The sequence below is a fragment of the Cervus elaphus genome, chromosome X, assembly GCF_910594005.1.
Source record: "Cervus elaphus chromosome X, mCerEla1.1, whole genome shotgun sequence".
NCBI lineage: Eukaryota > Metazoa > Chordata > Mammalia > Artiodactyla > Cervidae > Cervus > Cervus elaphus.
In genome coordinates this window covers 2,966,618-3,038,526 of record NC_057848.1, presented here as the reverse complement: position 1 = coordinate 3,038,526, position 71,909 = coordinate 2,966,618, and positions in this window count along the sequence as shown.

Genomic DNA, 71,909 nt, shown 5'->3' with positions numbered 1-71,909 from the left:
TCAAGTGGAATGGACACCGCGATGCCCTGACTCGAAATAAGGCCGGATATCCCTGCAGTGACTTGAATGCAGGCTCGTCTTGCATCTCCCAAGAAGAAAGGATGTCTGAATCCCCTGTGGAGACCATAGAGAAACACCTAGTTCCCCACCTCATCGCGACCGGAGGCCTCACATCCTTTGAAAACTCCAGAGGTACGCGGAGATCAGTGCCTCCAAAGGAGACGATGCCTGACTCCTCGTGAAACTTGATAGGAGTCCCAGGATTCCTGTGGCACGTGGAAAGGGACACTTGGTCTCCCGCCTCAGCTGGAGAGGCGTTCCAATTGCCCTGCCAAGCCTCGAGGAGAATTCCGAGATGTCCCTCACAACTAGGCAGGAGTCCTGACGTGGCTGAACAAACACGTGGGTGGAAGGGCCATCCCCGTCGTAACTCGAGAATATAACCCAGGTTCCCGCCTCAACTCGAGAAAAACCAAGAGACTTCCCCCTCGATGCGAGATGAGGCCCGATTCCCCTGCACTGCGTGCAGAGCAATTCCGTCTTGCACATCACACATGAAAGGAGCCTTGATTTCCTTGATGGCACTCCAGAGAAACCCCAAGAACACTGTTTCAAGGATAGAGGGATCCTGACGTCACTGTAGCAACACGAAAGAACTCTGTGGACCAAAAATCAACTCGAAAAGAGAGGTTAGTCCCTGGATTCGTCTCCAGAGGAATACCACCTTACCACAAGCACCTCAAGAGGAGGCTTCTCTCAGCTCTAGATATGTGAGAGGGACCCTGAGTTTGCGGCCTCAAGTGGAATGGACACCGCGATGCCCTGACTCGAAATAAGGCCGGATATCCCTGCAGTGACTTAAATGCAGGCTCGTCTTGCATCTCTCAGGACGAAAGGATGTCTGAATCCCCTGTGGAAAGCACAGAGAAAGACTTAGTTCCCCACCTCATCGCGACCGATAGCCTCACATCCTTTGAAAACTCCAGAGGTACACGGAGATCAGTGCCTCCAAAGGAGACGATGCCTGACTCCTCGTGAAACTTGATAGGAGTCCCAGGATTCCTGTGGCACTTGGAAAGGGACACTTGGTCTCCCGCCTCAGCTGGAGAGGCGTCCCAATTGCCCTGCCAAGCCTCGAGGAGAATCCCGCGTTGTCCCTCGCAACTAGGCAGGAGTCCTGACGTCGCTGAAGAAACACGTGGGTGGAAGGGCCATCCCCGTCGTAACTCGAGAATATACCCCAGGTTCCCGCCGCAACTCGAGAAAAACCATGAGACTTCCCCCTCGCCGCGAGATGAGGTCCGATTCCCCTGCACTGCGTGCAGAGCAATTCCGTGTTGCACATCACACATGAAAGGAGCCTTGATTTCCTTGATGGCACTCCAGAGAAACCCCAAGAACACTGTTTCAAGGCTAGAGGGATCCTGAGGTCACTGTAGCAACACGAAAGAGCTCCGTGGGCCAAAAATCAACTTGAGATGAGAGGTTAGTCCCTGGCTTCGACTCCAGAGGAATACCACCTTACCACAAGCACCTCAAGAGGAGGCTTCTCTCAGCTCTAGGTATGTGAGAGGGACCCTGAGTTTGCGGCCTCAAGTGGAATGGACACCGCGATGCCCTGACTCGAAATAAGGCTGGATATCCCTGCAGTGACTTGAATGCAGGCTCGTCTTGCATCTCCCAAGATGAAAGGATGTCTGAATCCCCTGTGGAGACCACAGAGAAAGACCTAGTTCCCCACCTCATCGCGACCGGAGGCCTCACATCCTTTGAAAACTCCAGAGGTACGCGGAGATCAGTGCCTCCAAAGGAGACGATGCCTGACTTCTCGTGAAACTTGATAGGAGTCCCAGGATTCCTGTGGCACGTGGAAAGGGACCCTTGGTCTCCCGCCTCAGCTGGAGAGGCGTCCCAATTGCCTTGCCAAGCCTCGAGGAGAATCCCGAGTTGTGTCTCGCAACTAGGCAAGAGTCCTGACGTGGCTGAACAAACACGTGTGTGGAAGGGCCATCCCCGTCGTAACTCAAGAATATACCCCAGGTTCCCGCCGCAACTCGAGAAAAACCATGAGACTTCCCCCTCGCCGCGAGATGAGGCCCGATTCCCCTGCACTGCGTGCACAGCAATTCTGTGTTGCACATCACACATGAAAGGAGCCTTGATTTCCTTGATGGCACTCCAGAGAAACCCCAAGAACACTGTTTCAAGGATAGAGGGATCCTGAGGTCACTGTAGCAACACGAAAGAGCTCCGTGGACCAAGAATCAACACGAGATGAGAGGTTAGTCCCTGGCTTCGACTCCTGAGGAATACCACCTTACCACAAGCACCTCAAGAGGAGGCTTCTCTCAGCTCTAGGTATGTGAGAGGGATCCTGAGTTTGCGGCCTCAAGTGGAATGGACACCGCGATGCCCTGACTCGAAATAACGCCGGATATCCCTGCAGTGACTTGAATGCAGGCTCGTCTTGCATCTCCCAAGAAGAAAGGATGTCTGAAACCCCTGTGGAGACCATAGAGAAACACCTAGTTCCCCACCTCATCGCGACCGGAGGCCTCACATCCTTTGAAAACTCCAGAGGTACGCGGAGATCAGTGCCTCCAAAGGAGACGATGCCTGACTCCTCGTGAAACTTGATAGGAGTCCCAGGATTCTTGTGGCACGTGGAAAGGGACCCTTGGTCTCCCGCCTCAGCTGGAGAGGCGTTCCAATTGCCCTGCCAAGCCTCGAGGAGAATCCCGAGTTGTCCCTCACAACTAGGCAGGAGTCCTGACGTGGCTGAACAAACACGTGGGTGGAAGGGCCATCCCCGTCGTAACTCGAGAATATACCCCAGGTTCCCGCCGCAACTCGAGAAAAACCAAGAGACTTCCCCCTCGATGCGAGATGAGGCCCGATTCCCCTGCACTGCGTGCAGAGCAATTCCGTGTTGCACATCACACATGAAAGGAGCCTTGATTTCCTTCATGGCACTCCAGAGAAACCCCAAGAACACTGTTTCAAGGCTAGAGGGATCCTGAAGTCACTGTAGCAACACGAAAGAGCTCCGTGGCCCAAAAATCAACTCGAGATGAGAGGTTAGTCCCTGGCTTCGACTCCAGAGGAATACCACCTTACCACAAGCACCTCAAGAGGAGGCTTCTCTCAGCTCTAGGTATGTGGGAGGGACCCTGAGTTTGCGGCCTCAAGTGGAATGGACACCGCGATGCCCTGACGCGAAATAAGGCTGGATATCCCTGCAGTGACTTGAATGCAGGCTCGTCTTGCATCTCCCAAGATGAAAGGATGTCTGAATCCCCTGTGGAGACCACAGAGAAAGACCTAGTTCCCCACCTCATCGCGACCGGAGGCCTCACATCCTTTGAAAACTCCAGAGGTACGCGGAGATCAGTGCCTCCAAAGGAGACGATGCCTGACTCCTCGTGAAACTTGATAGGAGTCCCAGGATTCCTGTGGCACGTGGAAAGGGACCCTTGGTCTCCTGCCTCAGCTGGAGAGGCGTCCCAATTGCCTTGCCAAGCCTCGAGGAGAATCCCGAATTGTGTCTCGCAACTAGGCAAGAGTCCTGACGTGGCTGAACAAACACGTGTGTGGAAGGGTCATCCCCGTCGTAACTCGAGAATATACCCCAGGTTCCCGCCGCAACTCGAGAAAAACCATGAGACTTCCCCCTCGCCGCGAGATGAGGCCCGATTACCCTGCACTGCGTGCAGAGCAATTCTGTGTTGCACATCACACATGAAAGGAGCCTTGATTTCCTTCATGGCACTCCAGAGAAACCCCAAGAACACTGTTTCAAGGCTAGAGGGATCCTGAGGTCACTGTAGCAACACGAAAGAGCTCCGTGGACCAAAAATCAACTCGAGATGAGAGGTTAGTCCCTAGCTTTGACTCCAGAGGAATACCACCTTACCACAAGCACCTCAAGAGGAGGCTTCTCTCAGCTCTAGGTATGTGAGAGGGATCCTGAGTTAGCGGCCTCAAGTGGAATGGACACCGCGATGCCCTGACTCGAAATAAGGCCGGATATCCCTGCAGTGACTTGAATGCAGGCTCGTCTTGCATCTCCCAAGAAGAAAGGATGTCTGAATCCCCTGTGGAGACCACAGAGAAAGACCTAGTTCCCCACGTCATCGCGACCGGAGGCCTCACATCCTTTGAAAACTCCAGAGGTACGCGGAGATCAGTGCCTCCAAAGGAGACGATGCCTGACTCCTCGTGAAACTTGATAGGAGTCCCAGGATTCTTGTGGCACGTGGAAAGGGACCCTTGGTCTCCCGCCTCAGCTGGAGAGGCGTTCCAATTGCCCTGCCAAGCCTCGAGGAGAATCCCGAGTTGTCCCTCGCAACTAGGCAGGAGTCCTGATGTGGCTGAACTAACACGTGGGTGGAAGGGCCATCCCCGTCGTAACTCGAGAATATACCCCAGGTTCCCGCCGCAACTCGAGAAAAACCATGAGACTTCCCCCTCGATGCGAGATGAGGCCCGATTCCCCTGTACTGCGTGCAGAGCAATTTCGTCTTGCACATCACACATGAAAGGAGCCTTGATTTCCTTGATGGCACTCCAGAGAAACCCCAAGAACACTGTTTCAAGGATAGAGGGATCCTGAGGTCACTGTAGCGACACGAAAGAACTCTGTGGACCAAAATTCAACTCGAAAAGAGAGGTTAGTCCCTGGATTCGTCTCCAGAGGAATACCACCTTACCACAAGCACCTCAAGAGGAGGCTTCTCTCAGCTCTAGGTATGTGAGAGGGACCCTGAGTTTGCGGCCTCAAGTGGAATGGACACCGCGATGCCCTGACTCGAAATAAGGCCGGATATCCCTGCAGTGACTTGAATGCAGGCTCGTCTTGCATCTCCCAAGAAGAAAGGATGTCTGAATCCCCTGTGGAGACCACAGAGAAAGACCTAGTTCCCCACCTCATCGCGACCGGAGGCCTCACATCCTTTGAAAACTCCAGAGGTACGCGGAGATCAGTGCCTCCAAAGGAGACGATGCCTGACTTCTTGTGAAACTTGATAGGAGTCCCAGGATTCCTGTGGCACGTGGAAAGGGACTCTTGGTCTCCCGCCTCAGCTGGAGAGGCGTCCCAATTGCCTTGCCAAGCCTCGAGGAGAATCCCGAGTTGTGTCTCGCAACTAGGAAAGAGTCCTGACGTGGCTGAACAAACACGTGTGTGGATGGGCCATCCCCGTCGTAACTCGAGAATATACCCCAGGTTCCCGCCGCAACTCGAGAAAAACCATGAGACTTCCCCCTCGCCGCGAGATGAGGCCCGATTCCCCTGCACTGCGTGCAGAGCAATTCCGTGTTGCACATCACACATGAAAGGAGCCTTGATTTCCTTGATGGCACTCCAGAGAAACCCCAAGAACACTGTTTCAAGGCTAGAGGGATCCTGAGGTCACTGTAGCAACACGAAAGAGCTCCGTGGACCAAGAATCAACTCGAGATGAGAGGTTAGTCCCTGGCTTCGACTCCTGAGGAATACCACCCTACCACAAGCACCTCAAGAGGAGGCTTCTCTCAGCTCTAGGTATGTGAGAGGGATCCTGAGTTTGCGGCCTCAAGTGGAATGGACACCGCGATGCCCTGACGCGCAATAAGGCTGGATATCCCTGCAGTGACTTCAATGCAGGCTCGTCTTGCATCTCCCAGGACGAAAGGATGTCTGAATCCCCTGTGGAAAGCACAGAGAAAGACTTAATTCCCCTCCTCATCGCGACAGGAGGCCTCAAATCCTTTGAAAACTCCAGAGGTACGCGGAGATCAGTGCCTCCAAAGGAGACGATGCCTGACTCGTCGTGCAACTTGATAGGAGTCCCAGGATTCCTGTGGCACTTGGAAAGGGACACTTGGTCTCCCGCCTCAGCTGGAGAGGCGTCCCAATTGCCCTGCCAAGCCTCGAGGAGAATCCAGAGTTGTCCCTCGCAACTAGGCAGGAGTCCTGACGTCGCTGAAGAAACACGTGGGTGGAAGGGCCATCCCCGTCGTAACTCGAGAATATACCCCAGGTTCCCGCCGCAACTCGAGAAAAACCATGAGACTTCCCCCTCGCCGCGAGATGAGGCCCGATTCCCCTGCACTGCGTGCAGAGCAATTCCGTGTTGCACATCACACATGAAAGGAGCCTTGATTTCCTTGATGGCACTCCAGAGAAACCCCAAGAACACTGTTTCAAGGCTAGAGGGATCCTGAGGTCACTGTAGCAACACGAAAGAGCTCCGTGGACCAAAAATCAACTCGAGATGAGAGGTTAGTCCCTGGCTTCGACTCCTGAGGAATACCACCTTACCACAAGCACCTCAAGAGGAGGCTTCTCTCAGCTCTAGGTATGTGAGAGGGACCCTGAGTTTGCGGCCTCAAGTGGAATGGACACCGCGATGCCATGACGCGAAATAAGGCTGGATATCCCTGCAGTGACTTCAATGCAGGCTCGTCTTGCATCTCCCAAGATGAAAGGATGTCTGAATCCCCTGTGGAGACCACAGAGAAAGACCTAGTTCCCCACCTCATCGCGACCGGAGGCCTCACATCCTTTGAAAACTCCAGAGGTACGCGGAGATCAGTGCCTCCAAAGGAGACGATGCCTGACTCCTCGTGAAACTTGATAGGAGTCCCAGGATTCCTGTGGCACGTGGAAAGGGACCCTTGGTCTCCCGCCTCAGCTGGAGAGGCGTCCCAATTGCCTTGCCAAGCCTCGAGGAGAATCCCGAGTTGTGTCTCGCAACTAGGCAAGAGTCCTGACGTGGCTGAACAAACACGTGGGTGGAAGGGCCATCCCCGTCGTAACTCGAGAATATACCCCAGGTTCCCGCCGCAACTCGAGAAAAACCATGAGACTTCCCCCTCGCCGCGAGATGAGGCCCGATTCCCCTGCACTGCGTGCAGAGCAATTCCGTGTTGCACATCACACATGAAAGGAGCCTTGATTTCCTTCATGGCACTCCAGAGAAACCCCAAGAACACTGTTTCAAGGCTAGAGGGATCCTGAGGTCACTGTAGCAACACGAAAGAGCTCCGTGGACCAAAAATCAACTCGAGATGAGTGGTTAGTCCCTGGCTTCAACTCCAGAGGAATACCACCTTACCACAAGCACCTCAAGAGGAGGCTTCTCTCAGCTCTAGGTATGTGTGAGGGACCCTGAGTTTGCGGCCTCAAGTGGAATGGACACCGCGATGCCCTGACGCAAAATAAGGCTGGATATCCCTGCAGTGACTGGAATGCAGGCTCGTCTTGCATCTCCCAAGACGAAAGGGTGTCTGAATCCCCTGTGGAGACCACAGACAAAGACCTAGTTCCCCACCTCATCGCGACAGGAGGCCTCAAATCCTTTGAAAACTCCAGAGGTATGCGGAGATCAGTGCCTCCAAAGGAGACGATGCCTGACTCCTCGTGAAACTTGATAGGAGACCCAGGATTCCTGTGGCCCTTGGAAAGGGACCCTTGGTCTCCCGTCTCAGCTGGAGAGGCGACCCAATTGCCCTGCAAAGCCTCGAGGAGAATCCCGAGTTGTCCCTCGCAACTAGGCAGGAGTCCTGACATGGCTGAACACACACGTGTGTGGAAGGGCCATCCCCGTCGTAACTCGAGAATATACCCCAGGTTCCCGCCGCAACTCGAGAAAAACCATGAGACTTCCCCCTCGCCGCGAGATGAGGCTCGATTTCCCTGCACTGCGTGCAGAGCAATTCCGTCTTGCACATCACACATGAAAGGAGCCTTGATTTCCTTGATGGCACTCCAGAGAAACCCCAAGAACACTGTTTCAAGGCTAGAGGGATCCTGAGGTCACTGTAGCAACACGAAAGAACTCTGTGGACCAAAAATCAACTCGAAAAGAGAGGTTAGTCCCTGGATTCGTCTCCAGAGGAAGACCACCTTACCACAAGCACCTCAAGAGGAGGCTTCTCTCAGCTCTAAGTATGTGAGAGGGACCCTGAGTTTGCGGCCTCAAGTGGAATGGACACCGCGATGCCCTGACTCGAAATAAGGCCAGATATCCCTGCAGTGACTTCAATGCAGGCTCGTCTTGCATCTCCCAGGGCGAAAGGATGTCTGAATACCCTGTGGAAAGCACAGAGAAAGACTTAGTTCCCCACCTCATCGCGACCGATAGCCTCACATCCTTTGAAAACTCCAGAGGTACGCGGAGATCAGTGCCTCCAAAGGAGACGATGCCTGACTCCTCGTGAAACTTGATAGGAGTCCCAAGAATCCTGTGGCACGTGGAAAGGGACCCTTGGTCTCCCGCCTCAGCTGGAGAGGCGTCCCAATTGCCTTGCCAAGCCTCGAGGAGAATCCCGAGTTGTGTCTCGCAACTAGGCAAGCGTCCTGACGTGGCTGAACAAACACGTGTGTGGAAGGGCCATCCCCGTCGTAACTCGAGAATATACCCCAGGTTCCCGCTGCAACTCGAGAAAAACCATGAGACTTCCCCCTCGCCGCGAGATGAGGCCCGATTCCCCTGCACTGCGTGCAGAGCAATTCTGTGTTGCACATCACACATGAAAGGAGCCTTGATTTCCTTGATGGCACTCCAGAGAAACCCCAAGAACACTGTTTCAAGGCTAGAGGGATCCTGAGGTCACTGTAGCAACACGAAAGAGCTCCGTGGGCCAAAAATCAACTCGAGATGAGAGGTTAGTCCCTGGCTTCGACTCCAGAGGAATACCACCTTACCACAAGCACCTCAAGAGAAGGCTTCTCTCAGCTCTAGGTATGTGAGAGGGACCCTGAGTTTGCGGCCTCAAGTGGAATGGACACCGCGATGCCCTGACGCGAAATAAGGCCGGATATCCCTGCAGTGACTTCAATGCAGGCTCGTCTTGCATCTCCCAAGACGAAAGGATGTCTGAATCCCCTGTGGAGACCACAGAGAAAGACCTAGTTCCCCACCTCATCGCGACCGGAGGCCTCACATCCTTTGAAAACTCCAGAGGTACGCGGAGATCAGTGCCTCCAAAGGAGACGATGCCTGACTCCTCGTGAAACTTGATAGGAGTCCCAGGATTCCTGTGGCACGGGGAAAGGGACCCTTGGTCTCCCGTCTCAGCTGGAGAGGCGTCCCAATTGCCCTGCAAAGCCTCGAGGAGAATCCCGAGTTGTCCCTCGCAACTAGGCAGGAGTCCTGACGTCGCTGAAGAAACACGTGGGTGGAAGGGCCATCCCCGTCGTAACTCGAGAATATACCCCAGGTTCCCGCCGCAACTCGAGAAAAACCATGAGACTTCCCCCTCGATGCGAGATGAGGCCCGATTCCCCTGTACTGCGTGCAGAGCAATTCCGTCTTGCACATCACACATGAAAGGAGCCTTGATTTCCTTGATGGCACTCCAGAGAAACCCCAAGAACACTGTTTCAAGGATAGAGGGATCCTGAGGTCACTGTAGCAACACGAAAGAACTCTGTGGACCAAAAATCAACTCGAAAAGAGAGGTTAGTCCCTGGATTCGTCTCCAGAGGAATACCACCTTACCACAAGCACCTCAAGAGGAGGCTTCTCTCAGCTCTAGGTATGTGAGAGGGACCCTGAGTTTGCGGCCTCAAGTGGAATGGACACCGCGATGCCCTGACTCGAAATAAGGCCGGATATCCCTGCAGTGACTTGAATGCAGGCTCGTCTTGCATCTCCCAGGACGAAAGGATGTCTGAATCCCCTGTGGAAAGCACAGAGAAAGACTTAGTTCCCCACCTCATCGCGACCGATAGCCTCACATCCTTTGAAAACTCCAGAGGTACGCGGAGATCAGTGCCTCCAAAGGAGACGATGCCTGACTCCTCGTGAAACTTGATAGGAGTCCCAGGAATCCTGTGGCACGTGGAAAGGGACCCTTGGTCTCCCGCCTCAGCTGGAGAGGCGTCCCAATTGCCTTGCCAAGCCTCGAGGAGAATCCCGAGTTGTGTCTCGCAACTAGGCAAGCGTCCTGACGTGGCTGAACAAACACGTGTGTGGAAGGGCCATCCCCGTCGTAACTCGAGAATATACCCCAGGTTCCCGCCGCAACTCGAGAAAAACCATGAGACTTCCCCCTCGCCGCGAGATGAGGCCCGATTCCCCTGCACTGCGTGCAGAGCAATTCTGTGTTGCACATCACACATGAAAGGAGCCTTGATTTCCTTGATGGCACTCCAGAGAAAACCCAAGAACACTGTTTCAAGGCTAGAGGGATCCTGAGGTCACTGTAGCAACACGAAAGAGCTCCGTGGACCAAAAATCAACTCGAGATGAGAGGTTAGTCCCTAGTTTCGACTCCAGAGGAATATCACCTTACCACAAGCACCTCAAGAGGAGGCTTCTCTCAGCTCTAGGTATGTGAGAGGGACCCTGAGTTTGTGGCCTCAGGTGGAATGGACACCGCGATTCCCTGACTCGAAATAAGGCCGGATATCCCTGCAGTGACTGGAATGCAGGTTCGTCTTGCATCTCCCAAGACGAAAGGATGTCTGAATCCCCTGTGGAGACCACAGAGAAACACCTAGTTCCCCACCTCATCGCGACCGGAGGCCTCACATCCTTTGAAAACTCCAGAGGTACGCGGAGATCAGTGCCTCCAAAGGAGACGATGCCTGACTCCTCGTGAAACTTGATAGGAGTCCCAGGATTCTTGTGGCACGTGGAAAGGGACACGTGGTCTCCCGCCTCAGCTGGAGAGGCGTTCCAATTGCCCTGCCAAGCCTCGAGGAGAATCCCGAGTTGTCCCTCGCAACTAGGCAGGGGTCCTGACGTGGCTGAACAAACACGTGTGTGGAAGGGCCATCCCTGTCGTAACTCGAGAATATACCCCAGGTTCCCGCCGCAACTCGAGAAAAACCATGAGACTTCCCCCTCGATGCGAGATGAGGCCCGATTCCCCTGTACTGCGTGCAGAGCAATTCCGTCTTGCACATCACACATGAAAGGAGCCTTGATTTCCTTGATGGCACTCCAGAGAAACCCCAAGAACACTGTTTCAAGGATAGAGGGATCCTGAGGTCACTGTAGCAACACGAAAGAACTCTGTGGACCAAATATCAACTCGAAAAGAGAGGTTAGTCCCTGGATTCGTCTCCAGAGGAATACCACCTTACCACAAGCACCTCAAGAGGAGGCTTCTCTCAGCTCTAGGTATGTGAGAGGGACCCTGAGTTTGCGGCCTCAAGTGGAATGGACACCGCGATGCCCTGACTCGAAATAAGGCCGGATATCCCTGCAGTGACTTCAATGCAGGCTCGTCTTGCATCTCCCAGGACGAAAGGATGTCTGAATCCCCTGTGGAAAGCACAGAGAAAGACTTAGTACCCCACCTCATCACGACCGATAGCCTCACATCCTTTGAAAACTCCAGAGGTACGCGGAGATCAGTGCCTCCAAAGGAGACGATGCCTGACTCCTCGTGAAACTTGATAGGAGTCCCAAGAATCCTGTGGCACGTGGAAAGGGACCCTTGGTCTCCCGCCTCAGCTGGAGAGGCGTCCCAATTGCCTTGCCAAGCCTCGAGGAGAATCCCAAGTTGTGTCTCGCAACTAGGCAAGCGTCCTGACGTGGCTGAACAAACACGTGTGTGGAAGGGCCATCCCCGTCGTAACTCGAGAATATACCCCAGGTTCCCGCTGCAACTCGAGAAAAACCATGAGACTTCCCCCTCGCCGCGAGATGAGGCCCGATTCCCCTGCACTGCGTGCAGAGCAATTCTGTGTTGCACATCACACATGAAAGGAGCCTTGATTTCCTTGATGGCACTCCAGAGAAACCCCAAGAACACTGTTTCAAGGCTAGAGGGATCCTGAGGTCACTGTAGCAACACGAAAGAGCTCCGTGGACCAAAAATCAACTCGAGATGAGAGGTTAGTCCCTAGCTTCGACTCCAGAGGAATACCACCTTACCACAAGCACCTCAAGAGGAGGCTTCTCTCAGCTCTAGGTATGTGAGAGGGACCCTGAGTTTGTGGCCTCAGGTGGAATGGACACCGCGATTCCCTGACTCGAAATAAGGCCGGATATCCCTGCAGTGACTGGAATGCAGGCTCGTCTTGCATCTCCCAAGACGAAAGGGTGTCTGAATCCCCTGTGGAGACCACAGAGAAAGACCTAGTTCCCCACCTCATCGCGACAGGAGGCCTCAAATCCTTTGAAAACTCCAGAGGTATGCGGAGATCAGTTCCTCCAAAGGAGACGATGCCTGACTCCTCGTGAAACTTGATAGGAGACCCAGGATTCCTGTGGCACATGGAAAGGGACCCTTGGTCTCCCGCCTCAGCTGGAGAGGCGTCCCAATTGCCCTGCAAAGCCTCGAGGAGAATCCCGAGATGTCCCTCGCAACTAGGCAGGAGTCCTGACATGGCTGAACACACACGTGTGTGGAAGGGCCATCCCCGTCGTAACTCGAGAATATACCCCAGGTTCCCGCTGCAACTCGAGAAAAACCATGAGACTTCCCCCTTGCCGCGAGATGAGGCCCGATTCCCCTGCACTGCATGCAGAGCAATTCCGTGTTGCACATCACACATGAAAGGAGCCTTGATTTCCTTGATGGCACACCAGAGAAACCCCAAGAACACTGTTTCAAGGCTAGAGGGATCCTGAGGTCACTGTAGCAACACGAAAGAGCTCCGTGGACCAAGAATCAACACGAGATGAGAGGTTACTCCCTGGCTTCGACTCCAGAGGAATACCACCTGACCACAAGCACCTCAAGAGGAGGCTTCTCTCAGCTCTAGGTATGTGAGAGGGATCCTGAGTTTGTGGCCTCAAGTGGAATGGACACCGCTATGCCCTGACTCGAAATAAGGCCGAATATCCCTGCAGTGACTTGAATGCAGGCTCGTCTTGCATCTCCCAAGAAGAAAGGATGTCTGAATCCCCTGTGGAGACCACAGAGAAACACCTAGTTCCCCACCTCATCGCGACCGGAGGCCTCACATCCTTTGAAAACTCCAGAGGTATGCGGAGATCAGTGCCTCCAAAGGAGACGATGCCTGACTCCTCGTGAAACTTGATAGGAGTCCCAGGATTCCTGTGGCACTTGGAAAGGGACACTTGGTCTCCCGCCTCACCTGGAGAGGCGTCCCAATTGCCCTGCCAAGCCTCGAGGAGAATCCCGAGTTGTCCCTCGCAACTAGGCAGGAGTCCTGACGTCGCTGAAGAAACACGTGGGTGGAAGGGCCATCCCCATCGTAACTCGAGAATATACCCCAGGTTCCCGCCGCAACTCGAGAAAAACCATGAGACTTCCCCCTCGCCGCGAGATGAGGCCCAATTTCCCTGCACTGCGTGCAGAGCAATTCCGTGTTGCACATCACACATGAAAGGAGCCTTGATTTCCTTGATGGCACTCCAGAGAAACCCCAAGAACACTGTTTCAAGGCTAGAGGGATCCTGAGGTCACTGTAGCAACACGAAAGAGCTCCATGGGCCAAAAATCAACTCGAGATGAGAGGTTAGTCCCTGGCTTCGACTCCTGAGGAATACCACCTTACCACAAGCACCTCAAGAGGAGGCTTCTCTCAGCTCTAGGTATGTGAGAGGGACCCTGAGTTTGCGACCTCAAGTGGAATGGACACCGTGATGCCCTGACGCGAAATAACGCTGGATGTCCCAGCAGTGACTTGAATGCAGGCTCGTCTTGCATCTCCCAATATGAAAGGATGTCTGAATCCCCTGTGGAGACCACAGAGAAAAACCTAGTTCCCCACCTCATCGCGACCGGAGGCCTCACATCCTTTGAAAACTCCAGAGGTACGCGGAGATCAGTGCCTCCAAAGGAGACGATGCCTGACTCCTCGTGAAACTTGATAGGAGTCCCAGGATTCCTGTGGCACGTGGAAAGGGACCCTTGGTCTCCCGCCTCAGCTGGAGAGGCGTCCCAATTGCCTTGCCAAGCCTCGAGGAGAATCCCGAGTTGTGTCTCGCAACTAGGCAGGAGTCCTGACGTGGCTGAACAAACACGTGTGTGGAAGGGCCATCCCCGTCGTAACTCGAGAATATACCCCAGGTTCCCGCCGCAACTCGAGAAAAACCATGAGACTTCCCCCTCGCCGCGAGATGAGGCCCGATTCCCCTGCACTGCGCGCAGAGCAATTCTGTGTTGCACATCACACATGAAAGGAGCCTTGATTTCCTTGATGGCACTCCAGAGAAACCCCAAGAACACTGTTTCAAGGCTAGAGGGATCCTGAGGTCACTGTAGCAACACGAAAGAGCTCCGTGGACCAAGAATCAACACGAGATGAGAGGTTAGTCCCTGGCTTCGACTCCTGAGGAATACCACCTTACCACAAGCACCTCAAGAGGAGGCTTCTCTCAGCTCTAGGTATGTGAGAGGGATCCTGAGTTTGCGGCCTCAAGTGGAATGGACACCGCGATGCCCTGACTCGAAATAAGGCCGGATATCCCTGCAGTGACTTCAATGCAGGCTCGTCTTGCATCTCCCAAGAAGAAAGGATGTCTGAATCCCCTGTGGAGACCACAGAGAAAGACCTAGTTCCCCACCTCATCGCGACCGGAGGCCTCACATCCTTTGAAAACTCCAGAGGTACGCGGAGATCAGTGCCTCCAAAGGAGACGATGCCTGACTCCTCGTGAAACTGATAGGAGTCCCAGGATTCTCGTGGCACGTGGAAAGGGACCCTTGGTCTCCCGCCTCAGCTGGAGAGGCGTTCCAATTGCCCTGCCAAGCCTCGAGGAGAATCCCGAGTTGTCCCTCGCAACTAGGCAGGAGCCCTGACGTGGCTGAACAAACACGTGGGTGGAAGGGCCATCCCCGTCGTAACTCGAGAATATACCCCAGGTTCCCGCCGCAACTCGAGAAAAACCATGAGACTTCCCCCTCGATGCGAGATGAGGCCCGATTCCCCTGTACTGCGTGCAGAGCAATTCCGTCTTGCACATCACACATGAAAGGAGCCTTGATTTCCTTCATGGCACTCCAGAGAAACCCCAAGAACACTGTTTCAAGGATAGAGGGATCCTGAGGTCACTGTAGCAACACGAAAGAACTCTGTGGACCAAAAATCAACTCAAAAAGAGAGGTTAGTCCCTGGATTCGTCTCCAGAGGAATACCACCTTACCACAAGCACCTCAAGAGGAGGCTTCTCTCAGCTCTAGGTATGTGAGAGGGACCCTGAGTTTGTGGCCTCAAGTGGAATGGACACCGCGATGCCCTGATTTGAAATAAGGCCAGATATCCCTGCAGTGACTTCAATGCAGGCTCGTCTTGCATCTCCCAGGACGAAAGAATGTCTGAATCCCCTGTGGAAAGCACAGAGAAAGACTTAGTTCCCCACCTCATCGCGACCGATAGCCTCACATCCTTTGAAAACTCCAGAGGTACGCGGAGATCAGTGCCTCGAAAGGAGACGATGCCTGACTCCTCGTGAAACTTGATAGGAGTCCCAGGATTCCTGTGGCACTTGGAAAGGGACACTTGGTCTCCCGCCTCACCTGGAGAGGCGTCCCAATTGCCCTGCAAAGCCTCGAGGAGAATCCAGAGTTGTCCCTCGCAACTAGGCAGGAGTCCTGACGTCGCTGAAGAAACACGTGGGTGGAAGGGCCATCCCCGTCGTAACTCGAGAATATACCCCAGGTTCCCGCCGCAACTCGAGAAAAACCATGAGACTTCCCCCTCGCCGCGAGATGAGGTCCGATTCCCCTGCACTGCGTGCAGAGCAATTCTGTGTTGCACATCACACATGAAAGGCCCCTTGATTTCCTTGATGGCACTCCAGAGAAACCCCAAGAACACTGTTTCAAGGCTAGAGGGATCCTGAGGTCACTGTAGCAACACGAAAGAGCTCCGTGGGCCAAAAATCAACTCGAGATGAGAGGTTAGTCCCTGGCTTCGACTCCAGAGGAATACCACCTTACCACAAGCACCTCAAGAGGAGGCTTCTCTCAGCTCTAGGTATGTGAGAGGGACCCTGAGTTTGCGGCCTCAAGTGGAATGGACACCGTGATGCCCTGACTCGAAATAAGGCTGGATATCCCTGCAGTGACTTGAATGCAGGCTCGTCTTGCATCTCCCAAGATGAAAGGATGTCTGAATCCCCTGTGGAGACCACAGAGAAAGACCTAGTTCCCCACCTCATCGCGACCGGAGGCCTCACATCCTTTGAAAACTCCAGAGGTATGTGGAGATCAGTGCCTCCAAAGGAGACGATGCCTGACTCCTCGTGAAACTTGATAGGAGACCCAGGATTCCTGTGGCACATGGAAAGGGACCCTTGGTCTCCCGCCTCAGCTGGAGAGGCGTCCCAATTGCCCTGCAAAGCCTCGAGGAGAATCCCGAGATGTCCCTCGCAACTAGGCAGGAGTCCTGACATGGCTGAACACACACGTGTGTGGAAGGGCCATCCCCGTCGTAACTCGAGAATATACCCCAGGTTCCCGCTGCAACTCGAGAAAAACCATGAGACTTCCCCCTTGCCGCGAGATGAGGCCCGATTCCCCTGCACTGCATGCAGAGCAATTCCGTGTTGCACATCACACATGAAAGGAGCCTTGATTTCCTTGATGGCACACCAGAGAAACCCCAAGAACACTGTTTCAAGGCTAGAGGGATCCTGAGGTCACTGTAGCAACACGAAAGAGCTCCGTGGACCAAGAATCAACACGAGATGAGAGGTTACTCCCTGGCTTCGACTCCAGAGGAATACCACCTGACCACAAGCACCTCAAGAGGAGGCTTCTCTCAGCTCTAGGTATGTGAGAGGGATCCTGAGTTTGTGGCCTCAAGTGGAATGGACACCGCGATGCCCTGACTCGAAATAAGGCCGGATATCCCTGCAGTGACTTGAATGCAGGCTCGTCTTGCATCTCCCAAGAAGAAAGGATGTCTGAATCCCCTGTGGAGACCACAGAGAAACACCTAGTTCCCCACCTCATCGCGACCGGAGGCCTCACATCCTTTGAAAACTCCAGAGGTACGCGGAGATCAGTGCCTCCAAAGGAGACGATGCCTGACTCCTCGTGAAACTTGATAGGAGTCCCAGGATTCCTGTGGCACTTGGAAAGGGACACTTGGTCTCCCGCCTCACCTGGAGAGGCGTCCCAATTGCCCTGCCAAGCCTCGAGGAGAATCCAGAGTTGTCCCTCGCAACTAGGCAGGAGTCCTGACGTCGCTGAAGAAACACGTGGGTGGAAGGGCCATCCCCGTCGTAACTCGAGAATATACCCCAGGTTCCCGCCGCAACTCGAGAAAAACCATGAGACTTCCCCCTCGCCGCGAGATGAGGCCCGATTCCCCTGCACTGCGTGCAGAGCAATTCTGTGTTGCACATCACACATGAAAGGCCCCTTGATTTCCTTGATGGCACTCCAGAGAAACCCCAAGAACACTGTTTCAAGGCTAGAGGGATCCTGAGGTCACTGTAGCAACACGAAAGAGCTCCGTGGGCCAAAAATCAACTCGAGATGAGAGGTTAGTCCCTGGCTTCGACTCCAGAGGAATACCACCTTACCACAAGCACCTCAAGAGGAGGCTTCTCTCAGCTCTAGGTATGTGAGAGGGACCCTGAGTTTGCGGCCTCAAGTGGAATGGACACCGCGATGCCCTGACGCGAAATAAGGCTGGATATCCCTGCAGTGACTTGAATGCAGGCTCGTCTTGCATCTCCCAAGATGAAAGGATGTCTGAATCCCCTGTGGAGACCACAGAGAAAGACCTAGTTCCCAACCTCATCGCGACAGGAGGCCTCAAATCCTTTGAAAACTCCAGAGGTATGTGGAGATCAGTGCCTCCAAAGGAGACGATGCCTGACTCCTCGTGAAACTTGATAGGAGACCCAGGATTCCTGTGGCACATGGAAAGGGACCCTTGGTCTCCCGCCTCAGCTGGAGAGGCGTCCCAATTGCCCTGCAAAGCCTCGAGGAGAATCCCGAGATGTCCCTCGCAACTAGGCAGGAGTCCTGACATGGCTGAACACACACGTGTGTGGAAGGGCCATCCCCGTCGTAACTCGAGAATATACCCCAGGTTCCCGCTGCAACTCGAGAAAAACCATGAGACTTCCCCCTTGCCGCGAGATGAGGCCCGATTCCCCTGCACTGCATGCAGAGCAATTCCGTGTTGCACATCACACATGAAAGGAGCCTTGATTTCCTTGATGGCACACCAGAGAAACCCCAAGAACACTGTTTCAAGGCTAGAGGGATCCTGAGGTCACTGTAGCAACACGAAAGAGCTCCGTGGACCAAGAATCAACACGAGATGAGAGGTTAGTCCCTGGCTTCGACTCCAGAGGAATACCACCTGACCACAAGCACCTCAAGAGGAGGCTTCTCTCAGCTCTAGGTATGTGAGAGGGATCCTGAGTTTGTGGCCTCAAGTGGAATGGACACCACGATGCCCTGACTCGAAATAAGGCCGGATATCCCTGCAGTGACTTGAATGCAGGCTCGTCTTGCATCTCCCAAGAAGAAAGGATGTCTGAATCCCCTGTGGAGACCACAGAGAAACACCTAGTTCCCCACCTCATCGCGACCGGAGGCCTCACATCCTTTGAAAACTCCAGAGGTACGCGGAGATCAGTGCCTCCAAAGGAGACGATGCCTGACTCCTCGTGAAACTTGATAGGAGTCCCAGGATTCTTGTGGCACGTGGAAAGGGACCCTTGGTCTCCCGCCTCAGCTGGAGAGGCGTTCCAATTGCCCTGCCAAGCCTCGAGGAGAATCCCGAGTTGTCCCTCGCAACTAGGCAGGAGTCCTGACGTGGCTGAAGAAACACGTGGGTGGAAGGGCCATCCCCGTCGTAACTCCAGTATATACCCCAGGTTCCCGCCGCAACTCGAGAAAAACCATGAGACTTCCCCCTCGATACGAGATGAGGCCCGATTCCCCTGTACTGCGTGCAGAGCAATTCCGTCTTGCACATCACACATGAAAGGAGCCTTGATTTCCTTGATGGCACTCCAGAGAAACCCCAAGAACACTGTTTCAAGGCTAGAGGGATCCTGAGGTCACTGTAGCAACACGAAAGAGCTCCGTGGACCAAGAATCAACACGAGATGAGAGGTTAGTCCCTGGCTTCGACTCCTGAGGAATACCACCTTACCACAAGCACCTCAAGAGGAGGCTTCTCTCAGCTCTAGGTATGTGAGAGGGATCCTGAGTTTGCGGCCTCAAGTGGAATGGACACCGCGATGCCCTGACTCGAAATAAGGCCGGATATCCCTGCAGTGACTGGAATGCAGGCTCGTCTTGCATCTCCCAAGAAGAAAGGATGTCTGAATCCCCTGTGGAAAGCACAGAGAAAGACCTAGTTCCCCACCTCATCGCGACCGGAGGCCTCACATCCTTTGAAAACTCCAGAGGTACGCGGAGATCAGTGCCTCCAAAGGAGACGATGCCTGACTCCTCGTGAAACTGATAGGAGTCCCAGGATTCTTGTGGCACGTGGAAAGGGAACCTTGGTCTCCCGCCTCAGCTGGAGAAGCTTTCCAATTGCCCTGCCAAGCCTCGAGGAGAATCCCGAGTTGTCCCTCGCAACTAGGCAGGAGCCCTGACGTGGCTGAACAAACACGTGGGTGGAAGGGCCATCCCCGTCGTAACTCGAGAATATACCCCAGGTTCCCGCCGCAACTCGAGAAAAACCATGAGACTTCCCCCTCGATGCGAGATGAGGCCCGATTCCCCTGTACTGCGTGCAGAGCAATTCCGTCTTGCACATCACACATGAAAGGAGCCTTGATTTCCTTGATGGCACTCCAGAGAAACCCCAAGAACACTGTTTCAAGGCTAGAGGGATCCTGAGGTCACTGTAGCAACACGAAAGAACTCTGTGGACCAAAAATCAACTCGAAAAGAGAGGTTAGTCCCTGGATTCGTCTCCAGAGGAATACCACCTTACCACAAGCACCTAAAGAGGAGGCTTCTCTCAGCTCTAGGTATGTGAGAGGGACCCTGAGTTTGTGGCCTCAAGTGGAATGGACACCGCGATGCCCTGATTCGAAATAAGGCCAGATATCCCTGCAGTGACTTCAATGCAGGCTCGTCTTGCATCTCCCAGGACGAAAGAATGTCTGAATCCCCTGTGGAAAGCACAGAGAAAGACTTAGTTCCCCACCTCATCGCGACCGATAGCCTCACATACTTTGAAAACTCCAGAGGTACGCGGAGATCAGTGCCTCCAAAGGAGACGATGCCTGACTCCTCGTGAAACTTGATAGGAGTCCCAGGATTCCTGTGGCACTTGGAAAGGGACACTTGGTCTCCCGCCTCACCTGGAGAGGCGTCCCAATTGCCCTGCCAAGCCTCGAGGAGAATCCAGAGTTGTCCCTCGCAACTAGGCAGGAGTCCTGACGTCGCTGAAGAAACACGTGGGTGGAAGGGCCATCCCCGTCGTAACTCGAGAATATACCCCAGGTTCCCGCCGCAACTCGAGAAAAACCATGAGACTTCCCCCTCGCCGCGAGATGAGGCCCGATTCCCCTGCACTGCGTGCAGAGCAATTCTGTGTTGCACATCACACATGAAAGGCGCCTTGATTTCCTTGATGGCACTCCAGAGAAACCCCAAGAACACTGTTTCAAGGCTAGAGGGATCCTGAGGTCACTGTAGCAACACGAAAGAGCTCCGTGGGCCAAAAATCAACTCGAGATGAGAGGTTAGTCCCTGGCTTCGACTCCAGAGGAATACCACCTTACCACAAGCACCTCAAGAGGAGGCTTCTCTCAGCTCTAGGTATGTGAGAGGGACCCTGAGTTTGCGGCCTCAAGTGGAATGGACACCGCGATGCCCTGACGCGAAATAAGGCTGGATATCCCTGCAGTGACTTGAATGCAGGCTCGTCTTGCATCTCCCAAGATGAAAGGATGTCTGAATCCCCTGTGGAGACCACAGAGAAAGACCTAGTTCCCCACCTCATCGCGACCGGAGGCCTCACATCCTTTGAAAACTCCAGAGGTACGTGGAGATCAGTGCCTCCAAAGGAGACGATGCCTGACTCCTCGTGAAACTTGATAGGAGTCCCAGGATTCCTGTGGCACGTGGAAAGGGACCCTTAGTCTCCCGCCTCAGCTGGAGAGGCGTCCCAATTGCCTTGCCAAGCCTCGAGGAGAATCCCGAGTTGTGTCTCGCAACTAGGCAAGAGTCCTGACGTGGCTGAACAAACACGTGTGTGGAAGGGCCATCCCCGTCGTAACTCGAGAATATACCCCAGGTTCCCGCCGCAACTCGAGAAAAACCATGAGACTTCCCCCTCGCCGCGAGATGAGGCCCGATTCCCCTGCACTGCGTGCAGAGCAATTCTGTGTTGCACATCACACATGAAAGGAGCCTTGATTTCCTTCATGGCACTCCAGAGAAACCCCAAGAACACTGTTTCAAGGATAGAGGGATCCTGAGGTCACTGTAGCAACACGAAAGAGCTCCGTGGACCAAAAATCAACTCGAGATGAGAGGTTAGTCCCTGGCTTCGACTCCTGAGGAATACCACCTTACCACAAGCACCTCAAGAGGAGGCTTCTCTCAGCTCTATGTATGTGAGAGGGACCCTGAGTTTGTGGCCTCAAGTGGAATGGACACCGCGATGCCCTGACTCGAAATAAGGCCGGATATCCCAGCAGTGACTGGAATGCAGGCTCGTCTTGCATCTCCCAAGAAGAAAGGGTGTCTGAATCCCCTGTGGAGACCACAGTGAAAGACCTAGTTCCCCACCTCATCGCGACAGGAGGCCTCAAATCCTTTGAAAACTCCAGAGGTATGCGGAGATCAGTGCCTCCAAAGGAGACGATGCCTGACTCCTCGTGAAACTTGATAGGAGACCCAGGATTCCTGTGGCACGTGGAAAGGGACCCTTGGTCTCCCGTCTCAGCTGGAGAGGCGTCCCAATTGCCCTGCAAAGCCTCGAGGAGAATCCCGAGTTGTCCCTCGCAACTAGGCAGGAGTCCTGACATGGCTGAACACACACGTGTGTGGAAGGGCCATCCCCGTCGTAACTCGAGAATATACCCCAGGTTCCCGCCGCAACTCGATAAAAACCATGAGACTTCCCCCTCACCGCGAGATGAGGCCCGATTCCACTGCAGTGCGTGCAAAGCAATTCCGTGTTGCACATCACACATGAAAGGAGCCTTGATTTCCTTGATGGCACTCCAGAGAAACCCCAAGAACACTGTTTCAAGGCTAGAGGGATCCTGAGGTCACTGTAGCAACACGAAAGAGCTCCGTGGACCAAGAATCAACACGAGATGAGAGGTTAGTCCCTGGCTTCGACTCCTGAGGAATACCACCTTACCACAAGCACCTCAAGAGGAGGCTTCTCTCAGCTCTAGGTATGTGAGAGGGATCCTGAGTTTGCGGCCTCAAGTGGAATGGACACCGCGATGCCCTGACTCGTAATAAGGCCGGATATCCCTGCAGTGACTTGAATGCAGGCTCGTCTTGCATCTCCCAAGAAGAAAGGATGTCTGAATCCCCTGTGGAGACCACAGAGAAACACCTAGTTCCCCACCTCATCGCGACCGGAGGCCTCACATCCTTTGAAAACTCCAGAGGTACGCGGAGATCAGTGCCTCCAAAGGAGACGATGCCTGACTCCTCGTGAAACTTGATAGGAGTCCCAGGATTCTTGTGGCACGTGGAAAGGGACCCTTGGTCTCCCGCCTCAGCTGGAGAGGCGTTCCAATTGCCCTGCCAAGCCTCGAGGAGAATCCCGAGTTGTCCCTCGCAACTAGGCAGGAGTCCTGACGTGGCTAAACAAACACGTGTGTGGAAGGGCCATCCCCGTCGTAACTCGAGAATATACCCCAGGTTCCCGCCGCAACTCGAGAAAAACCATGAGACTTCCCCCTCGATGCGAGACTAGGCCCGATTCCCCTGTACTGCATGCAGAGCAATTCCGTCTTGCACATCACACATGAAAGGAGCCTTGATTTCCTTGATGGCACTCCAGAGAAACCCCAAGAACACTGTTTCAAGGATAGAGGGATCCTGAGGTCACTGTAGCAACACGAAAGAACTCTGTGGACCAAAAATCAACTCGAAAAGAGAGGTTAGTCCCTGGATTCGTCTCCAGAGGAATACCACCTTACCACAAGCACCTCAAGAGGAGGCTTCTCTCAGCTCTAGGTATGTGAGAGGGACCCTGAGTTTGCGGCCTCAAGTGGAATGGACACCGCGATGCCCTGACTCGAAATAAGGCCGGATATCCCTGCAGTGACTTCAATGCAGGCTCGTCTTGCATCTCCCAGGACGAAAGGCTGTCTGAATCCCCTGTGGAAAGCACAGAGAAAGACTTAGTTCCCCACCTCATCGCGACCGATAGCCTCACATTCTTTGAAAACTCCAGAGGTACGCGGAGATCAGTGCCTCCAAAGGAGACGATGCCTGACTCCTCGTGAAACTTGATAGGAGTCCCAGGATTCCTGTGGCACGTGGAAAGGGACCCTTGGTCTCCCGCCTCAGCTGGAGAGGCGTCCCAATTGCCCTGCCAAGCCTCGAGGAGAATCCAGAGTTGTCCCTCGCAACTAGGCAGGAGTCCTGACGTCGCTGAAGAAACACGTGGGTGGAAGGGCCATCCCCGTCGTAACTCGAGAATATACCCCAGGTTCCCGCCGCAACTCGAGAAAAACCATGAGACTTCCCCCTCGCCGCGAGATGAGGCCCGATTCCCCTGTACTGCGTGCAGAGCAATTCCGTGTTGCACATCACACATGAAAGGAGCCTTGATTTCCTTGATGGCACTCCAGAGAAACCCCAAGAACACTGTTTCAAGGCTAGAGGGATCCTGAGGTCACTGTAGCAACACGAAAGAGCTCCGTGGACCAAAAATCAACTCGAGATGAGAGGTTAGTCCCTGGCTTCGACTCCAGAGGAATACCACCTTACCACAAGCACCTCAAGAGGAGGCTTCTCTCAGCTCTAGGTATGTGAGAGGGACCCTGAGATTGCGGCCTCAAGTGGAATGGACACCGCGATGCCCTGACGCGAAATAAGGCTGGATATCCCTGCAGTGACTTGAATGCAGGCTCGTCTTGCATCTCCCAAGATGAAAGGATGTCTGAATCCCCTGTGGAGACCACAGTGAAAGACCTAGTTCCCCACCTCATCGCGACCGGAGGCCTCACATCCTTTGAAAACTCCAGAGGTATGCGGAGATCAGTGCCTCCAAAGGAGACGATGCCTGACTCCTCGTGAAACTTGATAGGAGTCCCAGGATTCCTGTGGCACTTGGAAAGGGACCCTTGGTCTCCCGCCTCAGCTGGAGAGGCGTCCCAATTGCCTTGCCAAGCCTCGAGGAGAATCCCGAGTTGTGTCTCGCAACTAGGCAAGAGTCCTGACGTGGCTGAACAAACACGTGTGTGGAAGGGCCATCCCCGTCGTAACTCGAGAATATACCCCAGGTTCCCGCCGCAACTCGAGAAAAACCATGAGACTTCCCCCTCGCCGCGAGATGAGGCACGATTCCCCTGCACTGCGTGCAGAGCAATTCTGTGTTGCACATCACACATGAAAGGAGCCTTGATTTCCTTCATGGCACTCCAGAGAAACCCCAAGAACACTGTTTCAAGGATAGAGGGATCCTGAGGTCACTGTAGCAACACGAAAGAGCTCCGTGGACCAAAAATCAACTCGAGATGAGAGGTTAGTCCCTAGCTTCGACTCCAGAGGAATACCACCTTACCACAAGCACCTCAAGAGGAGGCTTCTCTCAGCTCTAGGTATGTGAGAGGGACCCTGAGTTTGTGGCCTCAAGTGGAATGGACACCGCGATGCCCTGACTCGAAATAAGCCCGGATATCCCTGCAGTGACTGGGATGCAGGCTCGTCTTGCATCTCCCAAGACGAAAGGGTGTCTGAATCCCCTGTGGAGACCAGAGAGAAAGACCTAGTTCCCCACCTCATCGCGACAGGAGGCCTCAAATCCTTTGAAAACTCCAGAGGTATGCGGAGATCAGTGCCTCCAAAGGAGACGATGCCTGACTCCTCGTGAAACTTGATAGGAGACCCAGGATTCCTGTGGCACGTGGAAAGGGACCCTTGGTCTCCCGTCTCAGCTGGGGAGGCGTCCCAATTGCCGTGCAAAGCCTCGAGGAGAATCCCGAGTTGTCCCTCGAAACTAGGCAGGAGTCCTGACATGGCTGAACACACACGTGTGTGGAAGGGCCATCCCCGTCGTAACTCGAGAATATACCCCAGGTTCCCGCCGCAACTCGAGAAAAACCATGAGACTTCCCCCTTGCCGCGAGATGAGGCCCGATTCCCCTGCACTGCGTGCAGAGCAATTCCGTGTTGCACATCACACATGAAAGGAGCCTTGATTTCCTTGATGGCACTCCAGAGAATCCCCAAGAACACTGTTTCAAGGCTAGAGGGATCCTGAGGTTACTGTAGCAACACGGAAGAGCTCCGTGGACCAAGAATCAACAGGAGATGAGAGGTTAGTCCCTGGCTTCGACTCCTGAGGAATACCACCTTACCACAAGCACCTCAAGAGGAGGCTTCTCTCAGCTCTAGGTATGTGAGAGGGATCCTGAGTTTGCGGCCTCAAGTGGAATGGACACCGCGATGCCCTGACTCGAAATAAGGCCGGATATCCCGGCAGTGACTTGAATGCAGGCTCGTCTTGCATCTCCCAAGAAGAAAGGATGTCTGAATCCCCTGTGGAGACCACAGAGAAACACCTAGTTCCCCACCTCATCGCGACCGGAGGCCTCACATCCTTTGAAAACTCCAGAGGTACGCGGAGATCAGTGCCTCCAAAGGAGACGATGCCTGACTCCTCGTGAAACTTGATAGGAGTCCCAGGATTCTTGTGGCACGTGGAAAGGGACCCTTGGTCTCCCGCCTCAGCTGGAGAGGCGTTCCAATTGCCCTGCCAAGCCTCGAGGAGAATCCCGAGTTGTCCCTCGCAACTAGGCAGGAGTCCTGACGTGGCTGAACAAACACGTGGGTGGAAGGGCCATCCCCGTCGTAACTCGAGAATATACCCCAGGTTCCCGCCGCAACTCGAGAAAAACCATGAGACTTCCCCCTCGATGCGAGATGAGGCCCGATTCCCCTGTACTGCGTGCAGAGCAATTCCGTCTTGCACATCACACATGAAAGGAGCCTTGATTTCCTTGATGGCACTCCAGAGAAACCCCAAGAACACTGTTTCAAGGATAGAGGGATCCTGAGGTCACTGTAGCAACACGAAAGAACTCTGTGGACCAAAAATCAACTCGAAAAGAGAGGTTAGTCCCTGGATTCGTCTCCAGAGGAATACCACCTTACCACAAGCACCTCAAGAGGAGGCTTCTCTCAGCTCTAGGTATTTGAGAGGGACCCTGAGTTTGCGGCCTCAAGTGGAATGGACACCGCGATGCCCTGACTCGAAATAAGGCCGGATATCCCTGCAGTGACTTCAATGCAGGCTCGTCTTGCATCTCCCAGGACGAAAGGATGTCTGAATCCCCTGTGGAAAGCACAGAGAAAGACTTAGTTCCCCACCTCATCACGACCGATAGCCTCACATCCTTTGAAAACTCCAGAGGTACGCGGAGATCAGTGCCTCCAAATGAGACGATGCCTGACTCCTCGTGAAACTTGATAGGAGTCCCAGGATTCCTGTGGCACTTGGAAAGAGACACTTGGTCTCCGCCTCAGCTGGAGAGGCGTCCCAATTGCCCTGCCAAGCCTCGAGGAGAATCCAGAGTTGTCCCTCGCAACTAGGCAGGAGTCCTGACGTCGCTGAAGAAACACGTGGGTGGAAGGGCCATCCCCGTCATAACTCGAGAATATACCCCAGGTTCCCGCCGCCACTCGAGAAAAACCATGAGACTTCCCCCTCGCCGCGAAATGAGGCCCGATTCCCCTGCACTGCGTGCAGAGCAATTCCGTGTTGCACATCACACATGAAAGGAGCCTTGATTTCCTTGATGGCACTCCAGAGAAACCCCAAGAACACTGTTTCAAGGCTAGAGGGATCCTGAGGTCACTGTAGCAACACGAAAGAGCTCCGTGGACCAAAAATCAACTCGAGATGAGAGGTTAGTCCCTGGCTTCGACTCCAGAGGAATACCACCTTACCACAAGCACCGCAAGAGGAGGCTTCTCTCAGCTCTAAGTATGTGAGAGGGACCCTGAGTTTGCGGCCTCAAGTGGAATGGACACCGCGATGCCCTGACGCGAAATAAGGCTGGATGTCCCTGCAGTGACTTGAATGCAGGCTCGTCTTGCATCTCCCAAGATGAAAGGATGTCTGAATCCCCTGTGGAGACCACAGAGAAAGACTTAGTTCCCCACCTCATCGCGACCGATAGCCTCACATCCTTTGAAAACTCCAGAGGTACGCGGAGATCAGTGCCTCCAAAGGAGACGATGCCTGACTCCTCGTGAAACTTGATAGGAGTCCCAGGAATCCTGGGGCACGTGGAAAGGGACCCTTGGTCTCCCGCCTCAGCTGGAGAGGCGTCCCAATTGCCTTGCCAAGCGTCGAGGAGAATCCCGAGTTGTGTCTCGCAACTAGGCAAGCGTCCTGACGTGGCTGAACAAACACGTGTGTGGAAGGGCCATCCCCGTCGTAACTAGAGAATATAACCCAGGTTCCCGCCGCAACTCGAGAAAAACCATGAGACTTCCCCCTCGCCGCGAGATGAGGCCCGATTCCCCTGCACTGCGTGCAGAGCAATTCTGTGTTGCACATCACACATGAAAGGAGCCTTGATTTCCTTGATGGCACTCCAGAGAAAACCCAAGAACACTGTTTCAAGGCTAGAGGGATCCTGAGGTCACTGTAGCAACACGAAAGAGCTCCGTGGACCAAAAATCAACTCGAGATGAGAGGTTAGTCCCTGGTTTCGACTCCAGAGGAATACCACCTTACCACAAGCACCTCAAGAGGAGGCTTCTCTCAGCTCTAGGTATGTCAGAGGGACCCTGAGTTTGTGGCCTCAGGTGGAATGGACACCGGGATTCCCTGACTCGAAATAAGGCCGGATATCCCTGCAGTGACTGGAATGCAGGCTCGTCTTGCATCTCCCAAGACGAAAGGATGTCTGAATCCCCTGTGGAGACCACAGAGAAACACCTAGTTCCCCACCTCATCGCGACCGGAGGCCTCACATCCTTTGAAAACTCCAGAGGTACGCGGAGATCAGTGCCTCGAAAGGAGACGATGCCTGACTCCTCGTGAAACTTGATAGGAGTCCCAGGATTCTTGTGGCACGTGGAAAGGGACCCTTGGTCTCCCGCCTCAGCTGGAGAGGCGTTCCAATTGCCCTGCCAAGCCTCGAGGAGAATCCCGAGTTGTGTCTCGCAACTAGGCAGGGGTCCTGACGTGGCTGAACAAACACGTGGGTGGAAGGGCCATCCCCGTCGTAACTCGAGAATATACCCCAGGTTCCCGCCGCAACTCGAGAAAAACCATGAGACTTCCCCCTCGATGCGAGATGAGGCCCGATTCCCCTGTACTGCGTGCAGAGCAATTCCGTCTTGCACATCACACATGAAAGGAGCCTTGATTTCCTTGATGGCACTCCAGAGAAACCCCAAGAACACTGTTTCAAGGATAGAGGGATCCTGAGGTCACTGTAGCAACACGAAAGAACTCTGTGGACCAAATATCAACTCGAAAAGAGAGGTTAGTCCCTGGATTCGTCTCCAGAGGAATACCACCTTACCACAAGCAGCTCAAGAGGAGGCTTCTCTCAGCTCTAGGTATGTGAGAGGGACCCTGAGTTTGCGGCCTCAAGTGGAATGGACACCGCGATGCCCTGACTCGAAATAAGGCCGGATATCCCTGCAGTGACTTCAATGCAGGCTCGTCTTGCATCTCCCAGGACGAAAGGATGTCTGAATCCCCTGTGGAAAGCACAGAGAAAGACTTAGTACCCCACCTCATCACGACCGGAGGCCTCACATCCTTTGAAAACTCCAGAGGTACGCGGAGATCAGTGCCTCCAAAGGAGACGATGCCTGACTCCTCGTGAAACTTGATAGGAGTCCCAAGAATCCTGTGGCACGTGGAAAGGGACCCTTGGTCTCCCGCCTCAGCTGGAGAGGCGTCCCAATTGCCTTGCCAAGCCTCGAGGAGAATCCCAAGTTGTGTCTCGCAACTAGGCAAGCGTCCTGACGTGGCTGAACAAACACGTGTGTGGAAGGGCCATCCCCGTCGTAACTCGAGAATATACCCCAGGTTCCCGCCGCAACTCGAGAAAAACCATGAGACTTCCCCCTCGCCGCGAGATGAGGCCCGATTCCCCTGCACTGCGTGCAGAGCAATTCTGTGTTGCACATCACACATGAAAGGAGCCTTGATTTCCTTGATGGCACTCCAGAGAAACCCCAAGAACACTGTTTCAAGGCTAGAGGGATCCTGAGGTCACTGTAGCAACACGAAAGAGCTCCGTGGGCCAAAAATCAACTCGAGATGAGAGGTTAGTCCCTAGCTTCGACTCCAGAGGAATACCACCTTACCAGAAGCACCTCAAGAGGAGGCTTCTCTCAGCTCTAGGTATGTGAGAGGGACCCTGAGTTTGTGGCCTCAGGTGGAATGGACACCGCGATTCCCTGACTCGAAATAAGGCCGGATATCCCTGCAGTGACTGGAATGCAGGCTCGTCTTGAATCTCCCAAGACGAAAGGGTGTCTGAATCCCCTGTGGAGACCACAGAGAAAGACCTAGTTCCCCACCTCATCGCGACAGGAGGCCTCAAATCCTTTGAAAACTCCAGAGGTATGCGGAGATCAGTGCCTCCAAAGGAGACGATGCCTGACTCCTCGTGAAACTTGATAGGAGACCCAGGATTCCTGTGGCACGTGGAAAGGGACCCTTGGTCTCCCGTCTCAGCTGGAGAGGCGTCCCAATTGCCCTGCAAAGCCTCGAGGAGAATCCCGAGTTGTCCCTCGCAACTAGGCAGGAGTCCTGTCGTCGCTGAAGAAACACGTGGGTGGAAGAGCCATCCTCCTCGTAACTCGAGAATATACCCCAGGTTCCCGCCGCAACTCGAGAAAAACCATGAGACTTCCCCCTCGCCGCGAGATGAGGCCCGATTCCCCTGCACTGCGTGCAGAGCAATTCCGTGTTTGCCATCACACATGAAAGGAGCCTTGATTTCCTTGATGGCACTCCAGAGAAACCCCAAGAACACTGTTTCAAGGCTAGAGGGATCCTGAGGTACTGTAGCAACACGAAAGAGCTTCGTGGACCAAGAATCAACACGAGATGAGAGGTTAGTCCCTGGCTTCGACTCCTGAGGAATACCACCTTACCACAAGCACCTCAAGAGGAGGCTTCTCTCAGCTCTAGGTATGTGAGAGGGATCCTGAGTTTGCGGCCTCAAGTGGAATGGACACCGCGATGCCCTGACTCGAAATAAGGCCGGATATCCCTGCAGTGACTTGAATGCAGGCTCGTCTTGCATCTCCCAAGAAGAAAGGATGTCTGAATCCCCTGTGGAGACCACAGAGAAACACCTAGTTCCCCACCTCATCGCGACCGGAGGCCTCACATCCTTTGAAAACTCCAGAGGTACGCGGAGATCAGTGCCTCCAAAGGAGACGATGCCTGACTCCTCGTGAAACTTGATAGGAGTCCCAGGATTCTTGTGGCACGTGGAAAGGGACCCTTGGTCTCCCGCCTCAGCTGGAGAGGCGTTCCAATTGCCCTGCCAAGCCTCGAGGAGAATCCCGAGTTGTCCCTCGCAACTAGGCAGGAGTCCTGACGTGGCTGAACAAACACGTGGGTGGAAGGGTCATCCCCGTCGTAACTCGAGAATATACCCCAGGTTCCCGCCGCAACTCGAGAAAAACCATGAGACTTCCCCCTCGCCGCGAGATGAGGCCCAATTCCCCTGCACTGCGTGCAGAGCAATTCCGTGTTGCACATCACACATGAAAGGAGCCTTGATTTCCTTGATGGCACTCCAGAGAAACCCCAAGAACACTGTTTCAAGGCTAGAGGGATCCTGAGGTCACTGTAGCAACACGAAAGAGCTCCGTGGGCCAAAAATCAACTCGAGATGAGAGGTTAGTCCCTGGCTTCGACTCCTGAGGAATACCACCTTACCACAAGCACCTCAAGAGGAGGCTTCTCTCAGCTCTAGGTATGTGAGAGGGACCCTGAGTTTGCGGCCTCAAGTGGAATGGACACCGCGATGCCCTGACGCGAAATAAGGCTGGATATCCCTGCAGTGACTTGAATGCAGGCTCGTCTTGCATCTCCCAAGATGAAAGGATGTCTGAATCCCCTGTGGAGACCACAGAGAAAGACCTAGTTCCCCACCTCATCGCGACCGGAGGCCTCACATCCTTTGAAAACTCCAGAGGTACGCGGAGATCAGTGCCTCCAAAGGAGACGATGCCTGACTCCTCGTGAAACTTGATAGGAGTCCCAGGATTCTTGTGGCACGTAGATAGGGACCCTTGGTCTCCCGCCTCAGCTGGAGAGGCGTTCCAATTGCCCTGCCAAGCCTCGAGGAGAATCCCGAGTTGTCCCTCGCAACTAGGCAGGAGTCTTGATGTGGCTAAACAAACACGTGGGTGGAAGGGCCATCCCCGTCGTAACTCGAGAATATACCCCAGGTTCCCGCCGCAACTCGAGAAAAACCATGAGACTTCCCCCTCGATGCGAGATGAGGCCCGATTCCCCTGTACTGCGTGCAGAGCAATTCCGTCTTGCACATCACACATGAAAGGAGCCTTGATTTCCTTGATGGCACTCCAGAGAAACCCCAAGAACACTGTTTCAAGGATAGAGGGATCCTGAGGTCACTGTAGCAACACGAAAGAACTCTGTGGACCAAAAATCAACTCGAAAAGAGAGGTTAGTCCCTGGATTCGTCTCCAGAGGAATACCACCTTACCACAAGCACCTCAAGAGGAGGCTTCTCTCAGCTCTAGGTATGTGAGAGGGACCCTGAGTTTGCGGCCTCAAGTGGAATGGACACCGTGATGCCCTGACGCGAAATAACGCTGGATATCCCTGCAGTGACTTGAATGCAGGCTCGTCTTGCATCTCCCAAGATGAAAGGATGTCTGAATCCCCTGTGGAGACCACCGAGAAAGACCTAGTTCCCCACCTCATCGCGACCGGAGTCCTCACATCCTTTGAAAACTCCAGAGGTACGCGGAGATCAGTGCCTCCAAAGGAGACGATGCCTGACTCCTCGTGAAACTTGATAGGAGTCCCAGGATTCCTGTGTCACGTGGAAAGGGACCCTTGGTCTCCCGCCTCAGCTGGAGAGGCGTCCCAATTGCCTTGCCAAGCCTCGAGGAGAATCCCGAGTTGTGTCTCGCAACTAGGCAGGAGTCCTGACGTGGCTGAACAAACACGTGTGTGGAAGGGCCATCCCCGTCGTAACTCGAGAATATACCCCAGGTTCCCGCCGCAACTCGAGAAAAACCATGAGACTTCCCCCTCGCCGCGAGATGAGGCCCGATTCCCCTGCACTGCGCGCAGAGCAATTCTGTGTTGCACATCACACATGAAAGGAGCCTTGATTTCCTTCATGGCACTCCAGAGAAACCTCAAGAACACTGTTTCAAGGCTAGAGGGATCCTGAGGTCACTGTAGCAACACGAAAGAGCTCCGTGGACCAAAAATCAACTCGAGATGAGAGGTTAGTCCCTGGCTTCGACTCCAGAGGAATACCACCTTACCACAAGCACCTCAAGAGGAGGCTTCTCTCAGCTCTAGGTATGTGAGAGGGACCCTGAGTTTGCGGCCTCAAGTGGAATGGACACCGTGATGCCCTGACTCGAAATAAGGCCGGATATCCCTGCAGTGACTGGAATGCAGGCTCGTCTTGCATCTCCCAAGAAGAAAGGATGTCTGAATCCCCTGTGGAGACCACAGAGAAACACCTAGTTCCCCACCTCATCGCGACCGGAGGCCTCACATCCTTTGAAAACTCCAGAGGTACGCGGAGATCAGTGCCTCCAAAGGAGACGATGCCTGACTCCTCGTGAAACTTGATAGGAGTCCCAGGATTCCTGTGGCACGTGGAAAGGGACCCTTGGTCTCCCGCCTCAGCTGGAGAGGCGTTCCAATTGCCCTGCCAAGCCTCGAGGAGAATCCCGAGTTGTCCCTCGCAACTAGGCAGGAGTCCTGACGTGGCTGAAGAAACACGTGGGTGGAAGGGCCATCCCCGTCGTAACTCCAGTATATACCCCAGGTTCCCGCCGCAACTCGAGAAAAACCATGAGACTTCCCCCTCGATACGAGATGAGGCCCGATTCCCCTGTACTGCGTGCAGAGCAATTCCGTCTTGCACATCACACATGAAAGGAGCCTTGATTTCCTTGATGGCACTCCAGAGAAACCCCAAGAACACTGTTTCAAGGCTAGAGGGATCCTGAGGTCACTGTAGCAACACGAAAGAGCTCCGTGGACCAAGAATCAACACGAGATGAGAGGTTAGTCCCTGGCTTCGACTCCTGAGGAATACCACCTTACCACAAGCACCTCAAGAGGAGGCTTCTCTCAGCTCTAGGTATGTGAGAGGGATCCTGAGTTTGCGGCCTCAAGTGGAATGGACACCGCGATTCCCTGACTCGAAATAAGGCCGGATATCCCTGCAGTGACTGGAATGCAGGCTCGTCTTGCATCTCCCAAGAAGAAAGGATGTCTGAATCCCCTGTGGAGACCACAGAGAAAGACCTAGTTCCCCAGCTCATCGCGACCGGAAGCCTCACATCCTTTGAAAACTCCAGAGGTACGCGGAGATCAGTGCCTCCAAAGGAGACGATGCCTGACTCCTCGTGAAACTGATAGGAGTCCCAGGATTCTTGTGGCACGTGGAAAGGGACCCTTGGTCTCCCGCCTCAGCTGGAGAGGCGTTCCAATTGCCCTGCCAAGCCTCGAGGAGAATCCCGAGTTGTCCCTCGCAACTAGGCAGGAGCCCTGACGTGGCTGAACAAACACGTGGGTGGAAGGGCCATCCCCGTCGTAACTCGAGAATATACCCCAGGTTCCCGCCGCAACTCGAGAAAAACCATGAGACTTCCCCCTCGCCGCGAGATGAGGCCCGATTCCCCTGCACTGCGTGCAGAGCAATTCTGTGTTGCACATCACACATGAAAGGCGCCTTGATTTCCTTGATGGCACTCCAGAGAAACCCCAAGAACACTGTTTCAAGGCTAGAGGGATCCTGAGGTCACTGTAGCAACACGAAAGAGCTCCGTGGGCCAAAAATCAACTCGAGATGAGAGGTTAGTCCCTGGCTTCGACTCCAGAGGAATACCACCTTACCACAAGCACCTCAAGAGGAGGCTTCTCTCAGCTCTAGGTATGTGAGAGGGACCCTGAGTTTGCGGCCTCAAGTGGAATGGACACCGCGATGCCCTGACGCGAAATAAGGCTGGATATCCCTGCAGTGACTTCAATGCAGGCTCGTCTTGCATCTCCCAAGATGAAAGGATGTCTGAATCCCCTGTGGAGACCACAGAGAAAGACCTAGTTCCCCACCTCATCGCGACCGGAGGCCTCACATCCTTTGAAAACTCCAGAGGTACGTGGAGATCAGTGCCTCCAAAGGAGACGATGCCTGACTCCTCGTGAAACTTGATAGGAGTCCCAGGATTCCTGTGGCACGTGGAAAGGGACCCTTGGTCTCCCGCCTCAGCTGGAGAGGCGTCCCAATTGCCTTGCCAAGCCTCGAGGAGAATCCCGAGTTGTGTCTCGCAACTAGGCAAGAGTCCTGACGTGGCTGAACAAACACGTGTGTGGAAGGGCCATCCCCGTCGTAACTCGAGAATATACCCCAGGTTCCCGCCGCAACTCGAGAAAAACCATGAGACTTCCCCCTCGCCGCGAGATGAGGCCCGATTCCCCTGCACTGCGTGCAGAGCAATTCTGTGTTGCACATCACACATGAAAGGATCCTTGATTTCCTTCATGGCACTCCAGAGAAACCCCAAGAACACTGTTTCAAGGATAGAGGGATCCTGAGGTCACTGTAGCAACACGAAAGAGCTCCGTGGACCAAAAATCAACTCGAGATGAGAGGTTAGTCCCTAGCTTCGACTCCAGAGGAATACCACCTTACCACAAGCACCTCAAGAGGAGGCTTCTCTCAGCTCTAGGTATGTGAGAGGGACCCTGAGTTTGTGGCCTCAAGTGGAATGGACACCGCGATGCCCTGACTCGAAATAAGGCCGGATATCCCTGCAGTGACTGGAATGCAGGCTCGTCTTGCATCTCCCAAGAAGAAAGGGTGTCTGAATCCCCTGTGGAGACCACAGAGAAACACCTAGTTCCCCACCTCATCGCGACCGGAGGCCTCACATCCTTTGAAAACTCCAGAGGTACGCGGAGATCAGTGCCTCCAAAGGAGACGATGCCTGACTCCTCGTGAAACTTGATAGGAGTCCCAGGATTCTTGTGGCACGTGGAAAGGGACCCTTGGTCTCCCGCCTCAGCTGGAGAGGCGTTCCAATTGCCCTGCCAAGCCTCGAGGAGAATCCCGAGTTGTCCCTCGCAACTAGGCAGGAGTCCTGACGTGGCTGAACAAACACGTGTGTGGAAGGGCCATCCCCGTCGTAACTCGAGAATATACCCCAGGTTCCCGCCGCAACTCGAGAAAAACCATGAGACTTCCCCCTCGATGCGAGACTAGGCCCGATTCCCCTGTACTGCGTGCAGAGCAATTCCGTCTTGCACATCACACATGAAAGGAGCCTTGATTTCCTTGATGGCACTCCAGAGAAACCCCAAGAACACTGTTTCAAGGATAGAGGGATCCTGAGGTCACTGTAGCAACACGAAAGAACTCTGTGGACCAAAAATCAACTCGAAAAGAGAGGTTAGTCCCTGGATTCGTCTCCAGAGGAATACCACCTTACCACAAGCACCTCAAGAGGAGGCTTCTCTCAGCTCTAGGTATGTGAGAGGGACCCTGAGTTTGCGGCCTCAAGTGGAATGGACACCGCGATGCCCTGACTCGAAATAAGGCCGGATATCCCTGCAGTGACTTCAATGCAGGCTCGTCTTGCATCTCCCAAGAAGAAAGGATGTCTGAATCCCCTGGGGAAAGCACAGAGAAAGACTTAGTTCCCCACCTCATCGCGACCGATAGCCTCACATCCTTTGAAAACTCCAGAGGTACGCGGAGATCAGTGCCTCCAAAGGAGACGATGCCTGACTCCTCGTGAAACTTGATAGGAGTCCCAGGATTCCTGTGGCACTTGGAAAAGGACACTTGGTCTCCCGCCTCAGCTGGAGAGGCGTCCCAATTGCCCTGCAAAGCCTCGAGGAGAATCCCGAGTTGTCCCTCGCAACTAGGCAGGAGTCCTGACGTCGCTGAAGAAACACGTGGGTGGAAGGGCCATCCCCGTCGTAACTCGAGAATATACCCCAGGTTCCCGCCGCAACTCGAGAAAAACCATGAGACTTCCCCCTCGCCGCGAGATGAGGCCCAATTTCCCTGCACTGCGTGCAGAGCAATTCCGTGTTGCACATCACACATGAAAGGAGCCTTGATTTCCTTGATGGCACTCCAGAGAAACCCCAAGAACACTGTTTCAAGGCTAGAGGGATCCTGAGGTCACTGTAGCAACACGAAAGAGCTCCGTGGGCCAAAAATCAACTCGAGATGAGAGGTTAGTCCCTGGCTTCGACTCCAGAGGAATACCACCTTACCACAAGCACCTCAAGAGGAGGCTTCTCTCAGCTCTAGGTATGTGAGAGGGACCCTGAGTTTGCGGCCTCAAGTGGAATGGACACCGCGATGCCCTGACGCAAAATAAGGCTGGATATCCCTGCAGTGACTTGAATGCAGGCTCGTCTTGCATCTCCCAAGATGAAAGGATGTCTGAATCCCCTGTGGAGACCACAGAGAAAGACCTAGTTCCCCACCTCATCGCGACCGGAGGCCTCACATCCTTTGAAAACTCCAGAGGTACGCGGAGATCAGTGCCTCCAAAGGAGACGATGCCTGACTCCTCGTGAAACTTGATAGGAGTCCCAGGATTCCTGTGGCACGTGGAAAGGGACCCTTGGTCTCCCGCCTCAGCTGGAGAGGCGTCCCAATTGCCTTGCCAAGCGTCGAGGAGAATCCCGAGTTGTGTCTCGCAACTAGGCAAGAGTCCTGACGTGGCTGAACAAACACGTGTGTGGAAGGGCCATCCCCGTCGTAACTCGAGAATATAGCCCAGGTTCCCGCCGCAACTCGAGAAAAACCATGAGACTTCCCCCTCGCCGCGAGATGAGGCCCGATTCCCCTGCACTGCGTGCAGAGCAATTCCGTGTTACACATCACACATGAAAGGAGCCTTGATTTCCTTGATAGCACTCCAGAGAAACCCCAAGAACACTGTTTCAAGGCTAGAGGGATCCTGAGGTCACTGTAGCAACACGAAAGAGCTCCGTGGACCAAAAATCAACTCGAGATGAGAGGTTAGTCCCTGGCTTCGACTCCAGAGGAATACCACCTTACCACAAGCACCTCAAGAGGAGGCTTCTCTCAGCTCTAGGTATGTGAGAGGGACCCTGAGTTTGCGGCCTCAAGTGGAATGGACACCACGATGCCCTGACTCGAAATAAGGCCGGATATCCCTGCAGTGACTGGAATGCAGGCTCGTCTTGCATCTCCCAAGACGAAAGGGTGTCTGAATCCCCTGTGGAGACCAGAGAGAAAGACCTAGTTCCCCACTTCATCGCGACAGGAGGCCTCAAATCCTTTGAAAACTCCAGAGGAATGCGGAGATCAGTGCCTCCAAAGGAGACGATGCCTGACTCCTCGTGAAACTTGATAGGAGACCCAGGATTCCTGTGGCACATGGAAAGGGACCCTTGGTCTCCCGTCTCAGCTGGAGAGGCGTCCCAATTGCCCTGCAAAGCCTCGAGGAGAATCCCGAGTTGTCCCTCACAACTAGGCAGGAGTCCTGACATGGCTGAACACACACGTGTGTGGAAGGGCCATCCCCGTTGTAACTCGAGAATATACCCCAGGTTCCCGCCGCAACTCGAGAGAAACCATGAGACTTCCCCCTCGCCGCGAGATGAGGCCCGATTCCCCTGCACTGCGTGCAGAGCAATTCCGTGTTGCACATCACACATGAAAGGAGCCTTGATTTCCTTGATGGCACTCCAGAGAAACCCCAAGAACACTGTTTCAAGGCTAGAGGGATCCTGAGGTCACTGTAGCAACACGAAGGAGCTCCGTGGACCAAGAATCAACACGAGATGAGAGGTTAGTCCCTGGCTTCGACTCCAGAGGAATACCACCTTACCACAAGCACCTCAAGAGGAGGCTTCTCTCAGCTCTAGGTATGTGAGAGGGACCCTGAGTTTGCGGCCTCAAGTGGAATGGACACCGCGATGCCCTGACTCGAAATAAGGCCGGATATCCCTGCAATGACTTGAATGCAGGCTCGTCTTGCATCTCCCAAGAAGAAAGGATGTCTGAATCCCCTGTGGAGACCACAGAGAAACACCTAGTTCCCCACCTCATCGCGACCGGAGGCCTCACATCCTTTGAAAACTCCAGAGGTACGCGGAGATCAGTGCCTCCAAAGGAGACGATGCCTGACTCCTCGTGAAACTTGATAGGAGTCCCAGGATTCTTGTGGCACGTGGAAAGGGACCCTTGGTCTCCCGCCTCAGCTGGAGAGGCGTTCCAATTGCCCTGCCAAGCCTCGAGGAGAATCCCGAGTTGTCCCTCGCAACTAGGCAGGAATCCTGACGTGGCTGAACAAACACGTGGGTGGAAGGGCCATCCCTGTCGTAACTCGAGAATATACCCCAGGTTCCCGCCGCAACTCGAGAAAAACCATGAGACTTCCCCCTCGATGCGAGATGAGGCCCGATTCCCCTGTACTGCGTGCAGAGCAATTCCGTCTTGCACATCACACATGAAAGGAGCCTTGATTTCCTTGATGGCACTCCAGAGAAACCCCAAGAACACTGTGTCAAGGATAGAGGGATCCTGAGGTCACTGTAGCAACACGAAAGAACTCTGTGGACCAAAAATCAACTCGAAAAGAGAGGTTAGTCCCTGGATTCGTCTCCAGAGGAATACCACCTTACCACAAGCACCTCAAGAGGAGGCTTCTCTCAGCTCTAGGTATGTGAGAGGGACCCTGAGTTTGCGGCCTCAAGTGGAATGGACACCGCGATGCCCTGACTCGAAATAAGGCCGGATATCCCTGCCGTGACTTGAATGCAGGCTCGTCTTGCATCTCCCAAGAAGAAAGGATGTCTGAATCCCCTGTGGAGACCACAGAGAAACACCTAGTTCCCCACCTCATCGCGACCGGAGGCCTCACATCCTTTGAAAACTCCAGAGGTACGCGGAGATCAGTGCCTCCAAAGGAGACGATGCCTGACTCCTCGTGAAACTTGATAGGAGTCCCAGGATTCTTGTGGCACGTGGAAAGGGACCCTTGGTCTCCCGCCTCAGCTGGAGAGGCGTTCCAATTGCCCTGCCAAGCCTCGAGGAGAATCCCGAGTTGTCCCTCGCAACTAGGCAGGAGTCCTGACGTGGCTGAACAAACACGTGGGTGGAAGGGCCATCCCCGTCGTAACTCGAGAATATACCCCAGGTTCCCGCCGCAACTCGAGAAAAACCATGAGACTTCCCCCTCGATGCGAGATGAGGCCCGATTCCCCTGTACTGCGTGCAGAGCAATTCCGTCTTGCACATCACCCATGAAAGGAGCCTTGATTTCCTTGATGGCACTCCAGAGAAACCCCAAGAACACTGTTTCAAGGCTAGAGGGATCCTGAGGTCACTGTAGCAACACGAAAGAACTCTGTGGACCAAAAATCAACTCGAAAAGAGAGGTTAGTCCCTGGATTCGTCTCCAGAGGAATACCACCTTACCACAAGCACCTCAAGAGGAGGCTTCTCTCAGCTCTAGGTATGTGAGAGGGACCCTGAGTTTGCGGCCTCAAGTGGAATGGACACCGCGATGCCCTGACTCGAAATAAGGCCGGATATCCCTGCAGTGACTTCAATGTAGGCTCGTCTTGCATCTCCCAGGACGAAAGGATGTCTGAATCCCCTGCGGAAAGCACAGAGAAAGACTTAGTTCCCCACCTCATCGCGACCGATAGCCTTACATCCTTTGAAAACTCCAGAGGTACGCGGAGATCAGTGCCTCCAAAGGAGACGATGCCTGACTCCTCGTGAAACTTGATAGGAGTCCCAGGATTCCTGTGGCACTTGGAAAGGGACACTTGGTCTCCCGCCTCAGCTGGAGAGGCGTCCCAATTGCCCTGCCAAGCCTCGAGGAGAATCCAGAGTTGTCCCTCGCAACTAGGCAGGAGTCCTGACGTTGCTGAAGAAACACGTGGGTGGAAGGGCCATCCCCGTCGTAACTCGAGAATATACCCCAGGTTCCCGCCGCAACTCGAGAAAAACCATGAGACTTCCCCCTCGCCGCGAGATGAGGCCCGATTCCCCTGCACTGCGTGCAGAGCAATTCCGTGTTGCACATCACACATGAAAGGAGCCTTGATATCCTTGATGGCACTCCAGAGAAACCCCAAGAACACTGTTTCAAGGCTAGAGGGATCCTGAGGTCACTGTAGCAACACGAAAGAGCTCCGTGGGCCAAAAATCAACTCGAGATGAGAGGTTAGTCCCTGGCTTCGACTCCAGAGGAATACCACCTTACCACAAGCACCTCAAGAGGAGGCTTCTCTCAGCTCTAGGTATGTGAGAGGGACCCTGAGTTTGCGGCCTCAAGTGGAATGGACACCGCGATGCCCTGACGCGAAATAAGGCTGGATATCCCTGCAGTGACTTGAATGCAGGCTCGTCTTGCATCTCCCAAGATGAAAGGATGTCTGAATCCCCTGTGGAGACCACAGAGAAAGACCTAGTTCCCCACCTCATCGCGACCGGAGGCCTCACATCCTTTGAAAACTCCAGAGGTACGCGGAGATCAGTGCCTCCAAAGGAGACGATGCCTGACTCCTCGTGAAACTTGATAGGAGTCCCAGGATTCCTGTGGCACGTGGAAAGGGACCCATGGTCTCCCGCCTCAGCTGGAGAGGCATCCCAATTGCCTTGCCAAGCCTCGAGGAGAATCCCGAGTTGTCCCTCGCAACTAGGCAGGAGTCCTGACGTGGCTGAACAAACACGTGTGTGGAAGGGCCATCCCCGTCGTAACTCGAGAATATACCCCAGGTTCCCGCCGCAACTCGAGAAAAACCATGAGACTTCCCCCTCGCCGCGAGATGAGGCCCGATTCCCCTGCACTGCATGCAGAGCAATTCCGTGTTGCACATCACACATGAAAGGAGCCTTGATTTCCTTGATGGCACTCCAGAGAAACCCCAAGAACACTGTTTCAAGGCTAGAGGGATCCTGAGGTCACTGTAGCAACACGAAAGAGCTCCGTGGACCCAAAATCAACTCGAGATGAGAGGTTAGTCCCTGGCTTCGACTCCAGAGGAATACCACCTTACCACAAGCACCTCAAGAGGAGGCTTCTCTCAGCTCTAGGTATGTGAGAGGGACCCTGAGTTTGCGGCCTCAAGTGGAATGGACACCGCGATGCCCTGACTCGAAATAAGGCCGGATATCCCTGCAGTGACTGGAATGCAGGCTCGTCTTGCATCTCCCAAGACGAAAGGGTGTCTGAATCCCCTGTGGAGACCACAGAGAAAGACCTAGTTCCCCACCTCATCGCGACCGGAGGCCTCATATCCTTTGAAAACTCCAGAGGTACGCGGAGATCAGTGCCTCCAAAGGAGACGATGCCTGACTCCTCGTGAAACTTGATAGGAGTCCCAGGATTCTTGTGGCACGTGGAAAGGGACCCTTGGTCTCCCGCCTCAGCTGAAGAGGCGTTCCAATTGCCCTGCCAAGCCTCGAGGAGAATCCCGAGTTGTCCCTCGCAACTAGGCAGGAGTCCTGACGTGGCTGAACAAACACGTGGGTGGAAGGGCCATCCCCGTCGAAACTCGAGAATATACCCCAGGTTTCCGCCGCAACTCGAGAAAAACCATGAGACTTCCCCCTCGCCGCGAGATGAGGCCCGATTCCCCTGCACTGCGTGCAGAGCAATTCTGTGTTGCACATCACACATGAAAGGAGCCTTGATTTCCTTCATGGCACTCCAGAGAAACCCCAAGAACACTGTTTCAAGGCTAGAGGGATCCTGAGGTCACTGTAGCAACACGAAAGAGCTCCGTGGACCAAAAATCAACTCGAGATGAGAGGTTAGTCCCTGGCTTCGACTCCAGAGGAATACCACCTTACCACAAGCACCTCAAGCGGAGGCTTCTCTCAGCTCTAGGTATGTGAGAGGGACCCTGAGTTTGCGGCCTCAAGTGGAATGGACACCACGATGCCCTGACTCGAAATAAGGCCGGATATCCCTGCAGTGACTGGAATGCAGGCTCGTCTTGCATCTCCCAAGACGAAAGGGTGTCTGAATCCCCTGTGGAGACCACAGAGAAAGACCTAGTTCCCCACCTCATCGCGACCGGAGGCCTCACATCCTTTGGAAACTCCAGAGGTACGCGGAGATCAGTGCCTCCAAAGGAGACGATGCCTGACTCCTCGTGAAACTTGATAGGAGTCCCAGGATTCTTGTGGCACGTGGAAAGGGACACTTGGTCTTCCGCCTCAGCTGGAGAGGCGTTCCAATTGCTCTGCCAAGCCTCGAGGAGAATCCCGAGTTGTCCCTCGCAACTAGGCAGGAGTCCTGACGTGGCTGAACAAACACGTGGGTGGAAGGGCCATCCCCGTCGTAACTCTAGAATATACCCCAGGTTCCCGCCGCAACTCAAGAAAAACCATGAGACTTCCCCCTCGATGCGAGATGAGGCCCGATTCCCCTGTACTGCGTGCAGAGCAATTCCGTCTTGCACATCACACATGAAAGGAGCCTTGATTTCCTTGATGGCACTCCAGAGAAACCCCAAGAACACTGTTTCAAGGCTAGAGGGATCCTGAGGTCACTGTAGCAACACGAAAGAGCTCCGTGGGCCAAAAATCAACTCGAGATGAGAGGTTAGTCCCTGGCTTCGACTCCAGAGGAATACCACCTTACCACAAGCACCTCAAGAGGAGGCTTCTCTCAGCTCTAGGTATGTGAGAGGGACCCTGAGTTTGCGGCCTCAAGTGGAATGGACACCGCGATGCCCTGACGCGAAATAAGGCTGGATATCCCTGCAGTGACTTGAATGCAGGCTCGTCTTGCATCTCCCAAGATGAAAGGATGTCTGAATCCCCTGTGGAGACCACAGAGAAAGACCTAGTTCCCCACCTCATCGCGACCGGAGGCCTCACATCCTTTGAAAACTCCAGAGGTACGCGGAGATCAGTGCCTCCAAAGGAGACGATGCCTGACTCCTCGTGAAACTTGATAGGAGTCCCAGGATTCCTGTGGCACGTGGAAAGGGACCCTTGGTCTCCCGCCTCAGCTGGAGAGGCATCCCAATTGCCTTGCCAAGCCTCGAGGAGAATCCCGAGTTGTCCCTCGCAACTAGGCAGGAGTCCTGACGTGGCTGAACAAACACGTGTGTGGAAGGGCCATCCCCGTCGTAACTCGAGAATATACCCCAGGTTCCCGCCGCAACTCGAGAAAAACCATGAGACTTCCCCCTCGCCGCGAGATGAGGCCCGATTCCCCTGCACTGCATGCAGAGCAATTCCGTGTTGCACATCACACATGAAAGGAGCCTTGATTTCCTTGATGGCACTCCAGAGAAACCCCAAGAACACTGTTTTAAGGCTAGAGGGATCCTGAGGTCACTGTAGCAACACGAAAGAGCTCCGTGGACCCAAAATCAACTCGAGATGAGAGGTTAGTCCCTGGCTTCGACTCCAGAGGAATACCACCTTACCACAAGCACCTCAAGAGCAGGCTTCTCTCAGCTCTAGGTATGTGAGAGGGACCCTGAGTTTGCGGCCTCAAGTGGAATGGACACCGCGATGCCCTGACTCGAAATAAGGCCGGATATCCCTGCAGTGACTGGAATGCAGGCTCGTCTTGCATCTCCCAAGACGAAAGGGTGTCTGAATCCCCTGTGGAGACCACAGAGAAAGACCTAGTTCCCCACCTCATCGCGACCGGAGGCCTCATATCCTTTGAAAACTCCAGAGGTACGCGGAGATCAGTGCCTCCAAAGGAGACGATGCCTGACTCCTCGTGAAACTTGATAGGAGTCCCAGGATTCTTGTGGCACGTGGAAAGGGACCCTTGGTCTCCCGCCTCAGCTGGAGAGGCGTTCCAATTGCCCTGCCAAGCCTCGAGGAGAATCCCGAGTTGTCCCTCGCAACTAGGCAGGAGTCCTGACGTGGCTGAACAAACACGTGGGTGGAAGGGCCATCCCCGTCGAAACTCGAGAATATACCCCAGGTTTCCGCCGCAACTCGAGAAAAACCATGAGACTTCCCCCTCGCCCCGAGATGAGGCCCGATTCCCCTGCACTGCGTGCAGAGCAATTCTGTGTTGCACATCACACATGAAAGGAGCCTTGATTTCCTTCATGGCACTCCAGAGAAACCCCAAGAACACTGTTTCAAGAATAGAGGGATCCTGAGGTCACTGTAGCAACACGAAAGAGCTCCGTGGACCAAAAATCAACTCGAGATGAGAGGTTAGTCCCTGGCTTCGACTCCAGAGGAATACCACCTTACCACAAGCACCTCAAGCGGAGGCTTCTCTCAGCTCTAGGTATGTGAGAGGGACCCTGAGTTTGCGGCCTCAAGTGGAATGGACACCACGATGCCCTGACTCGAAATAAGGCCGGATATCCCTGCAGTGACTGGAATGCAGGCTCGTCTTGCATCTCCCAAGACGAAAGGGTGTCTGAATCCCCTGTGGAGACCACAGAGAAAGACCTAGTTCCCCACCTCATCGCGAAAGGAGGCCTCAAATCCTTTGAAAACTCCAGAGGTATGCGGAGATCAGTGCCTCCAAAGGAGACGATGCCTGACTCCTCGTGAAACTTGATAGGAGACCCAGGATTCCTGTGGCACGTGGAAAGGGACACTTGGTCTCCCGTCTCAGCTGGAGAGGCGTCCCAATTGCCCTGCAAAGCCTCGAGGAGAATCCCGAGTTGTCCCTCGCAACTAGGCAGGAGTCCTGACATGGCTGAACACACACGTGGGTGGAAGGGCCATCCCCGTCGTAACTCGAGAATATACCCCAGGTTCCCGCCGCAACTCGAGAAAAACCATGAGACTTCCCCCTCGATGCGAGATGAGGCCCGATTCCCCTGTACTGCGTGCAGAGCAATTCCGTCTTGCACATCACACATGAAAGGAGCCTTGATTTCCTTGATGGCACTCCAGAGAAACCCCAAGAACACTGTTTCAAGGATAGAGGGATCCTGAGGTCACTGTAGCAACACGAAAGAACTCTGTGGACCAAAAATCAACTCGAAAAGAGAGGTTAATCCCTGGATTCGTCTCCAGAGGAATACTACCTTACCACAAGCACCTCAAGAGGAGGCTTCTCTCAGCTCTAGGTATGTGAGAGGGACCCTGAGTTTGCTTCCTCAAGTGGAATGGACACCGCGATGCCCTGACTCAAAATAAGGCCGGATATACCTGCAGTGACTTCAATGCAGGCTCGTCTTGCATCTCCCAGGACGAAAGGATGTCTGAATCCCCTGTGGAAAGCACAGAGAAAGACTTAGTTCCCCACCTCATCGCGACCGATAGCCTCACATCCTTTGAAAACTCCAGAGGTGCGCGGAGATCAGTGCCTCCAAAGGAGACGATGCCTGACTCCTCGTGAAACTTGATAGGAGTCCCAGGATTCCTGTGGCACTTGGAAAGGGACACTTGGTCTCCCGCCTCAGCTGGAGAGGCGTCACAATTGCCCTGCCAAGCCTCGAGGAGAATCCAGAGTTGTCCCTCGCAACTAGGCAGGAGTCCTGACGTCGCTGAAGAAACACGTGGGTGGAAGGGCCATCCCCGTCGTAACTCGAGAATATACCCCAGGTTCCCGCCGCAACTCGAGAAAAACCATGAGACTTCCCCCTCGCCGCGAGTTGAGGCCCGATTCCCCTGCACTGCGTGCAGAGCAATTCCGTGTTGCACATCACACATGAAAGGAGCCTTGATTTCCTTGATGGCACTCCAGAGAAACCCCAAGAACACTGTTTCAAGGCTAGAGGGATCCTGAGGTCACTGTAGCAACACGAAAGAGCTCCGTGGGCCAAAAATCAACTCGAAATGAGAGGTTAGTCCCTGGCTTCGACTCCAGAGGAAAACCACCTTACCACAAGCACCTCAAGAGGAGGCTTCTCTCAGCTCTAGGTATGTGAGAGGGACCCTGAGTTTGCGGCCTCAAGTGGAATGGACACCGCGATGCCCTGACTCGAAATAAGGCCGGATATCCCTGCCGTGACTTGAATGCAGGCTCGTCTTGCATCTCCCAAGAAGAAAGGATGTCTGAATCCCCTGTGGAGACCACAGAGAAACACCTAGTTCCCCACCTCATCGCGACCGGAGGCCTCACATCCTTTGAAAACTCCAGAGGTACGCGGAGATCAGTGTCTCCAAAGGAGACGATGCCTGACTCCTCGTGAAACTTGATAGGAGTCCCAGGATTCTTGTGGCACGTGGAAAGGGACCCTTGGTCTCCCGCCTCAGCTGGAGAGGCGTTCCAATTGCCCTGCCAAGCCTCGAGGAGAATCCCGAGTTGTCCCTCGCAACTAGGCAGGAGTCCTGACGTGGCTGAACAAACACGTGGGTGGAAGGGCCATCCCCGTCGTAACTCGAGAATATACCCCAGGTTCCCACCGCAACTCGAGAAAAACCATGAGACTTCCCCCTCGATGCGAGATGAGGCCCGATTCCCCTGTACTGCGTGCAGAGCAATTCCGTCTTGCACATCACACATGAAAGGAGCCTTGATTTCCTTGATGGCACTCCAGAGAAACCCCAAGAACACTGTTTCAAGGATAGAGGGATCCTGAGGTCACTGTAGCAACACGAAAGAACTCTGTGGACCAAAAATCAACTCGAAAAGAGAGGTTAGTCCCTGGCTTCGACTCCAGAGGAATACCACCTTACCACAAGCACCTCAAGAGGAGGCTTCTCTCAGCTCTAGGTATGTTAGAGGGACCCTGAGTTTGCCGCCTCAAGTGGAATGGACACCGCGATGCCCTGACTCGAAATAAGGCCGGATATTCCTGCAGTGACTTCAATGCAGGCTCGTCTTGCATCTCCCAGGACGAAAGGATGTCTGAATCCCCTGTGGAAAGCACAGAGAAAGACTTAGTTCCCCACCTCATCGCGACCGATAGCCTCACATCCTTTGAAAACTCCAGAGGTGCGCGGAGATCAGTGCCTCCAAAGGAGACGATGCCTGACTCCTCGTGAAACTTGATAGGAGTCCCAGGATTCCTGTGGCACTTGGAAAGGGACACTTGGTCTCCCGCCTCAGCTGGAGAGGCGTCCCAATTGCCCTGCCAAGCCTCGAGGAGAATCCCGAGTTGTCCCTCGCAACTAGGCAGGAGTCCTGACGTCGCTGAAGAAACACGTGGGTGGAAGGGCCATCCCCGTCGTAACTCGAGAATATACCCCAGGTTCCCGCCACAACTCGAGAAAAACCATGAGACTTCCCCCTCGCCGCGAGATGAGGCCCGATTCCCCTGCACTGCGTGCAGAGCAATTCCGTGTTGCACATCACACATGAAAGGAGCCTTGATTTCCTTGATGGCACTCCAGAGAAACCCCAAGAACACTGTTTCAAGGCTAGAGGGATCCTGAGGTCACTGTAGCAACACGAAAGAGCTCCGTGGACCAAGAATCAACACAAGTGAGAGGTTAGTCCCTGGCTTCGACTCCTGAGGAAACCACCTTACCACAAGCACCTCAAGAGGAGGCTTCTCTCAGCTCTAGGTATGTGAGAGGGACCCTGAGTTTGCGGCCTCAAGTGGAATGGACACCGCGATGCCCTGACTCGAAATAAGGCCGGATATCCCTGCAGTGATTGGAATGCAGGCTCGTCTTGCATCTCCCAAGACGAAAGGGTGTCTGAATCCCCTGTGGAGACAACAGAGAAAGACCTAGTTCCCAACCTCATCGCGACAGGAGGCCTCAAATCCTTTGAAAACTCCAGAGGTATGCGGAGATCAGTGCCTCCAAAGGAGACGATGCCTGACTCCTCGTGAAACTTGATAGGAGACCCAGGATTCCTGTGGCACGTGGAAAGGGACCCTTGGTTTCCCGTCTCAGCTGGAGAGGCGTCCCAATTGCCCTGCCAAGCCTCGAGGAGAATCCAGAGTTGTCCCTCGCAACTAGGCAGGAGTCCTGACTTCGCTGAAGAAACACGTGGGTGCAAGGGCCATCCCCGTCGTAACTCGAGAATATACCCCAGGTTCCCACCGCAACTCGAGAAAAACCATGAGACTTCCCCCTCGCCGCGAGATGAGGCCCGATTCCCCTGCACTGCGTGCAGAGCAATTCCGTGTTGCACATCACACATGAAAGGAGCCTTGATTTCCTTGATGGCACTCCAGAGAAACCCCAAGAACACTGTTTCAAGGCTAGAGGGATCCTGAGGTCACTGTAGCAACACGAAAGAGCTCCGTGGACCAAGAATCAACACGAGATGAGAGGTTAGTCCCTGGCTTCGACTCCTGAGGAATACCACCTTACCACAAGCACCTCAAGAGGAGGCTTCTCTCAGCTCTAGGTATGTGAGAGGGACCCTGAGTATGCGGCCTCAAGTGGAATGGACACCGCGATGCCCTGACGCGAAATAAGGCTGGATATCCCTGCAGTGACTTGAATGCAGGCTCGTCTTGCATCTCCCAAGATGAAAGGATGTCTGAATCCCCTGTGGAGACCACAGAGAAAGACCTAGTTCCCCACCTCATCGCGACTGCAGGCCTCACATCCTTTGAAAACTCCAGAGGTATGCGGAGATCAGTGCCTCCAAAGGAGACGATGCCTGACTCCTCGTGAATCTTGATAGGAGACCCAGGATTCCTGTGGCACGTGGAATGGGACACTTGGTCTCCCGTCTCAGCTGAAGAGGCGTCCCAATTGCCCTGCCAAGCCTCGAGGAGAATTCAGAGTTGTCCCTCGCAACTAGGCAGGAGTCCTGACATGGCTGAACACACACGTGTGTGGAAGGGCCATCCCCGTCGGAACTCGAGAATATACCCCAGGTTCCCGCCGCAACTCGAGAAAAACCATGAGACTTCCCCCTCGCCGCGAGATGAGGCCCGATTCCACTGCACTGCGTGCAGAGCAATTCCGTGTTGCACATCACACATGAAAGGAGCCTTGATTTCCTTGATGGCACTCCAGAGAAACCCCAAGAACACTGTTTCAAGGATAGAGGGATCCTGAGGTCACTGTAGCAACACGAAAGAGCTCCGTGGACCAAGAATCAACACGAGATGAGAAGTTAGTCCCTGACTGCGACTCCTGAGGAATACCACCTTACCACAAGCACCTCAAGAGGAGGCTTCTCTCAGCTCTAGGTATGTGAGAGTGACCCTGAGTTTGCGGCCTCAAGTGGAATGGACACCGCGATGTCCTGACGCGAAATAAGGCTGGATATCCCTGCAGTGACTTGAATGCAGGCTCGTCTTGCATCTCCCAAGATGAAAGGATGTCTGAATCCCCTGTGGAGTCCACAGAGAAAGACCTAGTTCCCCACCTCATCGCGACCGGAGGCCTCACATCCTTTGAAAACTCCAGAGGTACGCGGAGATCAGTGCCTCCAAAGGAGACGATGCCTGACTCCTCGTGAAACTTGATAGGAGTCCCAGGATTCCTGTGGCACGTGGAAAGGGACCCTTGGTCTCCCGCCTCAGCTGGAGAGGCGTCCCAATTGCCTTGCCAAGCCTCGAGGAGAATCCCGAGTTGTGTCTCGCAACTAGGCAAGAGTCCTGACGTGGCTGAACAAACACGTGTGTGGAAGGGCCATCCCCGTCATAACCCGAGAATATACCCCAGGTTCCCGCCGCAACTCGAGAAAAACCATGAGACTTCCCCCTCGCCGCGAGATGAGGCCCGATTCCCCTGCGCTGCGTGCAGAGCAATTCTGTGTTGCACATCACACATGAAAGGAGCCTTGATTTCCTTCATGGCACTCCAGAGAAACCCCAAGAACACTGTTTCAAGGCTAGAGGGATCCTGAGGTCACTGTAGCAACACGAAAGAGCTCCTTGGACCCAAAATCAACTCGAGATGAGAGGTTAGTCCCTGGCTTCGACTCCAGAGGAATAACACCTTACCACAAGCACCTCAAGAGGAGGCTTCTCTCAGCTCTAGGTATGTGAGAGGGACCCTGAGTTTGCGGCCTCAAGTGGAATGGACACCGCGATGCCGTGACTCGAAATAAGGCCGGATATCCCTGCAGTGACTGGAATGCAGGCTCGTCTTGCATCTTCCAAGACGAAAGGGTGTCTGAATCCCAGGTGGAGACCACAGAGAAAGACCTAGTTCCCCACCTCATCGCGACCGATAGCCTCACATCCTTTGAAAACTCCAGAGGTATGAGGAGATCAGTGCCTCCAAAGGAGACGATGCCTGACTCCTCGTGAAACTTGATAGGAGTCCCAGGATTCCTGTGGCACGTGGAAAGGGACCCTTGGTCTCCCGTCTCAGCTGGAGAGGCGTCCCAATTGCCCTGCAAAGCCTCGAGGAGAATCCCGAGTTGTCCCTCGCAACTAGGCAGGAGTCCTGACGTCGCTGAAGAAACACGTGGGTGGAAGGGCCATCCCCGTCGTAACTCGAGAATATACCCCAGGTTCCCGCCGCAACTCGAGAAAAACCATGAGACTTCCCCCTCGATGCGAGATGAGGCCCGATTCCCCTGCACTGCGTGCAGAGCAATTCCGTGTTGCACATCACACATGAAAGGAGCCTTGATTTCCTTGATGGCACTCCAGAGAAACCCCAAGAACACTGTTTCAAGGATAGAGGGATCCTGAGGTCACTGTAGCAACACGAAAGAGCTCCGTGGACCAAGAATCAACACGAGATGAGAGGTTAGTCCCTGGCTTCGACTCCTGAGGAATACCACCTTACCACAAGCACCTCAAGAGGAGGCTTCTCTCAGCTCTAGGTATGTGAGAGGGATCCTGAGTTTGCAGCCTCAAGTGGAATGGACACCGCGATGCCCTGACTCGAAATAAGGCCGGATATCCCTGCAGTGACTTCAATGCAGGCTCGTCTTGCATCTCCCAAGAAGAAAGGATGTCTGAATCCCCTGTGGAGACCACAGAGAAACACCTAGTTCCCCACCTCATCGCGACCGGAGGCCTCACATCCTTTGAAAACTCCAGAGGTACGCGGAGATCAGTGCCTCCAAAGGAGACGATGCCTGACTCCTCGTGAAACTTGATAGGAGTCCCAGGATTCTTGTGGCACGTGGAAAGGGACACTTGGTCTCCTGCCTCAGCTGGAGAGGCGTTCCAATTGCCCTGCCAAGCCTCGAGGAGAATCCCGAGTTGTCCCTCGCAACTAGGCAGGAGTCCTGACGTCGCTGAAGAAACACGTGGGTGGAAGGGCCATCCCCGTCGTAACTCGAGAATATACCCCAGGTTCCCGCCGCAACTCGAGAAAAACCATGAGACTTCCCCCTCGCCGCGAGATGAGGCCCGATTCCCCTGCACTGCGTGCAGAGCAATTCCGTGTTGCACATCACACATGAAAGGAGCCTTGATTTCCTTGATGGCACTCCAGAGAAACCCCAAGAACACTGTTTCAAGGCTAGAGGGATCCTGAGGTCACTGTAGCAACACGAAAGAGCTCCGTGGGCCAAAAATCAACTCGAGATGAGAGGTTAGTCCCTGGCTTCGACTCCAGAGGAACACCACCTTACCACAAGCACCTCAAGAGGAGGCTTCTCTCAGCTCTAGGTATGTGAGAGGGACCCTGAGTTTGCGGCCTCAAGTGGAATGGACACCGCGATGCCCTGACTCGAAATAAGGCCGGATATCCCTGCAGTGACTTGAATGCAGGCTCGTCTTGCATCTCCCAAGATGAAAGGATGTCTGAATCCCCTATGGAGACCACAGAGAAAGACCGAGTTCGCCACCTCATCTCGACCGGAGGCCTCACATCCTTTGAAATCTCCAGAGGTACGCGGAGATCAGTGCCTCCAAAGGAGACGATGCCTGACTCCTCGTGAAACTTGATAGGAGTCCCAGGATTCCTGTGGCACGAGGAAAGGGACCCTTGGTCTCCCGCCTCAGCTGAAGAGGCGTCCCAATTGCCCTGCCAAGCCTCGAGGAGAATCCCGAGTTGTGTCTCGCAACTTGGCAAGAGTCCTGACGTGGCTGAACAAACACGGGTGTGGAAGGGCCATTCCCGTCATAACTCGAGAATATACCCCAGGTTCCCGTCGCAACTCGAGAAAAACCATGAGACTTCCCCCTCGCCGCGAGATGAGGCCCGATTCCCCTGCACTGCGTGCAGAGCAATTCTGTGTTGCACATCACACATGAAAGGAGCCTTGATTTCCTTCATGGCACTCCAGAGAAACCCCAAGAACACTGTTTCAAGGCTAGAGGGATCCTGAGGTCACTGTAGTAACACGAAAGAGCTCCGTGGGCCAAAAATCATCTCGAGATGAGAGGTTAGTCCCTGGCTTCGACTCCAGAGGAATACCACCTTACCACAAGCACCTCAAGAGGAGGCTTCTCTCAGCTCTAGGTATGTGAGAGGGACCCTGAGTTTGCGGCCTCAAGTGGAATGGACACCGCGATGCCCTGACTCGAAATAAGGCCGGATATCCCTGCAGTGACTGGAATGCAGGCTCGTCTTGCATCTTCCAAGACGAAAGGGTGTCTGAATCCCCGGTGGAGACCACAGAGAAAGACCTAGTTCCCCACCTCATCGCGACCGATAGCCTCACATCCTTTGAAAACTCCAGAGGTATGTGGAGATCAGTGCCTCCAAAGGAGACGATGCCTGACTCCTTGTGAAACTTGATAGGAGATCAAGGATTCCTGGGGCACGTGGAAAGGTACACTTGGTCTCCCGTCTCAGCTGGAGAGGTGTCCCAATTGCCCTGCAAAGCCTCGAGGAGAATCCCGAGTTGTCCCTCGCAACTAGGCGGGAGTCCTGACGTCGCTGAAGAAACACGTGGGTGGAAGGGCCATCCCCGTCGTAACTCGAGAATATACCACAGGTTCCCGCCGCAACTCGAGAAAAACCATGAGACTTCCCCCTCGCCGCGAGATGAGGCCCGATTCCCCTGCACTGCGTGCAGAGCAATTCCGTGTTGCACATCACACATGAAAGGAGCCTTGATTTCCTTGATGGCACCCCAGAGAAACCCCAAGAACACTGTTTCAAGGCTAGAGGGATCCTGAGGTCACTGTAGCAACACGAAAGAGCTCCGTGGACCAAGAATCAACACGAGATGAGAGGTTAGTCCCTGGCTTCGACTCCTGAGGAATACCACCTTACCACAAGCACCTCAAGAGGAGGCTTCTCTCAGCTCTAGGTATGTGAGAGGGACCCTGAGTTTGCGGCCTCAAGTGGAATGGACACCGCGATGCCCTGACTCGAAATAAGGCCGGATATCCCTGCAGTGACTGTAATGCAGGCTCGTCTTGCATCTCCCAAGACGAAAGGGTGTCTGAATCCCCTGTGGAGACAACAGAGAAAGACCTAGTTCCCAACCTCATCGCGACAGGAGGCCTCAAATCCTTTGAAAACTCCAGAGGTATGCGGAGATCAGTGCCTCCAAAGGAGACGATGCCTGACTCCTCGTGAAACTTGATAGGAGACCCAGGATTCCTGTGGCACGTGGAAAGGGACCCTTGGTCTCCCGCCTCAGCTGGAGAGGCGTTCCAATTGCCCTGCCAAGGCTCGAGGAGAATCCCGAGTTGTCCCTCGCAACTAGGCAGGAGTCCTGACGTGGCTGAACAAACACGTGGGTGGAAGGGCCATCCCCGTCGTAACTCGAGAATATACCCCAGGTTCCCGCCGCAACTCGAGAAAAACCATGAGACTTCCCCCTCGATGCGAGATGAGGCCCGATTCCCCTGTACTGCGTGCAGAGCAATTCCGTCTTGCACATCACACATGAAAGGAGCCTTGATTTCCTTGATGGCACTCCAGAGAAACCCCAAGAACACTGTTTCAAGGCTAGAGGGATCCTGAGGTCACTGTAGCAACACGAAAGAACTCTGTGGACCAAAAATCAACTCGAAAAGAGAGGTTAGTCCCTGGATTCGTCTCCAGAGGAATACCACCTTACCACAAGCACCTCAAGAGGAGGCTTCTCTCAGCTCTAGGTATGTGAGAGGGACTCTGAGTTTGCGGCCTCAAGTGGAATGGACACCGCGATGCCCTGACTCGAAATAAGGCTGGATATCCCTGCAGTGACTTCAATGCAGGCTCGTCTTGCATCTCCCAGGACGAAAGGATGTCTGAATCCCCTGTGGAAAGCACAGAGAAAGACTTAGTTCCCCACCTCATCGCGACCGATAGCCTTACATCCTTTGAAAACTCCAGAGGTACGCGGAGATCAGTGCCTCCAAAGGAGACGATGCCTGACTCCTCGTGAAACTTGATAGGAGTCCCAGGATTCTTGTGGCACGTGGAAATGAACCCTTGGTCTCCCGCCTTAGCTGGAGAGGCGTTCCAGTTGCCCTGCCAAGCCTCGAGGAGAATCCCGAGTTGTCCCTCGCAACTAGGCAGGAGTCCTGACGTGGCTGAACAAACACGTGTGTGGAAGGGCCATCCACGTCGTAACTCGAGAATATACCCCAGGTTCCCGCCGCAACTCGAGAAAAACCATGAGACTTCCCCCTCGATGCGAGATGAGGCCCGATTCCCCTGCACTGCGTGCAGAGCAATTCCGTCTTGCACATCACACATGAAAGGAGCCTTGATTTCCTTGATGGCACTCCAGAGAAACCCCAAGAACACTGTTTCAAGGCTAGAGGGATCCTGAGGTCACTGTAGCAACACGAAAGAACTTTGTGGACCAAAAATCAACTCGAAAAGAGAGGTTAGTCCCTGGATTCGTCTCCAGAGGAATACCACCTTACCACAAGCACCTCAAGAGGAGGCTTCTCTCAGCTCTAGGTATGTGAGAGGGACCCTGAGTTTGCGGCCTCAAGTGGAATGGACACCGCGATGCCCTGACTCGAAATAAGGCCGGATATCCCTGCAGTGACTTCAATGCAGGCTCGTCTTGCATCTCCCAGGACGAAAGGATGTCTGAATTCCCTGTGGAAAGCACAGAGAAAGACTTAGTTCCCCACCTCATCGCGACCGATAGCCTCACATCCTTTGAAAACTCCAGAGGTACACGGAGATCAGTGCCTCCAAAGGAGACGATGCCTGACTCCTCGTGAAACTTGATAGCAGTCCCAGGATTCCTGTGGCACTTGGAAAGGGACACTTGGTCTCCCGCCTCAGCTGGAGAGGCGTCCCAATTGCCCTGCCAAGCCTCGAGGAGAATCCAGAGTTGTCCCTCGCAACTAGGCAGGAGTCCTGACGTCGCTGAAGAAACACGTGGGTGGAAGGGCCATCCCCGTCGTAACTCGAGAATATACCCCAGGTTCCCGCCGCAACTCGAGAAAAACCATGAGACTTCCCCCTCGCCGCGAGATGAGGCCCGATTCCCCTGCACTGCGTGCAGAGCAATTCCGTGTTGCACATCACACATGAAAGGAGCCTTGATTTCCTTGATGGCACTACAGAGAAACCCCAAGAACACTGTTTCAAGGCTAGAGGGATCCTGAGGTCACTGTAGCAACACGAAAGAGCTCCGTGGGCCAAAAATCAACTCGAGATGAGAGGTTAGTCCCTGGCTTCGACTCCAGAGGAATACCACCTTACCACAAGCACCTCAAGAGGAGGCTTCTCTCAGCTCTAGGTATGTGAGAGGGACCCTGAGTTTGTGGCCTCAAGTGGAATGGACACCGCGATGCCCTGACTCGAAATAAGGCTGGATATCCCTGCAGTGACTGGAATGCAGGCTCGTCTTGCATCTCCCAAGACGAAAGGGTGTCTGAATCCCCTGTGGAGACCACAGAGAAAGACCTAGTTCCCCACCTCATCGCGACAGGAGGCTTCAAATCCTTTGAAAACTCCAGAGGTATGCGGAGATCAGTGCCTCCAAAGGAGACGATGCCTGACTCCTCGAGAAACTTGATAGGAGACCCAGGATTCCTGTGGCACGTGGAAAGGGACCCTTGGTCTCCCGTCTCAGCTGGAGAGGCGTCCCAATTGCCCTGCAAAGCCTCGAGGAGAATCCCGAGTTGTCCCTCGCAACTAGGCAGAAGTCCTGACATGGCTGAACACACACGTGTGTGGAAGGGCCATCCCCGTCGTAACTCGAGAATATACCCCAGGTTCCCGCCGCAACTCGAGAAAAACCATGAGACTTCCCCCTCGCCGCGAGATGAGGCCCGATCCCCCTGCACTGCGTGAAGAGCAATTCCGTCTTGCACATCACACATGAAAGGAGCCTTGATTTCCTTGATGGCACTCCAGAGAAACCCCAAGAACACTGTTTCAAGGCTAGAGGGATCCTGAGGTCACTGTAGCAACACGAAAGAGCTCCGTGGGCCAAAAATCAACACGAGATGAGAGGTTAGTCCCTGGCTTCGACTCCTGAGGAATACCACCTTACCACAAGCACCTCAAGAGAAGGCTTTTCTCAGCTCTAGGTATGTGAGAGGGACCCTGAGTTTGAGGCCTCAAGTGGAATGGACACCGCGATGCCCTGACTCGAAATAAAGCCGGATATCCCTGCAGTGACTGGAATGCAGGCTCGTCTTGCCTCTCCCAGGACGAAAGGATGTCTGAATCCCCTGTGGAGACCACAGAGAAAGACCTAGTTCCCCACATCATCGCGACCGCAGGCCTCACATCCTTTGAAAATTCCAGAGGTACGCGGAGATCAGTGCCTCCAAAGGAGACGATGCCTGACTCCTCGTGAAACTTGATAGGAGTCCCAGGATTCCTGTGACACGTGGAAAGGGACCCTTGGTGTCCCGCCTCAGCTGGAGAGGCGTCCCAATTGCCCTGCCAAGCCTCGAGGAGAATCCAGAGTTGTCCCTCGCAACTAGGCAGGAGTCCTGACGTCGCTGAAGAAACACGTGGGTGGAAGGGCCATCCCCGTCGTAACTCGAGAATATACCCCAGGTTCCCGCCGCAACTCGAAAAAAACCATGAGACTTCCCCCTCGCCGCGAGATGAGGCCCGATTCCCCTGCACTGCGTGCAGAGCAATTCCGTGTTGCACATCACACATGAAAGGAGCCTTGATTTCCTTGATGGCACTCCAGAGAAACCCCAAGAACACTGTTTCAAGGCTAGAGGGATCCTGAGGTCACTGTAGCAACACGAAAGAGCTCCGTGGACCAAAAATCAACTCGAGATGAGAGGTTAGTCCTTGGCTTCGACTCCAGAGGAATACCACCTTACCACAAGCACCTCAAGAGGAGGCTTCTCTTAGCTCTAGGTATGCGAGAGGGACCCTGAGTTTGCCGCCTCAAGTGGAATGGACACCGCGATGCCCTGACTCGAAATAAAGCCGGATATCCCTGCAGTGACTTCAATGCAGGCTCATCGTGCCTCTCCCAGGACGAAAGGATGTCTGAATCCCCTGTGGAAAGCACAGAGAAAGACTTAGTTCCCTACCTCATCGCGACCGATAGCCTCACATCCTTTGAAAACTCCAGAGGTACGCGGAGATCAGTGCCTCCAAAGGAGACGATGCCTGACTCCTCGTGAATCTTGATAGGAGTCCCAGGATTCCTGTGGCACGTGGAAAGGGACCCTTGGTCTCCCGCCTCAGCTGGAGAGGCGTCCCAATTGCCCTGCCAAGCCTCGAGGAGAATCCAGAGTTGTCCCTCGCAACTAGGCAGGAGTCCTGACGTCGCTGAAGAAACACGTGGGTGGAAGGGCCATCCCCGTCGTAACTCGAGAATATACCCCAGGTTCCCGCCGCAACTCGAGAAAAACCATGAGACTTCCCCCTCGCCGCGAGATGAGGCCCGATTCCCCTGCACTGCGTGCAGAGCAATTCCGTGTTGCACATCACACATGAAAGGAGCCTTGATTTCTTTGATGGCACTCCAGAGAAACCCCAAGAACACTGTTTCAAGGCTAGAGGGATCCTGAGGTCGTAGCAACACGAAAGAGCTCCGTGGGCCAAAAATCAACTCGAGATGAGAGGTTAGTCCCTGGCTTCGACTCCAGAGGAATACCACCTTACCACAAGCACCTCAAGAGGAGGCTTCTCTCAGCTCTAGGTATGTGAGAGGGACCCTGAGTTTGCGGCCTCAAGTGGAATGGACACCGCGATGCCCTGACGCGAAATAAGGCTGGATATCCCTGCAGTGACTTGAATGCAGGCTCGTCTTGCATCTCCCAAGATGAAAGGATGTCTGAATCCCCTGTGGAGACCACAGAGAAAGACCTAGTTCCCCACCTCATCGCGACCGGAGGCCTCACATCCTTTGAAAACTCCAGAGGTACGCGGAGATCAGTGCCTCCAAAGGAGACGATGCCTGACTCCTCGTGAAACTTGATAGGAGTCCCAGGATTCCTGTGGCACGTGGAAAGGGACCCTTGGTCTCCCGCCTCAGCTGGAGAGGCGTCCCAATTGCCTTGCCAAGCCTCGAGGAGAATCCCGAGTTGTGTCTCGCAACTAGGCAAGAGTCCTGACGTGGCTGAACAAACACGTGTGTGGAAGGGCCATCCCCGTCGTAACTCGAGAATATACCCCAGGTTCCTGCCGCAACTCGAGAAAAACCATGAGACTTCCCCCTCACCGCGAGATGAGGCCCGATTCCCCTGCACTGCGTGCAGAGCAATTCTGTGTTGCACATCCCACATGAAAGGAGCCTTGATTTCCTTCATGGCACTCCAGAGAAACCCCAAGAACACTGTTTCAAGGCTAGAGGGATCCTGAGGTCACTGTAGCAACACGAAAGAGCTCCGTGGGCCAAAAATCAACTCGAGATGAGAGGTTAGTCCCTGGCTTCGACTCCAGAGGAATACCACCTTACCACAAGCACCTCAAGAGGAGGCTTCTCTCAGCTCTAGGTATGTGAGAGGGACCCTGAGTTTGCGGCCTCAAGTGGAATGGGCACCGCGATGCCCTGACTCGAAATAAGGCCGGATATTCCTGCAGTGACTTGAATGCAGGCTCATCTTGCATCTCCCAAGACGAAAGGGTGTCTGAATCCCCTGTGGAGACCACAGAGAAAGACCTAGTTCCCCACCTCATCGCGACAGGAGGCCTCAAATCCTTTGAAAACTCCAGAGGTATGCGGAGATCAGTGCCTCCAAAGGAGACGATGCCTGACTCCTCGTGAAACTTGATAGGAGACCCAGGATTCCTGTGGCACGTGGAAAGGGACCCTTGGGCTCCCGTCTCAGCTGGAGAGGCGTCCCAATTGCCCTGCAAAGCCTCGAGGAGAATCCCGAGTTGTCCCTCGCAACTAGGCAGGAGTCCTGACGTGGCTGAAGAAACACGTGGGTGGAAGGGCCATCCCCGTCGTAACTCGAGAATATACCCCAGGTTTCCGCCGCAACTCGAGAAAAACCATGAGACTTCCCCCTCGATGCGAGATGAGGCCCGATTCCCCTGTACTGCGTGCAGAGCAATTCCGTCTTGCACATCACACATGAAAGGAGCCTTGATTTCCTTGATGGCACTCCAGAGAAACCCCAAGAACACTGTTTCAAGGCTAGAGGGATCCTGAGGTCACTGTAGCAACACGAAAGAACTCTGTGGACCAAAAATCAACTCGAAAAGAGAGGTTAGTCTCTGGATTCGTCTCCAGAGGAATACCACCTTACCACAAGCACCTCAAGAGGAGGCTTCACTCAGCTCTAGGTATGTGAGAGGGACCCTGAGTTTGCGGCCTCAAGTGGAATGGACACCGCGATGCCCTGACTCGAAATAAGGCCGGATATCCCTGCAGTGACTTCAATGCAGGCTCGTCTTGCATCTCCCAGGACGAAAGGATGTCTGAATCCCCTGTGGAAAGCACAGAGAAAGACTCAGTTCCCCACCTCATCGCGACCGATAGCCTCACATCCTTTGAAAACTCCAGAGGTACGCGGAGATCAGTGCCTCCAAAGGAGACGATGCCTGACTCCTCGTGAAACTTGATAGGAGTCCCAGGATTCCTGTGGCACTTGGAAAGGGACACTTGGTCTCCCGCCTCAGCTGGAGAGGCGTCCCAATTGCCCTGGCAAGCCTCGAGGAGAATCCCGAGTTGTCCCTCGCAACTAGGCAGGAGTCCTGACGTCGCTGAAGAAACACGTGTGTGGAAGGGCCATCCCCGTCGTAACTCGAGAATATACCCCAGGTTCCCGCCGCAACTCGAGAAAAACCATGAGACTTCCCCCTCGCCGCGAGATGAGGCCCGATTCTCCTGCACTGCGTGCAGAGCAATTCCGTGTTGCACATCACACATGAAAGGAGCCTTGATTTCCTTGATGGCACTCCAGAGAAACCCCAAGAACACTGTTTCAAGGCTAGAGGGATCCTGAGGTCACTGTAGCAACACGAAAGAGCTCCGTGGGCCAAAAATCAACTCGAGATGAGAGGTTAGTCCCTGGCTTCGACTCCAGAGGAATACCACCTTACCACAAGCACCTCAAGAGGAGGCTTCTCTCAGCTCTAGGTATGTGAGAGGGACCCTGAGTTTGCGGCCTCAAGTGGAATGGACACCGCGATGCCCTGACGCGAAATAAGGCTGGATATCCCTGCAGTGACTTGAATGCAGGCTCGTCTTGCATCTCCCAAGATGAAAGGATGTCTGAATCCCCTGTGGAGACCACAGAGAAAGACCTAGTTCCCCACCTCATCGCGACAGGCGGCCTCAAATCCTTTGAAAACTCCAGAGGTACGCGGAGATCAGTGCCTCCAAAGGAGACGATGCCTGACTCCTCGTGAAACTTGATAGGAGTCCCAGGATTCCTGTGGCACGTGGAAAGGGACCCTTGGTCTCCCGCCTCAGCTGGAGAGGCGTTCCAATTGCCCTGCGAAGCCTCGAGGAGAATCCCGAGTTGTCCCTCTCAACTAGGCAGGAGTCCTGACGTGGCTGAACAAACACGTGGGTGGAAGGGCCATCCCCGTCGTAACTCGAGAATATACCCCAGGTTCCCGCCGCAACTCGAGAAAAACCATGAGACTTCCCCCTCGATGCGAGATGAGGCCCGATTCCCCTGTACTGCGTGCAGAGCAATTCCGTCTTGCACATCACACATGAAAGGAGCCTTGATTTCCTTGATGGCACTCCAGAGAAACCCCAAGAACACTGTTTCAAGGATAGAGGGATCCTGAGGTCACTGAAGCAACACGAAAGAACTCTGTGGACCAAAAATCAACTCGAAAAGAGAGGTTAGTCCCTGGATTCGTCTCCAGAGGAATACCACCTTACCACAAGCACCTCAAGACGAGGCTTCTCTCAGCTCTAGGTATGTGAGAGGGACCCTGAGTTTGCGGCCTCAAGTGGAATGGACACCGCGATGCCCTGACTCGAAATAAGGCCGGATATCCCTGCAGTGACTTCAATGCAGGCTCGTCTTGCATCTCCCAGGACGAAAGGATGTCTGAATCCCCTGTGGAAAGCACAGAGAAAGACTTAGTTCCCCACCTCATCGCGACGATAGCCTCACATCCTTTGAAAACTCCAGAGGTATGCGGAGATCAGTGCCTCCAAAGGAGACGATGCCTGACTCCTCGTGAAACTTGATAGGAGTCCCAGGATTCCTGTGGCACTTGGAAAGGGACACTTGGTCTCCCGCCTCAGCTGGAGACGCATCCCAATTGCCCTGCCAAGCCTCGAGGAGAATCCAGAGTTGTCCCTCGCAACTAGGCAGGAGTCCTGACGTCGCTGAAGAAACACGTGGGTGGAAGGGCCATCCCCGTCGTAACTCGAGAATATACCCCAGGTTCCCGCCGCAACTCGAGAAAACCCATGAGACTTCCCCCTCGCCGCGAGATGAGGCCCAATTCCCCTGCACTGCGTGCAGAGCAATTCCGTGATGCACATCACACATGAAAGGAGCCTTGATTTCCTTGATGGCACTCCAGAGAAACCCCAAGAACACTGTTTCAAGGCTAGAGGGATCCTGAGGTCACTGTAGCAACACGAAAGAGCTCCGTGGGCCAAAAATCAACTCGAGATGAGAGGTTAGTCCCTGGCTTCGACTCCAGAGGAATACCACCTTACCACAAGCACCTCAAGAGGAGGCTTCTCTCAGCTCTAGGTATGTGAGAGGGACCCTGAGTTTGCGGCCTCAAGTGGAATGGACACCGCGATGCCCTGACGCGAAATAAGGCTGGATATCCCTGCAGTGACTGGAATGCAGGCTCGTCTTGCATCTCCCAAGATGAAAGGATGTCTGAATCCCCTGTGGAGACCACAGAGAAAGACCTAGTTCCCTACCTCATCGCGACCGGAGGCCTCACATCCTTTGAAAACTCCAGAGGTACGCGGAGATCAGTGCCTCCAAAGGAGACGATGCCTGACTCCTCGTGAAACTTGATAGGAGTCCCAGGATTCCTGTGGCACGTGGAAAGGGACCCTTGGTCTCCCGCCTCAGCTGGAGAGGCGTCCCAATTGCCTTGCCAAGCCTCGAAGAGAATCCCGAGTTGTGTCTCGCAACTAGGCAAGAGTCCTGACGTGGCTGAACAAACACGTGTGTGGAAGGGCCATCCCCGTCGTAACTCGAGAATATACCCCAGGTTCCCGCCGCAACTCGAGAAAAACCATGAGACTTCCCCCTCGCCGCGAGATGAGGCCCGATTCCCCTGCACTGCGTGCAGAGCAATTCTGTGTTGCACATCACACATGAAAGGAGCCTTGATTTCCTTCATGGCACTCCGGAGAAACGCCAAGAACACTGTTTCAAGGCTAGAGGGATCCGGAGGTCACTGTAGCAACACGAAAGAGCTCCGTGGACCAAAAATCAACTCAAGATGAGAGGTTAGTCCCTGGCTTCGACTCCAGAGGAATACCACCTTACCAGAAGCACCTCAAGAGGAGGCTTCTCTCAGCTCTAGGTATGTGAGAGGGACCCTGAGTTTTCAGAGTCAAGTGGAATGGACACCGCGATGCCCTGACTAGAAATAAGGCTGGATATCCCTGCAGTGACTGGAATGCAGGCACGTCTTGCATCTCCCAAGACGAAAGGGTGTCTGAATCCCCTGTGGAGACCACAGAGAAAGACCTAGTTCCCCACCTCATCGCGACAGGAGGCCTCAAATCCTTTGAAAACTCCAGAGGTATGCGGAGATCAGTGCCTCCAAAGGAGACGATGCCTGACTCCTCGTGAAACTTGATAGGAGACCCAGGATTCCTGTGGCACGTGGAAAGGGACCCTTGGTCTCCCGTCTCAGCTGGAGAGGCGTCCCAATTGCCCTGCAAAGCCTCGAGGAGAATCCCGAGTTGTCCCTCGCAACTAGGCAGGAGTCCTGACATGGCTGAACACACACGTGTGTGGAAGGGCCATCCCCGTCGTAACTCGAGAATATACCCCAGGTTCCCGCCGCAACTCGAGAAAAACCATGAGACTTCCCCCTCGCCGCGAGATGAGGCCCGATTCCCCTGCACTGCGTGCAGAGCAATTCCGTCTTGCACATCACACATGAAAGGAGCCTTGATTTCCTTGATGGCACTCCAGAGAAACCCCAAGAACACTGTTTCAAGGCTAGAGGGATCCTGAGGTCACTGTAGCAGCACGAAAAAGCTCCGTGGACCAAGAATCAACACGAGATGAGAGGTTAGTCCCTGGCTTCGACTCCAGAGGAATACCACCTTACCACAAGCACCTCAAGAGGAGGCTTCTCTCAGCTCTAGGTATGTGAGAGGGACCCTGAGTTTACGGCCTCAAGTGGAATGGACACCGTGATGCCCTGACTCGAAATAAGGCCGGATATCCCTGCAGTGACTTGAATGCAGGCTCGTCTTGCATCTCCCAAGAAGAAAGGATGTCTGAATCCCCTGTGGAGACCACAGAGAAAGACCTAGTTCCCCACCTCATCGCGACCGGAGGCCTCACATCCTTTGAAAACTCCAGAGGTACGCGGAGATCAGTGCCTCCAAAGGAGACGATGCCTGACTCCTCGTGAAACTTGATAGGAGTCCCAGGATTCTTGTGGCAGGTGGAAAGGGACACTTGGTCTCCCGCCTCAGCTGGAGAGGCGTTCCAATTGCCCTGCCAAGCCTCGAGGAGAATCCCGAGTTGTCCCTCGCAACTAGGCAGGAGTCCTGACGTGGCTGAAGAAACACGTGGGTGGAAGGGCCATCCCCGTCGTAACTCGAGAATATACCCCAGGTTTCCGCCGCAACTCGAGAAAAACCATGAGACTTCCCCCTCGATGCGAGATGAGGCCCGATTCCCCTGTACTGCGTGCAGAGCAATTCCGTCTTGCACATCACACATGAAAGGAGCCTTGATTTCCTTGATGGCACTCCATAGAAACCCCAAGAACACTGTTTCAAAGATAGAGGGATCCTGAGGTCACCGTAGCAACACGAAAGAACTCTGTGGACCAACAATCAACTCGAAAAGAGAGGTTAGTCCCTGGATTCGTCTCCAGAGGAATACCACCTTACCACAAGCACCTCAAGAGGAGGCTTCTCTCAGCTCTAGGTATGTGAGAGGGACCCTGAGTTTGCGGCCTCAAGTGGAATGGACACCGCGATGCCCTGACTCGAAATAAGGCCGGGTATCCCTGCAGTGACTTCAATGCAGGCTCGTCTTGCATCTCCCAGGACGGAAGGATGTCTGAATCCCCTGTGGAAAGCAGAGAGAAAGACTTAGTTCCCCACCTCATCGCGACCGATAGCCTCACATCCTTTGAAAACTCCAGAGGTACGCGGAGATCAGTGCCTCCAAAGGAGACGATGCCTGACTTCTCGTGAAACTTGATAGGAGTCCCAGGATTCCTGTGGCACTTGGATAGGGACACTTGGTCTCCCGTCTCAGCAGGAGAGGCGTCCCAATTGCCCTGTGAAGCCTCGAGGAGAATCCAGAGTTGTCCCTCGCAACTAGGCAGCAGTCCTGACGTCGCTGAAGAAACACGTGTGTGGAAGGGCCATCCCCGTCGTAACTCGAGAATATACCCCAGGTTCCCGCCGCAACTCGAGAAAAACCATGAGACTTCCCCCTCGCCGCGAGATGAGGCCCGATTCCCCTGCACTGCGTGCAGAGCAATTCCGTGTTGCACATCACACATGAAAGGAGCCTTGATTTCCTTGATGGCACTCCAGAGAAACCCCAAGAACACTGTTTCAAGGCTAGAGGGATCCTGAGGTCACTGTAGCAACACGAAAGAGCTCCGTGGACCAAAAATCAACTCGAGATGAGAGGTTGGTCCCTGGCTTCGACTCCAGAGGAATACCACCTTACCACAAGCACCTCAAGAGGAGGCTTCTCTCAGCTCTAGGCATGTGAGAGGAACCCTGAGTTTGTGGCCTCAAGTGGAATGGACACCGCGATGCCCTGACGCGAAATAAGGCTGGATATCCCTGCAGTGACTTGAATGCAGGCTCGTCTTGTATCTCCCAAGAAGAAAGGATGTCTGAATCCCCTGTGGAGACCACAGAGAAACACCTAGTTCCCCACCTCATCGCGACCGGAGGCCTCACATCCTTTGAAAACTCCAGAGGTACGCGGAGATCAGTGCCTCCAAAGGAGACGATGAATGACTCCTCGTGAAACTTGATAGGAGTCCCAGGATTCCTGTGGCACGTGGAAAGGGACCCTTGGTCTCCCGCCTCAGCTGGAGAGGCGTTCCAATTGGCCTGCCAAGCCTCGAGGAGAATCCCGAGTTGTCCCTCGCAATTAGGCAGGAGTCCTGTCGTGGCTGAACAAACACGTGTGTGGAAGGGCCATCCCCGTCGTAACTCGAGAATATACCCCAGGTTCCCGCCGCAACTCGAAAAAAACCATGAGACTTCCCCCTCGATGCGAGATGAGGCCCGATTCCCCTGTACTGCATGCAGAGCAATTCCGTCTTGCACATCACACATGAAAGGAGCCTTGATTTCCTTGATGGCACTCCAGAGAACCCCCAAGAACACTGTTTCAAGGATAGAGGGATCCTGAGGTCACTGTAGCGACACGAAAGAACTCCGTGGACCAAGAATCAACACGAGATGAGAGGTTAGTCCCTGGCTTCGACTCCTGAGGAATACCACCTTACCACAAGCACCTCAAGAGGAGGCTTCTCTCAGCTCTACGTATGTGAGAGGGACCCTGAGTTTGCGGCCTCAAGTGGAATGGACACCGCGATGCCCTGACTCGAAATAAGGCCGGATATCCCTGCAGTGACTTGAATGCAGGCTCGTCTTGCATCTCCCAAGAAAAAAGGATGTCTGAATCCCCTGTGGAGACCACAGAGAAAGACCTAGTTCCCCACCTCATCGCGACCGGAGGCCTCACATCCTTTGAAAACTCCAGAGGTACGCGGAGATCAGTGCCTCCAAAGGAGACGATGCCTGACTCCTCGTGAAACTTGATAGGAGTCCCAGGATTCTTGTGGCACGTGGAAAGGGACACTTGGTCTCCCGCCTCAGCTGGAGAGGTGTTCCAATTGCCCTGCCAAGCCTCGAGGAGAATCCCGAGTTGTCCCTCGCAACTAGGCAGGAGTCCTGACGTGGCTGAAGAAAGACGTGAATGGAAGGGCCATCCCCGTCGTAACTCGAGAATATACCCCAGGTTTCCGCCGCAACTCGAGAAAAACCATGAGACTTCCCCCTCGATGCGAGATGAGGCCCGATTCCCCTGTACTGCGTGCAGAGCAATTCCGTCTTGCACATCACACATGAAAGGAGCCTTGATTTTCTTGATGGCACTCCATAGAAACCCCAAATACACTGTTTCAAGGATAGAGGGATCCTGAGGTCACCGTAGCAACATGAAAGAACTCTGTGGACCAAAAATCAACTCGAAAAGAGAGGTTAGTCCCTGGATTCGTCTCCAGAGGAATACCACCTTACCACAAGCACCTCAAGAGGAGGCTTCTCTCAGCTCTAGGTATGTGAGAGGGACCCTGAGTTTGCGGCCTCAAGTGGAATGGACACCGCGATGCCCTGACTCGAAATAAGGCCGGGTATCCCTGCAGTGACTTCAATGCAGGCTCGTCTTGCATCTCCCAGGACGGAAGGATGTCTGAATCCCCTGTGGAAAGCACAGAGAAAGACTTAGTTCCCCACCTCATCGCGACCGATAGCCTCACATCCTTTGAAAACTCCAGAGGTACGCGGAGATCAGTGCCTCCAAAGGAGACGATGCCTGACTCCTCGTGAAACTTGATAGGAGACCCAGGATTCCTGTGGCACTTGGATAGGGACACTTGGTCTCCCGCCTCAGCTGGAGAGGCGTCCCAATTGCCCTGTGAAGCCTCGAGGAGAATCCAGAGTTGTCCCTCGCAACTAGGCAGCAGTCCTGACGTCGCTGAAGAAACACGTGGGTGGAAGGGCCATCCCCGTCGTAACTCGAGAATATACCCCAGGTTCCCGCCGCAACTCGAGAAAAACCATGAGACTTCCCCCTCGCCGCGAGATGAGGCCCGATTCCCCTGCACTGCGTGCAGAGCAATTCCGTGTTGCACATCACACATGAAAGGAGCCTTGATTTCCTTGATGGCACTCCAGAGAAACCCCAAGAACACTGTTTCAAGGCTAGAGGGATCCTGAGGTCACTGTAGCAACACGAAAGAGCTCCGTGGACCAAAAATCAACTGGAGATGAGAGGTTAGTCCCTGGCTTCGACTCCAGAGGAATACCACCTTACCACAAGCACCTCAAGAGGAGGCTTCTCTCAGCTCTAGGCATGTGAGAGGAACCCTGAGTTTGTGGCCTCAAGTGGAATGGACACCGCGATGCCCTGACTCGAAATAAGGCCGGATATCCCTGCAGTGACTGGAATGCATGCTTGTCTTGCATCTCCCAAGATGAAAGGATGTCTGAATCCCCTGTGGAGACCACAGAGAAACACCTAGTTCCCCACCTCATCGCGACCGGAGGCCTCACATCCTTTGAAATCTCCAGAGGTACGTGGAGATCAGTGCCTCCAAAGGAGACGATGCCTGACTCCTCGTGAAACTTGATAGGATTCCCAGGATTCTTGTGGCACGTGGAAAGGGACCCTTGGTCTCCCGCCTCAGCTGGAGAGGCGTTCCAATTGCCCTGCCAAGCCTCGAGGAGAATCCCGAGTTGTCCCTCGCAACTAGGCAGGAGTCCTGACGTGGCTGAACAAACACGTGGGTGGAAGGGCCATCCCCGTCGTAACTCGAGAATATACCCAGGTTCCCGCCGCAACTCGAGAAAAACCATGAGACTTCCCCCTCGCCGCGAGATGAGTCCCGATTCCCCTGCACTGCGTGCAGAGCAATTCTGTGTTGCACATCACACATGAAAGGAGCCTTGAATCCTTGATGGCACTCCAGAGAAACCTCAAGAACACTGTTTCAAGGCTAGAGGGATCCTGAGGTCACTTTAGCAACACGAAAGAGCTCCGTGGACCAAGAATCAACACGAGATGAGAGGTTAGTCCCTGGCTTCGACTCCTGAGGAATACCACCCTACCACAAGTACCTCAAGAGGAGGCTTCTCTCAGCTCTAGGTATGTGAGAGGGACCCTGAGTTTGCGGCCTCAAGTGGAATGGACACCGCGATGCCCTGACTCGAAATAAGGCCGGATATCCTTGCAGTGACTTCAATGCAGGCTCGTCTTGAATCTCCCAGGACGAAAGGATGTTTGAATCCCCTGTGGAAAGCACAGAGAAAGACTTAGTTCTCCACCTCATCGCGACCTTTAGCCTCACATCCTTTGAAAACTCCAGAGGTATGCGTAGATCAGTGCCTCCAAAGGAGACGTTGCCTGACTCCTCGTGAAACTTGATAGGAGTCCCAGGATTCCTGTGGCACTTGGAAAGGGACACTTGGTCTCCCGCCTCAGCTGGAGAGGCGTCCCAATTGCCCTGCCAAGCCTCGAGGAGAATCCAGAGTTGTCCCTCGCAACTAGGCAGGAGTCCTGACATGGCTGAACACACACGTGGGTGGAAGGGCCATCCCCGTCGTAACTCGAGAATATACCCCAGGTTCCCGCCGCAACTCGAGAAAAACCATGAGACTTCCCCCTCGCCGCGAGATGAGGCCCGATTCCCCTGCACTGCGTGCAGAGCAATTCCGTGTTGCACATCACACATGAAAGGAGCCTTGATTTCCTTGATGGCACTCCAGAGAAACCCCAAGAACACTGTTTCAAGGCTAGAGGGATCCTGAGGTCACTCTAGCAACACGAAAGAGCTCCGTGGACCAAGAATCAACAAGAGATGAGAGGTTAGTCCCTGGCTTCGACTCCAGAGGAATACCACCTTACCACAAGCACCTCAAGAGGAGGCTTCTCTCAGCTCTAGGTATGTGAGAGGGACCCTGAGTTTGCGGCCTCAAGTGGAATGGACACCGCGATGCCCTGACGCGAAATAAGGCTGGATATCCCTGCAGTGACTTGAATGCAGGCTCGTCTTGCATCTCCCAAGATGAAAGGATGTCTGAATCCCCTGTGGAGACCACAGAGAAAGACCTAGTTCCCCACCTCACCGCGACGGGAGGCCTCACATCCTTTGAAAACTCCAGAGGTACGCGGAGATCAGTGCCTCCAAAGGAGACGATGCCTGACTCCTCGTGAAACTTGATATGAGTCCCAGGATTCCTGTGGCACGTGGAAAGGGACCCTTGGTCTCCCGCCTCAGCTGGAGAGGCGTCCCAATTGCCTTGCCAAGCCTCGAGGAGAATCCCGAGTTGTGTCTCGCAACTAGGCAAGAGTCCTGACGTCGCTGAAGAAACACGTGGGTGGAAGGGCCATCCCCGTCGTAACTCGAGAATATACCCCAGGTTCCCGCCGCAACTCGAGAAAAACCATGAGACTTCCCCCTCGCCGCGAGATGAGGCCCGATTCCCCTGCACTGCGTGCAGAGCAATTCTGTGTTGCACATCACACATGAAAGGAGCCTTGATTTCCTTGATGGCACTCCAGAGAAACCCCAAGAACACTGTTTCAAGGCTAGAGGGATGCTGAGGTCACTGTAGCAACACGAAAGCGCTCCGTGGACCAAAAATCAACTCGAGATGAGAGGTTAGTCCCTGGCTTCGACTCCAGAGGAATACCACCTTACCACAAGCACCTCAAGAGGAGGCTTCTCTCAGCTCTAGGTATGTGAGAGGGACCCTGAGTTTGCGGCCTCAAGTGGAATGGACACCACGATGCCCTGACTCGAAATAAGGCCGGATATCCCTGCAGTGACTGGAATGCAGGCTCGTCTTGCATCTCCCAAGACGAAAGGGTGTCTGAATTCCCTGTGGAGACCACAGAGAAACACCTAGTTCCCCACCTCATCGCGACAGGAGGCCTCAAATCCTTTGAAAACTGCAGAGGTATGCGGAGATCAGTGCCTCCAAAGGAGACGATGCCTGACTCCTCGTGAAACTTGATAGGAGACCCAGGATTCCTGTGGCACGTGGAAAGGGACCCTTGGTCTCCCGTCTCAGATGAAGAGGCGTCCCAATTGCCCTGCAAAGCCTCGAGGAGAATCCCGAGTTGTCCCTCGCAACTAGGCAGGAGTCCTGACATGGCTGAACACACACGTGTGTGGAAGGGCCATCCCCGTCGTAACTCGAGAATATATCCCAGGTTCCCGCCGCAACTCGAGAAAAACCATGAGACTTCCCCCTCGATGCGAGATGAGGCCCGATTCCCCTGCACTGCGTGCAGAGCAATTCCGTGTTGCACATCACACATGAAAGGAGCCTTGATTTCCTTGATGGCACTCCAGAGAAACCCCAAGAACACTGTTTCAAGGCTAGAGGGATCCTGAGGTCACTGTAGCAACAAGAAAGAACTCTGTGGACCAAGAATCAACACGAGATGAGAGGTTAGTCCCTGGCTTCGACTCCTGAGGAATACCACCTTACCACAAGCACCTCAAGAAGAGGCTTCTCTCAGCTCTAGGTATGTGAGAGGGATCCTGAGTTTGCGGCCTCAAGTGGAATGGACACCGCGATGCCCTGACTCGAAATAAGGCCGGATATCCCTGCAGTGACTTGAATGCAGGCTCGTCTTGCATCTCCCAAGATGAAAGGATGTCTGAATCCCCTGTGGAGACCACAGAGAAAGACCTAGTTCCCCACCTCACCGCGACGGGAGGCCTCACATCCTTTGAAAACTCCAGAGGTACGCGGAGATCAGTGCCTCCAAAGGAGACGATGCCTGACTCCTCGTGAAACTTGATAGGAGTCCCAGGATTCCTGTGGCACGTGGAAAGGGACCCTTGGTCTCCCGCCTCAGCTGGAGAGGCGTCCCAATTGCCTTGCCAAGCCTCGAGGAGAATCCCGAGTTGTGTCTCGCAACTAGGCAAGAGTCCTGACGTCGCTGAAGAAACACGTGGGTGGAAGGGCCATCCCCGTCGTAACTCGAGAATATACCCCAGGTTCCCGCCGCAACTCGAGAAAAACCATGAGACTTCCCCCTCGCCGCGAGATGAGGCCCGATTCCCCTGCACTGCGTGCAGAGCAATTCTGTGTTGCACATCACACATGAAAGGAGCCTTGATTTCCTTGATGGCACTCCAGAGAAACCCCAAGAACACTGTTTCAAGGCTAGAGGGATGCTGAGGTCACTGTAGCAACACGAAAGCGCTCCGTGGACCAAAAATCAACTCGAGATGAGAGGTTAGTCCCTGGCTTCGACTCCAGAGGAATACCACCTTACCACAAGCACCTCAAGAGGAGGCTTCTCTCAGCTCTAGGTATGTGAGAGGGACCCTGAGTTTGCGGCCTCAAGTGGAATGGACACCACGATGCCCTGACTCGAAATAAGGCCGGATATCCCTGCAGTGACTGGAATGCAGGCTCGTCTTGCATCTCCCAAGACGAAAGGGTGTCTGAATTCCCTGTGGAGACCACAGAGAAACACCTAGTTCCCTACCTCATCGCGACAGGAGGCCTCAAATCCTTTGAAAACTGCAGAGGTATGCGGAGATCAGTGCCTCCAAAGGAGACGATGCCTGACTCCTCGTGAAACTTGATAGGAGACCCAGGATTCCTGTGGCACGTGGAAA